General features: G+C 38.2%; 1 protein-coding gene and 1 long non-coding RNA gene across 13 annotated transcripts; one reads left to right on the top strand and one right to left on the bottom strand.

The window, feature by feature from the left end:
* Positions 1-368: 368 nt before the first annotated feature.
* LOC105468210 (NGFI-A binding protein 1) lies at positions 369-47,400 on the bottom strand. 12 transcript variants are annotated; one of them, XM_071073095.1, is made up of 12 exons: positions 47,270-47,400; positions 46,233-46,307; positions 45,928-46,062; positions 45,444-45,541; positions 31,670-32,507; positions 22,265-22,398; positions 19,575-19,626; positions 19,245-19,343; positions 8,898-8,987; positions 7,080-7,242; positions 5,384-5,500; positions 369-2,896 (listed from the first exon to the last, which is right to left on the bottom strand). In XM_071073095.1, the coding sequence occupies exons 5-12, from the start codon at positions 32,486-32,488 to the stop codon at positions 2,808-2,810; spliced, it is 1,563 nt and encodes a 520-aa protein (XP_070929196.1). In that variant the 5' UTR covers positions 32,489-32,507; positions 45,444-45,541; positions 45,928-46,062; positions 46,233-46,307; positions 47,270-47,400; the 3' UTR covers positions 369-2,807. The 12 variants fall into 12 exon arrangements, with proteins under 12 accessions (XP_070929196.1, XP_070929197.1, XP_070929193.1 ...); XM_071073096.1 differs by having other exon boundaries at positions 45,892-46,062; positions 46,233-46,361; positions 47,270-47,399; XM_071073092.1 differs by having other exon boundaries at positions 46,233-46,361; positions 47,270-47,399.
* On the top strand, positions 17,492-36,345 carry LOC139357173 (uncharacterized). Its single transcript, XR_011609929.1, has 3 exons — positions 17,492-17,799; positions 20,203-20,299; positions 36,181-36,345. It is a non-coding gene; the product is annotated as an uncharacterized lncRNA (long non-coding RNA).
* Positions 47,401-61,005: the final 13,605 nt, after the last annotated feature.

Below are 61,005 nucleotides of genomic sequence, written 5' to 3'. Positions count from 1 at the left end.
CCCATAATACTGAACCCAAATCACATTAATATTTTACAAATATGTATTATAGATGTTAAATCCTAATGTTCCTCCTTTTATTCATAGTTAGAAATGGCGGAGTTTTAAAAATGTCTTCATAAACTTCTCATAAATGAGAACAATATAAATTGACCTCTCTCTGCCAGACCAGAGTCTACTGAGAACCTGTTTACCAAATGACTTCTTAGAAATGACGGTAGCTGACAATACTTAGTTCCAACTTAAGACATAAGTTCTTGTCCCCTAATACTGAAACCCAGCTTAAATAAGCAGATAAGCGAGGCAGAGTGGGTTAATATTAGTCACTGGAAAACTGCTATGTAGAAAATGCTATAAACATAAATGTGTGAGGCACAGAAAATCTTTATTGCCACAGGAAGCAAGTGCACTCGTCCCACCTCACCAACAGCTTGAAGAGTCACAAAAACGTGGACATCGCACAATAAAGTGTAAGAGACTCAGGGAGAAATGGTCCCTTGGACTATATTGGCTGTAATACTGAGGTAACCAATTGACCTTGTTCAGTGAAAATACCTCTAACAAAATGAAAAAATCAACTAGTTATAACTTCCAATTCACATATACAATTCAAATAAAAATATATATTATTTGCTTTAATGTATAGCAAGTTTAATACATTAGTGTTTACAAAATAAAAACTGTATTCTACTGAAGTTTTTCTTGTGCTTCCACCTTATCACTAAGCTTAAAAGACCAGAAACATAAGATAGTTAAGGAAACTTATTATGAATTTAAAGATGCAATGTGTGGGTCCACAATGAATGGATAAATATTGGAGGTTGGAAGATTACTGCATCTTTTAAAATTGTGGCTTATGAAAATCTACAAACTTGACTGTAAGACACAATTTAAAAAAAACAAAAAGTTTCAAAATAGATTAGAATACAGGAAACGTTTCATGAAACTACTGAGATACTAACCAGTGCTATGGCTAATATTAAAAACTGAACAGTCTATTGAAATCGTACTCATACTATTTCTACACACAGTGAACAATACAACCACAATAATCAACCTCAAGCTAGCAACAAAGTTGCAAGGTCCATAAGAAGCTTCTTCAGTGAGCAAAACACTATGACACAATTAAAACATTTAGGAAGGGGAAAAAAGCCTTTTAACAGTATAAAAGTTGTTTACTGGTGTTTCCTACTGTAAAGTACTTCTACAAATTGAAATGAAGAAGCAATTTATATATGTGACAGTGATCTGAGACTACAGTGCAGACATTTCATCTAACATTTGGCTGACAAATTTTAGTGTAACAGATTATGACTTAATATTTTTTACAGTTATGATCTAGAGCAGAACTAAAAACAAAAAAACACATACTCTCTTACTCTCAGTCTTAGAGTCAATACACTCTTCTCAGCAATATCTGGGTTTAGATGCATCTGTAGGAAGTAGGTAAAGCTGTCAGTTATCTTCTCTTAAACCAACAGAAAAAACGTATATTGGCAGATGTATGTTTTTTTACCATTATGAATTCCAATGTGAAATTCTCGTAAGTATGCAAGTATATTATTAACATGTAAGCATACTCCCATATATATGCATATGGTCCATTAGTTAAATTGGGGGAACTAAAAACATACTGTCAAGTTAAAATACATTTTAAGAAAAAACTGCATTCATAAATCTCAAAGGTGTAGAAAAATGAAATTGTAAAATAAATAATGAATATAGCTGTCAACTAAACTTCCATGGAAATATGCCTACAGATGTGGATGCAGTGATTGTCCACACTTGTGATGGCTGGGTGGGAAGATATTCCCTAGTGAAAGCATCTAGTCTCTCTGACTTCTCTACATAGAGAAGACTTTCTGGATATAAAATAGTACTTAATCTGTTACAGCCTTTGTTAACAGTCGCCATCTTTCTAACATGTAGGGTTAACTTACTATATCTTAATCTATTTAACACATTCTGAAATATCAATGTTTAAGTCAAAGGTTTTATACATGGGTCCACTTATTTCAAGTTCTCTGTCCAAGTAATAGCTTCCTATCTTTGAAACATCTCAAGTAGTTATTAATACAATCTAGGCCAACTAGTTTAAAAGATATTTTCTACTCTATTGCTCATCTTTTTAACTTTCCTCCACTCAAGTATTTATTGTGTAAACGTGCATTGATAACCAGATGTTATATGAGTGAATGCTAAACATTTCCTGTTAAACAAAATCAGTTTTATCAAATACTAAATCCACAATATTTTCCTTGGCTTAAACTGAGTATTTGCTTTCTATTTTTCCATAATCATTGCAATCTTGCCAATAACTACATCACTTAAGCTTTCTTTTTCACAACTGCAGGCAAAGATTTTAAACTCTGACATATATTTACGTTGAACACACAAAGTAGACAACAAAATTTCAAGTAAAATAAACTGTATCCACATCTATTGGACCAAACAGGTCTCAACATCTAGATTTTACTTCTATAAATTACACAAATACATCGTACATTCTTAAATAATGAATGCTTACAATATTGATCTGTAAGCCTTTCCATATAAAATGACTTAACACAGGAATGTGAATGAATCAATATTACTATTATAGATTGCAACACTCTTTTGATTTTCTCTTTTGTGGCTGTTGTTTTATCTTCCCAGTTTCCACAGACTACCGTACCAGTCCTTTTGCTTTGGCTATGAAATCTGTTTGAGCTGAATGAGGCAACACTGGTTATTAAGGCTTATTTCTATGATGGAGTATTATCCTTAAATCTGATGCCATTTCCAGAAAACGGTGAGAGAAATCACAGCTATCTTGAATCTTCAGGCTCTGTTTTGATGACTTTCTTTTCTAAGGTAAAAGCTGAGTGAGGGTAGTCTTTTAAAATCCCAAGGCTCTCTACATAAAAATGGAAACAAAGTGAGTTGATATTTTAAATCAATGGACTACAAAAATCAAAGTTTTAAAACAAACCCCCAAACTCCACAGAGTATCAACTATTCATGATTCTGCAATTCCATATAAAATTTCTGTTCATAGAGCTATTAAGAGCTTGGATTCTGGATTTAAATTCAAACTCTGCCAATTACTAGGTGTATACATCTCTGGGCAAGTTATACACCTCTCTAAGCCTTACTGTCTTCATCTATAAAATAGGAATAGTATCTACATAAAGTGGCATGAAAGTTAAATAATGAAATGCACATAAAACATTTAGCATACAGAACACATTAATTTTTATCTAATGCTTGATCCAACATGATAAATATATAAAAGGAAGCTGATTATTCATATATAACTGTTACTGGTTAAATATTTACCATCAATGAAGGAATCAGACTGAAAAATATCTTCATAACCTTGGAACTATTTTTTAAAGTTCTTCTGACAATGACATATTAAGGTGGGAGAAATAGGGATAAAATAATGAACACTATTTTCATAAGAAATCATTCCATGGAGTTCTATGTGTATAGTTATTTCAACCACACACAAACACTACATAATAACAATCAAATGTAACCTTTATGTAAAGTACAAATACTGGGAGATATGTACACACACATATACATGCAAACATCCATATCACATACACTCACACCTTGGATTCTAGAAAGTAATCAATACTAACAGCTTATCTGAAATTAAATAGTTCAATTTATGAATCCTCTCTAAACAGAAGGGGATTTTAAATTCTGTGTAAGAGTAATAAAAAAAGTAGCTTCTATTTATTGAATTCCTGCTGGCTGGAATAGATAGTGTACGATGCAGGTACACTATATTGTTTAATCCTCGTAACTACCCAATGAGGTAGAAATTACTTCGCTTTTACAGATGAAGCAACTGAAGGACAGGGTATTTAAGTAACTCAGTCAAGGTCACTCAGTCAAGTATCGGTGCTAAGATCTGGACCCAGGCTTGCACTATATGAAACCTGTATTATTTCTATTCAGTTAAAAATAAAGAAAAAGGCTTTTTCAGGCATTTCTTCATTTGGTTCTACATAAAGACCTAGATCAATTCTATCTCTATGTAATGTATCTCCATGAAATATGTAAATATGCCCCATGACGAGACACATAATCAATGTAATTGGAGTATTCCTGTTATATATTCTAAGGAATATAAATTGGTAAAACGTGGTTTTTTGTTCATTTTTTAAAAACTTTAAAGAATACATCACTTTTTTTGTGCTGTGGAAAACATGAGACCAAGATGTCAGCTTTTTAGGATAATTTCAATTTCTCAACCTCCCTCTGACATTATTAAAGTGGCTACAATCAAGTATGCAATAGCATGCTATAAAGTCACAGCACCAGAACATTATTTAGAACTCGTCTTTTTAGCATCTGCTACCAAGAGTATGATCTAAAATTGAAAGACATAAATGCTCTTGATAACTTTTTTTCTAGTAAATACATAATTCATTCTATTTAGATAGAATTAATGTAAAGTCAGGTTTAATCCTAATGCTTATAAAACTACATTTCCCGCTGACTTACAACGCAAATTTGGAGCTATTTATTTGACTTTAGCTACCTCATCTATAAAATCAGTGACTGTGATTAAGTGACTCTTAAAGCGACTTTAAGACTTGGAATGATAACAGATTCTTTCAAATGGTGCTGGTCTCTAATGCTTTAACTAGGTCTAACTCACTTTACTTGGGTAAAAATAGGTAAATATCTAACTATGATAAGGAGCTGCTCATCCTTTTATGGAATTCAGTTTACTTCTGAAATATGAGTATCACCTCCAAAATGCATCTGCATGAAAAGTCTAGATTTTGATACGCAAGGTTTTCTCAGTGTCAAAGCAAACATGTAGTCCATCAATTTCATATTATGTTATTGCCAAAAAAGGTAGTAACACAACTCAAACCAGCTATTTATTATTAAACTTTCATATAAACATCACCATTCATGTAATGGTGAATCAAAGTAATCTCAACTTTTATGAGTTTTCCCTGTCATTGTTCGGAATATGAAGTTTGCAAAAAGACTAGCTAGAGCAGCCAGTGTTATGGCAATCTATCACTTCCAAGGGGAGAAAAACTGACAACTGAGCATCCCTTATCTAAAATGCCTGGGACCAGGAAGTGCTTTGGATTTCAAGTTTTTTCAGATTTTGGACTATTTGCATTATACTAAAGGTTCAGCATCCCAAATCTGGAATGTTCTAATGGGGGTTCCCTTTGAGTGTCATTCTGACACTCAAAAAGTTTTGGATCCTGGAGCATTTTGAATTTTCCAACTGGGGATATTCAACCTGTAGGAACACTGTCAGTGATGACATTTTTTTTTTGGTGGGGGAGGGAATAGGAGAACAGAATTTAAAGATCCTTTTATTCAAGTGTTACCCTCTCATCATATAGCACATTCTCACCTGATGAGTGGGACTTTGCCTCACTGGGGTAAAGTCTGCCCAGCTCCCCATCCACTACAAAATGATGGGGTTGTCTGTTCTGTAAATTAGGCATTCGGAGATTCAAAGGTCTTTCTCCTAATGAAAAAAGAAATATGCATAATATTAAAAACACACCATGGTTTTCCTGAAAAATAAATTTTCAAAAATTGCCTGAACACTCCTTAGGAAAAAAGTGAGGAAAGTCAACGAGCACTGAAGAATTTAAATAAGACTTGGAAAAAACATTTTAAATAATAATTTAAGAGGAAAATGGCAAGTCATTTCATGCTAGTCCCAAGGTTTACAATTCTGCCAGGATATTTTTAAGAGCTAAACAAAAGACTGAGAATTCCAGTGAGCATTCCAGTTTTGGCATATAATACATCTCCTCTATAAGACATTTTCTTACTAGTGCAACCATTTTACCAAGGCATGTCATTAATCATATAATAACAAATACTAGAAAGACAGAGAAGGCTTCAAGCCAATCACAGATTAAAAAAAAAAGAAAACAAAATGACAGCAAAATCCATGAAAAAACAGATTTAGCACAAATATGGGAAAAAATTATACACCCAATCATGTTGTCATGTACTGAAATCCACCATATTAGCAAACTGTCACCCCACACTGAATTATCCTGGTGTCACAAATTAGAGTCACCAAATCTTTAATAACCGCCTTTGCTTCTTAACATGTTAAGTACAACTGGAGAAGTTAAACAAGACCTCAACTCAAAGGTTCCTGTACTATTTTTAAAAGGAAGAACTTTCTTCTCTTTCAGTACTCTGATCTGTTGACACATGTAATATTTCACTCCATGGCTTGAGAATCCTTGGTAAGATGGTATTCTTACCTAGAAATCCTTTTTTTTTTTTTTTTTTACAATAATAACCATTCTCTAGAAAAGTATAACAATAACATATAAAAAGAGGGCACTATGAAATTATTTTTTTCTTCAAACAGTTATTACTATTTGAAACTAGGGGATACATGTATATATTTATAACCTGTACATCTCCCTCTAGGTAAGCTCCAGGTAAACAGGGATTTGTTCTCTGCTGCATCTTCAGTGCCTAGGAGAGTGCCTGGCACGTAGGAAATGCTAATAAAATGCCTGTTGAATGAGCGAATAACAATGGCTTGGGATTTTCTCTATGTGAGGATGTGAAAAGAATGAAGTACTTCGTAGAATGGTAAAAACACGAATCACATGACTTTCTAAACCTGAGCTGTACTCTGTCATAATACTTTAGAAGCAGTTACCATATTCTTTTAAGACGCAAATGTTGTAAATTTCACAAACTTGTTTTTGAAGTCTAAAAATATACGAAGTTTTGGTCATTTAAAAAGGATAAACATCTCTCCTGGAATCGTTTCTTTGGGGAAAATAATCTGTACTGCTGACATCTCACATTCCCACCAACTTCTTACAAAATAATACATGTCAATCTCAGGTGCCAACTGCTTAAAGATTAAAACATTTACAAATTAAAATCTGTAGGATAAATTATTTCCTTTTAAGAAAATGAAGAATTTAAAAACTAACTTTGATAAGAGAACCTGTAAAATAATCTCTACAAAATATCATAATTCAAAAATCAGCCACTGTCTTCTGTTTCTCTTTGAAGTGCACATAGTGGCCCTAAAGGCCTAGGATATTCTAAAGATGTACCTTGTCCATCTGAGTTATCGGAAGTCAAGCCGTTAGGACTGTGCTCTTCTGAGCCCTGCCTGTAAAGCCCTGCAGACAACCTCCTCTCAGCATGCTGAAGTCTCTCATAGCCAGCTTGGTTGCAAAGGAACTCCATCTGCTTTGCCATCACCTTTTCAGGCTGCTAGTAAGTAAAGCAAAAATCACATCAGTAACTGAAACATTGTAGATTTTTTAATGGTTTAAAGATGCCAATTTCAGACTCCAGCAAATATATTTAGTATTCATTAAAATTAGTTCATGCTTCATGTGGTATACAAATTCCATAAATATGCATAGATGTCTATATCATCATGTTAAAACATAAAAGGCTGGATATTGTACAAAAGATAAAAGCTTTCTTCTCAATTCTTTCAAGAGAATTCCATGTCAGTTCAAAAGCAACATAACCTTACCTTTGTTTTCCAAGGTACTAAGTCCTTTAAAGGATTTTTTAAAAAAGAAATCTAAAAGCAACAGCAACATCTGCTATAAACTACTTCTAACACTTGGGGCGAAATCTTGGCATTTTTATTTTAGGATCTGGCAGGACACAGACTCTAATATGATGACAATATGTTTGGGGGAGAAAAGGTGTAAAACGGCTGTCTAGAAGAACAAGACAAACACACCTCCCACTAAAATTAAACAATGTAAATTATGCAGAAAAACATCAGTGCCAATAAGCATTTTCACCTTCATCATGAAACTGCAGTACTTCCCAACCAATCATAAAAAGGCATATTTTAAATACACAATTAGTCAACTGACATATAAATTTATCTCTGCATGTGTTTTATAAGTTCCTTTTCAATGCTCTAAATTACTTATATGTGATATTCAGAGCAGTGTATTTGTTGTGGTATTTTGCCAAGGAGATAATAGTCAAAATGCACAGATATGAATCACTACCATGCTATATAAAAGTGTAGGACAAGAAAGCTTCTATATAAAATTGGTTACAAAAAGCCCTGATTCACAATGTAAAAATCATTAGGTAAAATATATTAATTTACAGAATAAACATGATAAACACTTATACTATTTTTCTGAATGCATATAAACCAAATCAAAAGTAACTACAGCTTCATTTCATTTGAAATTGTTACTAAATTGACAAAATTTAAATAAGCATATCTGAGGTTAAAAATGTATTTTTCATTCTAACATGAAAAAAACAAAACTTAGCAGTACTAAATTTGACCAAAAGCAAGTTATTACAAGAAAGCTGTTCAACAGGAATAAAAGCTTACAGTGCTTTCTAAAAGATGATGTTTGCAGAAAGCATTTTAAAATTTTAATTTCAGTATACAGACACAATTAAATAACTTAATGGCAAAAGCACCTGAAGCCACATATTCATTTAACAGTTTTTCAATAAATATGAATGCAAAAGATTTAACAATAATTACAATGTTCATATTAGTATTTTATTGATATTTTACTGAGAACTAGTATTATTTTATCTCAGAGTTGTATTACACACAGCCAGGGTCAACATGGCTGGTTTTCCTGATTATCAAACTGTTTAAGTTTTCTTGAGTACAGAATCCGTCTCACTTCCTACAAAACTACAAGAATAAATAAGTAGTATCATATCAGATTCCGTTCATAAACTGAATCAAACCAAGTTGTTATTGCTCTCATGTTGATACAGCTGTGGCTCAGATGACGTTTTAAAAAACAACCGGAAATAAAAAGTCAGTCCTCAAACACTTAAAACTGAAGCTAGCTGAAGTAGTCATTTATTTTTTAACCTTCAGATACTATTATGAAATAATAATTGGGAGTTTATGTTACCTGTGAACTAAGAGCTGCAAGTTCTTCACTCTTAGCTCTAGCCTGCTGGAAGAGCGTTTGCACAGAATCCTGGAAATCTGGAAACCCATCCTGTGGGTCAAATAAGAAGTCCTTTATGTTTAGAGTTTGTAAATAATAAAATATTATCAAAAACTTGGAAAAGAAAGCAAACTCTTAATCTCACTACCTGAATAATCATGATTAAGATTTTAATGGTTATAAACTCTTTCATTGGTTATAAAATATTTCATTTCAGCCTTTTATGAAACATACATTATTTTCTACAGCTGTAACCTTAGTAGAAACATAAATAAGATAAAAATGTCATCATACCCATTGTTTTACACTGGAAAGCAGGCTTTATGATCATTGATAATAATGGTTATATAACATTTCACCTAGGGTGGGTGCAGTGGCTCACGCCTGTAATCCCAGCACTTTGGGAGGCCAAGGTGGGCGGATCACCTGAGGTCAGGAGTTCGAGACCAGCCTAACATGGTAAAACCCCATCTCTACTAAAACAAACAAACAAACAAACAAACAAACAAAAATTAGCTGGGAATGGTAGCACATGCCAGAAATCCCAGCTACTAGGGAGGCTGGGCAGCTACTTGGGAGGCTGAGGCATGAGAATCACTTGAACCCAGGAGGCGGAGGTTGCAGTGAGCCGAGACTGCACCACCACTGCACTCCAGCCTGGGTGACAAAGTGAGATTCTGTCTCAAAAAAATAACATAACATAACATAATAAAAAATATTTAACCCAGTGGGGCGTTTAGCCACTATCCTCGCATTGGACATTTTTTATTCTTTTCCTAATTTTTGGTTTTATGAAAAACACTGCAAAAATATTTTCAAGGAGATAGCATTTTCGATAGCTTAGATTATCTACTACAAAAGATTCCCAGAAGCAGAATTACTGCAGAGATGATATTTTTGTGCTTATGTACTTTTGCTAAACCTATAGAGAGCCTTTACTAGTTTATCATACCACAAGCAATATATGACAATTTCCTTGTCAGCACTAAGTATTCTTGTTTTCTTAATTTATGCCAATTTATCTATACTTTTGATACTAAAAAATCATTTAATTTTTATATGCCTGTTTTATACGCTATAGTTGTACATACTTTTATTTTGTGATTTCAACTGCTGCTATAAAGTTTAGAGAAATTCTGCTTCAGGAAATTCTGCTTCAGAAATTTGGTAAGTACTCAAATCTACCCTCTAGTTTTTCTAAAACTTTGATTTGTTTTTAAAATTTAACCATCTAACCTATCTGAAATTAATTTTGTTACATGAAACGTGGCTAACGATCCAAACTAAATTTTCTTTAAAGTGCCAACCAATAATCCCAACCTGAATTGCTCAAGGATTCCTTCATGTTGGCTTGTGATTTCTCCTTTATCATATCCTATGACAGGAAATGGAGTTTTGGAATTCGAAAGGCCTGTATTTGTGTTCCAATTCCACCACTCACTAGCTATGTGACACCGGATGAGTGGCTTAACCTTTCTGAACTTCAGTTTCCTCGTAGGAAAATTGAGGACAGGAGAACCTATCTATTAGGATTGTTGTGAGGACCACATGAGATAAAGCAAGTGAGATAATGCCTTCAACATGAAATAACTACTAAACAGGTATATCAATACATACTAAATTTCTATAATAAACAGGGCCTATCTGGGGGGCAGTGGACAATACTTCAACTTAAATTACTTCCATTTTATACTTGGTAGTCCACCTACTACTTTTTTCAAAGTTTTCTTTTTCTGCTGTTTATTTTATAACTACAAAATATCATGACAGCATGGTTTTAGTAACTTTAGTGAAACCACCTAAAGGACTCCTCACAGAAATTAGCATTAACAATTAAACTCCAAAACATTATTTCTCCCCTTCTTTGATAAGCTATATATTTGCAGTAGAGGGCAAATCCTTAAAAACCAAAGTTCTTACAATACACAGCAGAAAAAGATGCAGTGATGTAATAATAACAAACTATTTTACCTTATTTGGGATATAAGATAGTGGTTCAAAAATTTTCCCCCATCAGGGTCTTTTCAATAAATTATTTCTCCACTGCAGATTTCACATTTTCAAATATTTTATCTATCAAAATACATTCCCCAAGTAATAACTAATTTGCTATTTTTAAAATTCAAAGACATGATATACAGCCAAGAGCTAATAAACTTAACGTCTTAAGATGGTCCTATATAGCTTTATCGTGGGCCAGTATGTAATTAGCACTTCTGAAGTGCTGAAAATAGCCACTCTGCTAGGTTTCCATGTTGGCTCACAGATGTATATGGAACATAATCACAAAACAAGCTAAAATGAACTTCATACAAGTGTACACAGTCCAAGCTAAATCCAAAGTTCACTTTTTCTTAGCCATTTCAGTTTTCTTATAAATAAGTTTTCTTATTTATTTAGACTGAAAAATCCAACTTTCTCTTTAGCATACCGCCACCCCACTGGAACTGCTTAAGTTCTCAAGTTCAGTGAGGTAAGCTAGAAGAAGAGTTAGAACAACTTCAATATGAGCGGTTATCACTTTCCAGGAATCTACAATGTACCAGTCCCTATGTTCTATATTTTATGTTCATTATTTCATTTAATCTTCATCACATTCAAGACTGGGTTTCCCTTTTTTTTTTTTTTTTTTTTTTTTTTTTTTTTTTTTTTACAGCTACAACACTAGCTTCAAAGCCTACACTCAGCCCATAAATTCAAACAGTTACAACCTTTATGAAACTCACAAGAATACAGGCATTTCTATAAACAGAAATTATAGCTCTGTTTTTCATAAGCGGAACAGGCTTTAACTGTATGACTTGCACTGAGTTCAAAACTCAACTCTACTACTTATTTGCTGTGATACTGGGTAGATTACTTCATCTCTCTGTATCTATTTTCTCATCTATAAACTGGGGATAACAATAGTACTTAACTTACAGAATCATTTTAAGGAAGTAGAAAATTCATGAAAAATACTTAACACAGTGCCTGGCACAAAGGAACTACTTGATAAATGTTTGTTACTGATATCTGTTAAGTTCATCCAAAAAGCTACCAGATTTAATCAGAGTAAAGCACGATACTGGGGAAAAAAGAAATTTTATGGACAATTACAAAGTATAGACATCTTAGAGAAGAACTCAAAATTTAATACTAAAATCAATCAGAGAATATTGAGCACATTGTTGGGGAACGTGAAAAGAACACTGGAAATCTAGAAACATGTGTTTATACATTCAACAAAAATGTCATGTCCACCCAGCTGATTCATACACTGCACTCAATATGGGAATACAATGGCAAACGAGATGGCCATGCCTCAGGCGCTCCTGACAACACAGTCCAGGGAGGGAAATGGACGGAGATCCAGAGCACAGCAGAGGGCGCTGTGGCAGAGCAGGTGTCCCAGAGGCCAGGGTGTCTAGGCTGAGAGTTCTAAAAGAAAGCAGCTGGTACAGACCCCTGGAGGCAAAAGGAACAGGGCACACTCTGGGAAGCCGGAAAATATTCAATATATACCGAAAAAGAGGGAGTGGCGAGGGATGGTGGAAACATAGGGCCAGATTCTGTAAGCCCTTGGAAGCTATGTTAAGAATTTTAGATTTTATCTTAAATACAAAGAGAAGCCATTGAAAGTCTCAGGAAAGAGACTGATCGGATTTGCATTTCAGAAAGCACATGTGAATGTGATGGGGAGAATGCACGTGGAGGAGGGGAGTTCAGGGTGGTGACAGGGACACCTATTAGAGGGCTGCTGGTGAAGGCCCAGACCTGGACAGTGGCAGGTGCTGCAGAAATAAGGCAACTGAGAGTTTGGTTATGACATTTACTAGAATAAAGAACTCACGATCACGAGGTCTGGGAGGGGCCCGAAAGCTAATAAATTCGGTTGAGCTCATTTGCTAGTGAGATCTCCGTGTGTAGATAAGCCAGGTAAGCAGGAGCAGTGAGTTTGGAGCTTGGGGTAAAATCAGGGCTGGAGACCCAGATTAGAGGGTTATCAGTTCATCAGTAGAATCTGAGTGGAGTGTGGAGTGCACCAGTCAGAATCCCCATGAGCCCCAACACCTCAATACTGTTTCTGGAAGAGCTTGCAGGAGAAAGGTATGATCTAGTCATTTTACATTAGGAACCAGCTGCGTGATCTCAGGCAAAAAAGTAAACCTCATTATTTCCAGTGATCCAAATTTTTAAATTAGGATTACACCACTGTGTATCTGCCCATTGGAAGTTTGTGGGGATTAAATAAAGTAATGCAAATAAGTGAACCTTGGAAGAGTACACATTGCCATATAAATATATGGTAGCACCAAAGTCAGGATTATTCAACCATGAGAATACTGAAAAAGCTGGATGGGGAACCTTAAACTCTACATGTGAAAGTTGTTGGAAAATGGACAGTATCCCATCATTAATAAATAAAAGCCTAAAATAAGTAATAAATAACAATATCCAAAGTAATCAGTGATCTCTCTGCAACTGAGTACGTTAGTCATTATTTACTCCCAGTCTTGATAGTTCATTGTGGATGGAAAAACTACGAAATCGAGTAGCTATCACTGCGTGTCACATAAAGTAGATTTAAGGTCCCCAAAATACATGACTTAGAAATAAAAGTGAGAACATTCCCAAGAAACCGGTCTTTTTCACATTATGTTTGGTGCACAACTTTTGTTATATGTCTCGTAAGCTTGTTTCCCAGGCACCAGCTAGCTGCACCATGCTATGAGCGATCTATCTCCATGTCATATTTTTGGCTGATGCCATTAATCACAGTCTTCCCTTGCTGACGAGACTCTGGGTCTGTCACTGAGAAAATAAAAGATATAGGACGGAGGCTGGTGCATGACCTAATTACTCTCTTCCCATTGGTCTCCATCCCCATTCCTCTTCAACCTTTCTGCCGAACACTAGCAAGCTGCTTTAAAGCCACTGCTTAGCTGTCTCTAGATGACTTGTTACAGCAGATGTTCTCAACCCCACACGTGCATTTTCCTTTTTTCTAATCACACTTTCTGTATGAATAGCACATTGTAATGCTTCTGTTTTTCTGATCCAGAGGGGAAGAGTCTACGTCAAATTAGACCAGCTTTCTTTTCAACAAGCTTAGTAGCAGCGTAGGTGGATATTCTGACCCTCTTTCCTCCCCCTTCCTCGCTCTCCCATCCCCACCTGCTGGAACTGTTAGCAGATGTTTCCTTTAGGTCTTTCTTCTTCAAGCCCCAATTCTCTGACTTCCTGGGCTCTATTAACAAACCTCATTTCTTTCATCCACTTATCTCTGAATGCTTTGCACCTCTGACACCCACAGGGTCAAGAATGCTGTCATTTCCCATCTCTGCCCAGTCTCCAGCAATTTCAGCGAATGAAGAAAACTCAAGTGAGATATAGCACTCAGTCCAGTTAGTCAGCTGCCATCACCAGCTCGGAGACTGTAGCTTTATATATCCTTCCTCTCTTCTAAGATGTTACTTATAACATTGGAGTTAATGACTAATTTATTCATGAACCTCAGTGTGTTATTAATGAAAAAGAAAGGTTACCAATTGAATTCACTTTTAACTAACATTTAAAAAAATTTAGGAGAAGACAAGAGAGCTAGGGACTTCGGCTCTTGATTTTTCATCTCCTTGAATGAGCTGTCAAGCCACCTTAAATATGTCCTTTCATAGGTAGGACATAAGGAAATCAAACTAATTTTTCTGATGTAAACAATTGGCATATCAAATTTCTTATATTTAAATATTTTGTAACTTACATTGCTAAATTTTCTACTCAAAACTTATAACTGTTTACTAGATAAAATTTCTTGCATTAGAAAATAACAACTGCCACTATCCACCCTTTCCAAAGACTACCAGTTCTGCACACATTTCGCCCTTCACACAGCACTAGGAGGAAAGGTATAATCCCAATAGTGTTTTTTTCACAGGTAAGATGCTTTGTGAATGATCATTAGCACCTAGGAAGGTGGTACTGCTTTGACATTCAGGAATCAGACATAGATAGGAAGCCCTGGCTCTGCTACTGGATAGCAATTTGGCAACACGGGCGAAGATACTGAGCCTGTCTGGGTCTCTCCTTGGCTGTAAAACGGAAATCATAAAGCCTCCACATAGGTTAGACAAGAATGTTTGTGATAATGAATTCCAAATGCCTAGTAGGGACTGACACAAAATGAAAGCAATACAAAGTAGTGATTTTTACAACTGCCCCAGAACGAGAAGATTTAATTAGAAGATCTAATTAAAAAGATAAGTAAGAATAAACAAAATATATTTTCATTTCACCTGAAAGTGGACTCACAGAGGGCTGTGTTCCAGCGGACATGTTATTCATCCAGGCTAAGCAGGATTCCCAGCCTCACTTACTAAGTAGCATAAAGGGCTGAAGACACATTTCCCTAGAGATTTCATTTCAAATGGTAGGTTCCCTAAGGCACACCTAAGCTAGCAGGTGATCTTTTTCTCCATGTCCATTTCATATATTCTAGGAATTAAAGTTCAAAGTCTGTTTTTTAATGTTCAACATATCCTGTAAGGAAGAACACTATTTAAGGACAACAGATTATCTTGAGTTCTTCTATGTAATGTGTATGCTGCTATGTTGCTTAAATCAAATAAGTAACTAACTATCCTTTAAGGGAGAACAACCTACTATATAAATAAGAGCTTTCCAGGTAGAAAAATCAGACAAGTGAATGAGTTAAAACTTCATTCCACCCAAGCCTTCAGGTATAGATCAGGAAAATACAGTATTGAGCAACGAAAGATCTTATTGGGCTTGAACAAAGCACTACTCGTATTAGTGTACCCTATTGCATTAATAATGACAAGCAAGAAAATGTTTCTCTTTCCTTTACAGGTCAAATTATTTTGATGTCAATTCATCTGCTCAACATTACATTTCTTTTTGTTCACTAAAAATTATCTTTTTAAGATGGAAAAAGCCAGCAATTCGGCACGTATGCTTATTGTTTGTTATAAAGGATTTCAGAATGCCTAAAGATTTAAAAAAAGAGAAAAACTTGTCTCATTAGTTTGGGTCCTGTAAGGAGAAATCTGTTACACTTTAAAATGGGCTAAGCTGAAATGGGCTAAGCTGAAGTTTATTTGTACATTACTTAAAACTTTTTTTCTTTGAGACAGGGGTGCTCTGTTGCCCGGGCTGGAGTGCAGTGGCGCAGTGATCCTCCCACCTCAGCCTCCTGAGAAGCTGGGACTACAGGTGCATGCCATCAAGCCTGGCTAATTTTTGTATGGATGGGGTTTTGCCACGTTGCCCAGGCTGCTCTCGAACTCCTGGACTCAAACAATCTACCTGCCTCAGCCTCCCAAAGTGCTGGGATTACAGGAGCCACTATGCCCAGCCTTGTATATTACTTTCTTTAAATAGAAAATAATAAGCTGAGAATCACAAGAGAAAGATTCAAATGAAATAAGAGAAAAAGTATGTTAAAAGTATTCTAAATTCTTTCTAGTTTTATTTATGAGGTTCTTTTTGTCAATCACATTCCCTAGACAAACTTAATGTTCTCTAAACATGCTTAGTATTTTCTTATCTCTGTCTTTGCCCATGCTAGTCTATCTTTATAATACCACCCCAATCCCCTCCCCACATCCCTACCTTTTGAAATTCTACCCTTCTTTAAAAAACTGAGCTCAAATTACACCTTCCCAATAGTCTCCCCTGATCTCTTCTCATACCAGAAATTCTCCCACTCCCCAGAAGTCATATAGAAGGTAGACATAAAGCACCAGTACTTGGTGAAAAGTTTTAAGGGAGTCGTAACTTTATACAGCCGGTACTATCTACCTCATAACAGCTTCCAGCAATAGTTCTGGTATTTCAAATTTGACTTATAGTACAGCACAGACAAGGATTCATACCAACATCTACATGTGTAGGTATACATACACACAAGACACACACATGTTCAAGAGATACTGATGACCTGCAATACACAAGTGCTTTTTAAGAAACCACAGAGAAACAAAACAAAATTAAAAACAAACCAACAACAAAAAAGTGAGCCACTGTCCTAAATTCAAAGGTATAGTTACTATTTATTTCTGGGAAACAAAATCAAGAGTCTAGTGTCTATAAAGGCATTTAAAGAAGCCTGAGGCCGATTGTCGCTTGTCATCTTTAGGAAGGGTTAGAAGAGCTATTCACAGGAAAAAGAAACACTGATTATCTTAATTTTGAATCCAGAGCTGTTCAAGTGGCTTTGTGATCTGCAGTAAACCAATAAACTAACCATATAGAACTATAATTCAAGTATCTCTAGTGGAGTATATTTAAAGGAACAGAAAGGCCACATCTAATGTCACAGCCCAATACTCTGGGCTTCTAATAAGAAACTGAAAGCACTGTAATGAAATACAAGGCCTCTGAGAGGGTCAGAAAGACTTACCAATAAAGCTCATCAAGAAACAACTGCAGCTCAAACAGTCCATGAGATTCATGATCACAAATTTCAATATTGAATAGTGACCTCTAAAGCTAGACAAGTGTGGCTTAAATGTGAGCAGCCTGAATCATGATCACACTTAGGGCCAATAGTGAAAAACAGATATAGACGTATTTCTAGCCTAGCAACTGACTAATTTTTTGGCCCCTGGGTAGTTTCTGTGCTTTCTTTCCTCTCAACCCTCCAATGGCACATGCCTTCTTAGCAGTTTCTATGTTCACCTGCCTTTCCCTTTAAGTAGCAGTGAGTCTCTAACAGCTAACTCCACAGGGACCCTCTGTAACCTGTTATCTGGGGGAGCAAGAGATAACACACCTCAGTATCATCTTTCAATGTAGCCTTTTAGATAATTTCAACATTTTCTGAGTTAACCATCTTAAACATTACTCCAGAGCTAACAGTGAGGTAGGTTACAAATATAAGTAGTTTATTTTTTATTTTTTTTCGGTAGAGACGGGGTCTCCCCATGTTGCCCAGGCTGGTCTCGACCTCCTGAGCTCAAGCAATCCTTCTGTCTTGGCCTCCTAAAGTGTTGGGATTATAGGTGTGAGCCACCATACCTAGCCCACATTTCTTTTTTTAATGTGGCTTTTTGTTTTTGACAAAATACTTTTCTTCCTTGAGAGCCACTGCTTTAGGATAAAGTGTTAAGTCAAAGATGCTTATCTGCAGCCATTCATTATTCATTCTATAGATTTTATTAAATGCCTATTAGGTGCAAGACAGTTATAAACTCTAAGTATACAGCAGCAGATTCACAGATAAGAGATCTATTCTCATCCAATGGGGCAGACTGATAATAAATTTAAAACAAGTATCTAATAGTTTCAAATACTGGCAAATGCTATGAAAACAAACCAGGAGAATAAGCCTGAGTGTGATTATGGGGAGAGGGTGCCCCTTTAGAAAGAGAGGCAGGGAAGTCAGGGGAAACACAGCTGTAACTTGAAGCCATCTAAAGAAATAGAAGTCTAGGTAGGGGGAAAATAGTGAGTGTTGAGGCATAAATGAGTTTGGCATGTTCAGGAACAGAAAGTCAGTCAGTGTGGCTGGAACACAGTAAGAATGCAGAGTGTGGCAGCAGACAAGGTAGGAGATGCAAGCTGCAGTCAGAGCATGTGGGGTCTTAGATCCTTTAAAAAAAAAAAGCTTAGATTTTATTCCAGGTACAGTAGAAAGCCACTGAAAAGATTTAAGAAAGGGATTTATGTTTTTATAAGATAACTCTGGCTTAGGTATGAATAAAGGATTACTGCCATACAAATAGATACTCTGTAGATATAACTGATTATAGAAATTTAGGGTGGTCAAATATAAGTCATTTGCTTTAACTTGAAATTAAATAACAGGATGGTTAAGAGAACACTGATCTCCATCTCCTGCCTAAAAGAAAAAGAAAGAAAGAAAGGAGCCGCCTGACCAGATTTCCACTCTGCTGCGACCTAGACTTTTTAAAAAGTATTTGTAAGAAATAATAGTTCTGAAACCATTCTATAGTTCTGAGAGTCCTAAGAAAAGTATGCTTTTCTTAACTCCCATCTTACCACTTGCAAATCTAAAATCAAATGAGCAGGCTCAACCGTGACCCTCTAAAAGAGGCTTCAGTTAAAGTCTCTGTAATTTATAGTTACTAAATTATCATTTCCCTTAGATAGTTAATATAAAGAAATGAAAAGTTAGCTCCTCTGTATTTGATGACTAATGATGTAAATAAGACTATAAAAGGAATGGTTTAACCAGTAAAGTTTTAAATCTGTAAGAAACACCAACTACAAATCAACCTTTGATAAACTGACTGAACTAGTCACCAAATTTAAGAATTTCCTTGGATTGGGCATGGTGGTTCACACCTGTAATCCCAGAACTTTTGGAGGCCAAGGAAGGAGGATCACTTGAACCCAGGAGTTCGAGTGCAGGACCAGCCTGGGCAACATAGCGAGACCACATCTCTACAAGAAAAAAAAAGTTTAAAAAAAATTTTCCTTGGTCTGCTAATTCACATTACTGTAAATATTGTATTTCAAAGTTACAAAATTCTATATTTTTTAAAGATTGAAAGCCATTTTTCACCAGTTTATGGGACTATCTTTTTTGTTTTGTCTGAGCTAGTTAAGATTTTGCTTGATCTTAAAACAAAAACAAACATTATTAGCATAAGAAAATGTAACATATGACCATACCTCCACTTTAATTCTCTTTGGGGATAATTCATCTCTTTCTCCACATTTTGACCTAAGGGAAAGGGGAGAGGAAAAAAACCAAAAACTTGAGAAAGTAACAGATTTTATTCCAAAGGCATCTCAGCCTATAATCTTCCACCAAAATATATACCCTGAAACTCCAACACCAGAAATGACATATTCATAATGAACATTAAAATAATGAAGAAAATATCTTTCATCATTTCCAAATTAACACTAGGGGAATGTACAGATACAATTATACATTTTAAAAGGCCACTACCTAAGAACTCCCCACCTCTGGCTTTGGTATGAAAGCCACTCAATAATTTTTTTTTTTTTTAAGACGGGGTCTCGCTGTGTTACCTAGACTAGCCACAAAGTCCTAGGCTCAAATGATCCTCCCACCTCAGCCTCCCAAATTGCTGGGATTACAGGCATGAGCCACTGTGCCCAACCTAGCACTTAATAAATATTTAATGATCATCACATAATGAAAAAAAAAAATCCAGGAGGATATCCCTTTATGGTTCAGTAGGAATAATTTAGGATAAAAATCACTAAAATGACCATTTAAGATGTATGTTTATGGCTACATGAGATTAAAATGCATTTTGTCTATCTACAGAAACTACAGATGTATTTACCCTGACCCAGCAATTTCTCTGCTTGGAAAACGTATCCCAGAGGTACCTACACATATATAAAATGATGTTCCATCAATGGTAAGACACATAATTATTTCATGTACCACTATGAAATTAATTAAACTACGACAAGCCATCAACTACATTATACTTCAATATAAAAGATGTTAAAATGTGAAAAAGTACACCTCAGAATCAACAAAACATACAATGTATGATGTTATTTATTGTATTATTTACAGTGAAAGACTAGACACCACCCCAGTAGCCATCAATAGGGTGTGGGGCTAAATGAATCACGGCACATCCACACAATTCAATACCATGCAGTCGTAAAAAATAATGAGGGCACCTTAGGAGTTCAAGGTGGCTTCTAAATTATGTAAAAATGTTAATATATTTTAAAGTACATTTAACTTTAAAAGGATAGATTAGGCCAGGCACGGTGGCTCATGCCTGTAATTCCAGCACTTTGGGAGGCTGAGGTGGGCGGATTACAAGGTCAAGAGATGGAGACCATCCTGGCCAACACGGTGAAACCCCGTCTCTACTAAAAATACAAAAATTAGCTGGGCATGGTGGCGCACAGCTGTAGTCCCAGCTACCTGGGAGGCTGAGACAAGAGAATCACTTGAACCCAGGAGGTGGAGGTTGTAGTGAGCTGAGATTGAGCTATTGCACTCCAGCCTGGCAACAGAGCAAGACTCCATCTCAAAAAAATAAAGAAAAAGAAAAAAAAAGAAAGGTGAAGGTAACTACTAGAAGAAACAGCTAAAAAATCACTGAAGGCAGTTGCCTCTGGAACGTGGAACTGAGAAGCAAGAAGGTAGAGCACAGGAATCGTCGAGTTTCACTGAAAGCCTTGCGTATTGTATGACTTCTTAAATTGTGGACATGTATCACTTTGATTAAAGAAAATTATTTAAATACTCAGAAAGAAAATGGTGTATAATACAATGAAGAAAATTAAAAATCAGTGAATCAGCTCTTGATTATCCAACTCCAAAAAAAAAAACCTCATAAATAATCCCATAGAATGTGCTGTATATTCCTACCCTGTTCATTTAGTCTACATGATTTCACTTGTCAGTTATAAATACGTAGGTACTGACGTAGGGCAGAAAATAAAACTGCTGTGAGTTAGGAAAAATAATGGTAATGATGGCAAATGCCTATAGTGCTGGTTTTCAAACTTAGGATGCACAAGAATGCTCTGGGATGCTTGTGAAAGTTCAGATTCCAGGGATCCATCCCCAAAGAATGTGATTTATTAGGGCTGGAGAGGGTGCTCAGAATGTGACTTTTCAACAAAAACTTAGAGTTACTCTAATGCAGTGGTCATCTGCATCCAGAGAGGCAGTGGCAGGCACAACACAATGTGGGCTGGAAATCGGGGTCTGTGTGGAATCAAGTGAACAAAATCAAATGGTCCTATCCTGTAGAAAATGCTTATGGCTCAAGTAAGGATAAGGTGAAGAAAAATATGCTGTGTTTACATTAAATTTTGAAACCACCATTGCTTTCTAACATCACGTTTTTTAAATTTCAAACTTGTGTTCCATAACCCATTTGCTAGTAATAGAAGTATCTTTCAATTTTCCCTTGATATTAGTCAATAGAGTAGTTTTACATGTTCAGCTAATCTCATCAGATTGCAAACACCTTGCAAAAAGGACCATTCTATTTCCTCAGAGTTCAATAAGTTCATGTAGTTAGCAGGCGTACAAATACATCTATAATGCTGACTAAATCCCCTCATCACGCTCAAAACCAAAGTGTGTGTGTGTGAGAGACGAATGTCTAAAACCACTACCAGAACAATGCTATAGTAACCCAGAGAATGATGCCTTTTAAAAGAGAAAGAGGAGGATTAAACAACAAAAATCACCTTAGCAATGTTTTCAAAAGTCACCGCATCGTTTAGTTTCCTAGAACAATAATCACACTTCTACTTTTTCAGAAATGCTTATTCTATCAACAAGTGTTTCAAACTCTACTTCTATCAAGCAACGGAAAAATATTGACAGTTAGTTAAATACTTACTTGGTGGTTCTGTAAGTATATTTATAGGTGACTTCTCGAGAAATCTGCCGAGCCAAGGCAAAAAGCTCATCTCTTCTTGTCAGCAGGGCATTATCCTTCACACAGAGTTGAGCAGCTGCTTCATTAACAGTGAGCTGGACATCCAAAACAGAGTTTCAAAATTAAGAACATTTTAATTTCATCAAAATGCAAAAGATTTCACTTAAAATATAAGAATGTCACACCATTATATAATGAAATCATAATTCATAAAAATCAGAATAGTATTTATTCCTAATTATTCCTAATGCCAAATTTCTGAAGAAAATCAACCAATCTGCCATCTCACAGAGCCCAAATTAATCATGATAGTCATCTTCATTTTATTTATTTATATGCTTTTTTTGGTTAGGTAGGAGAGTTTATAGACAACAAGGAAAATAAAAAGTGAAAAATATTCTGCATCTTGCTTATAAAAAAACCAAAATATCAGAATACAGGATTTGCTGACACCACTTCTCTAACCAAAAATCAATGTAGATAGTCTGACAGATTTTTTAAGAACTGACATGAAAATTCTTAAAAAGGAATCAAGACCATATGATTTTAAACATTTATCAAATCACTTAGTAAAAAAATAGAGTTATCACTTACTAGGGCTATATTGGAAAATCAAGGTCTTGGACTAATCTCTAAGATCCATCATAATTCTACCACGCTTTCATAATTCAATAATTATTAAATATTGCCAATATAGAGTTGCTAGTTGACCAAACACTTTGTACTAAAATTCTGTTATCATAAACACAAAATCTTAATTGTTTAACAAAGTAGAAAAATTTTCACATAATTTTGTCAGTATAAATAGATACAGGAAATTGTCAAGAGGTATATCAAATTTTTTTAATATGCAAAAGATGAACTTAACCAAGGCACGATGATTAGCAAAAAGAAAATGGGACGTGATGGCAGACAGACCTGAGAAGAGTCCTGCTCCATCATTTACCAGCTATGACTCTGGACATGCAAAACTTTTGAGAGGCTTGGTATTTGGTATTCTGAGAGGCAAAATGGGATAATATCACTATCCCAAAAGGCTCTAACAAGAATAGATGAGGAGACACACCTGGCACAAGGTTGTGGTTAGTGTTAGTTCTTGTTTCCGTTTCATAAGAAATCAGGTACAGCAGTACTCCCTTACCCACAGTTTTGCTGTCTGAGGTTTCAGTTACCTGTGGTCAACTGTGACCCAAAAATATTAAATGAAAAATTATACAAATAAACAATTCGTAAGTTTTAAACTGTGTGCCATCTCACTCGGTCTCGTCCGAGTGATGAATCATCCCTTTGTCTAGTACATCTACACTGTCTACACTCCTGGCCGTCAGTCACTTGGTGGCCATCTCAGTCATCAAATGGACTCTTTTGATATCTCAGTGCTCATGTTCCAGTTATCCTTATTTTACTCAACAGTGGCCCCAAAGTGCAAAAGCAGTAATGCTGGCATATTGTTCTAATTGTCCTACTTTATTATTATTAACAGTTATTGTTGTTAATCTCTTGCTGTGTCTAATTTATAAGTTAAATTTTATCATAGGTATGCATGTATAGGGACGAACAATGTATATAAGGTTTGGTACCATTTGCAGTTTCAGGCATCCAGCTGGGGGTCTTGGAATGTGTCCCTCACAGATAAGAGGGGACTACTGTAGTCACCCTTTCTCCCTACCCAGGCATCTCATCTTTATTTAGAATAATTTTTCTTACTTAAAATTTTTGAAAACAAAAATAAATAGCATGCAATCGTTCCATCCAGAATGACGATATTCTAATATACATTATTCCAATATTTCAGTGTACTTATAAACATTAAATATATATGTACATACAAATTTATAATCTACTTTTTTCAGTATATTTTTTATTTCTACCAATGTATTAAGGCAGAGACACGGCTTGTTTACATTAGCATCTGGCATGGGTTGGAAGTTCAATATAAATCTGTTGACTGATGAATGAATTGAAAAATCCTTTATAATATCACTTTTACTACCCACACATACAATATTCCATTGTGGAAAACAGCAATATATTATTTAAACTACCATCGCCCTGGACATCGAACTACCTCCAGTTTTCCATGTACTATTTTAAAAAAAGCTGCATAAGAGATTCTTAAATGTGCACCTTTGCACACATATCCAACTATTTCTTTGCAATACATTCCTACAAATAGACCTGTTAGGTCACAGGGTATACTAAATTTTAAGAAATTTATACATTCCACCAAACTACCCTCAGAGAAGTTGCTCTAAATCATAATGCTGTTACAATGATTATATGATGAGTACATTTCCTACAATCTTGACCAACACTAGTTATTATCTTTTTAAAACTTTACCAATTTTACATTTCTAAAACAGCATTTGGCTATAATTTGCATCTCTTTGACTATGAAACTAAAGTTTTTTCTTACATCTTTGACTCATTACAATGTTTTGTTCTCTTAGAACTTCAGGAATTCTTTATTAACAGCGTCAACTCTTCATCATATGTAATGGGATTTTTTTTTTTAAAGTTTGTCATCAGCCATACAGTTTCTATGCTGTGGGTGACAGGCACAGAAAAACTCTTTCTACTCTAATAATATATAAATGTTCCATAATTTAGTCTAATCATTTTACTTTTCCCACCTAAGTATTTAAACCATCTAGAATGTGTTATGGTATATGGTATGACGTAGACATCTAACATCCTCCTCCCCAAATTTATAACTGTAATTTATATTGTTCTGAAACAATTAATTTGGCCACTGACAGCAAGTTATAATAATAAACCCAAGTTTCCTATTTTAAACCCATAGCTGAATATGAAAGCATAATTGAAGGAAGAATTTATTTTCAGCCTTCTCCCCTCCTCCTAAAGAGTCATCAATAGATAAATTCCTCCCCTAAGTGCCTTTGAAAGGCACAATGTTATTGGAGTTAAAAGTGAAATGTATACTTTAAATAATGATTTTCAAAACAAATCAACTTCAGTTTCAGCATGGCAGTAGCTAAATGACCTTGAAGAGGATTCTCAAATACCTTTTTATGTAGCGATTTCTTTTTCATATTAATAAATCTACATTACTAAGGAAACGCTTGATTTTCAGTAAGGTGTTTTAACTGACAACGTTTCAGAGGTTCTAGCTTATGCACAACCACAGAAAGTAACTTTTCAACACAAATTGAAAACAATATTCTAGTATTCCTTCTATTACCTTTCCAGAAACCAAGAAAAATAAACACAATGCATTCATTGTCACTGAATTCAGGCTCCCACAAACCAAAAAAGTAGACTAAACTCCAGGCCCTCAGGGAACCTGGTAAAAAACTGAGGCTGGAGAAATAACTCTAGCTCACCCCCGAGTTGTAATAAAAAGCTGATTCATGAAGCCTCTCCCTTAAAAACATGTGTTCTGTCAGTGTTACCCAGATTTCATGCTCCCTAGTTGCTAATAATGAACAAATCAATAACTTTCCCTTAAAAACATGTGTTCTGTCAGTGTTACCTAGATTTCATGCTCCCTAGTTGCTAATAATGAAATCAATAACGATTATGATATAATTACAAAAGAAAAATGAAAATATTCCCAAACAACTCGTCACTTGCTGCAGCACTGTTAGCTTTTTCTGAATGCCAATAATCTAATTTTGTTTAAAGGATAAAGTAACAAGATATTCTCCCTTACTGGTTTACTTATTTCCTCCATTTCCTCTTTTTGTGGCCCAAAATACCAAAATTCCACTCATTTCTTTATGTGAAAGATTTCTCAAAGTTTGCTTCCTTTTTGTTTTTGAGATGGAGTCTCACTCTGTCACCCAGGCTGGAATGCAGTGGCGTGGACTCAGTCTCCCGGGTTCAAGCGATTCTCCTGTCTCAGCCTCCCAAATTGCTGGGACTACAGGCATGCACCACCATGCCCGGATAATTTTTTTGTACTTTTAGTACAGACGGGGTTACATCATGTTGGCCAGGCTGGTCTCGAACTCCTGACTCAAGCAATTCGCCCACCTTGGCTTCCCAAAGTGCCGGGATTACAGGTGTGACCCACCACGCACGGCCTCTTAAAGTTAGCTTTCTATCTTTTATAACTGGACTTAAAAAGTGGACTCACTACAGTTATCTTTATCCTTAAAAAGAGTGATTTACTGATTCCTAAAAAAACTTTCTTTACAGGTTGTTAAAATTATAATCTCCAACAATTAAATGATTGTGACTTTAAGTACTGTTGGCACAAAAACACTGTGAACAACTGTGTGTTAGGGAGGCTCAAAAGGCAATCACGACTTTCATTTCCAGCACTGGGAAGGCTAGGGTACCATTACTGGCCCCTCTCAGAAAAAAAACTAAAGTATATCAGGGCTAGAGGGGAGATACAAATAAAATAATGGGAAAAAATCCAAAATATTAGTCATATAATAAATGTAAATGGACCACACGTTCCAGTTAAAAAACAAAGAACGTCTTGACTGGGTTCTTTAAAATCCAACTGATATATATAAAACATGGATTAGAAAGGCTGAAAATAAAAGGATGACATAAAGATATAATAAGCAATAGGCCAGGTGTGGTGGCTCCCAACACTTTGGGAGGCTGAAGCAGATAGATCGCTTGAGCCCAGGAGTTCAAGAACAGCCTGGGCAACACGGAAACCCCATCCCTACAAAAAGAGAGACAAAGAAAGAGAGAATGAGAGAAGAGAGAAAGAGAGAAACAGAGAGAGAGAGAGAGAAGGGGAGAGAGAGAAAGAGAAACAGAGAGAGAGAGAGAAGGGGAGAGAGAGAGAGAGAGAAAGAGAGAGAAAGAAGGGGGGGGGAGAGAGAGAGAGAGAGGGAGGGAGGGAGGAATTAGCTAGGTGTGGTGGCACATGCCTGTGGTCCCAGCTACCCAGGAGGCTGAGTGGGAGAATCACCTAAGCCTGGGAAGTCGAGGATACAGTGAGCTGTGATCTCACCACTGCACTCCAGCTTGGGTGACAAAGTGAATCCTGTCTCCAAAAAAAAAAAAAAAAAAAAAAAAGATGTAAAGATGTAATAGGCAATAATAGGCAATGACTAACAAAAAGAGAACTCATGTATTTATATCAACATTAAAGAAAACAGCTTTTTAAAGCAAAATTCATTATTAAAGATAAGATTACTGCATGATACAAAGAGAAACAGACGCTACAATCACAGTAAAAGTTTAGCACACAACTCTTTTTTTACTGACAGAGCAAGCAGACAAAATAGTTAAGAACCTAAGATTTGAAGAACAGAGTTAGTAAGCTTGTTAGAACAGACACATACAGAACACTCTACTAACAACCGCTTAAGATATCATTTCCAAACGTAAAAAACACAGACCACAGAGTGAACCATAACTAAACTCTCAACAAATTTTAAACGGTTGGCATCACACAAACCATGTACTCTTGCCCTCAATGTAATTAAGTCAGAAATCATTAGGAAAAATAATTAAGGAAAAAAATTACTCATATTTGGAAATAAAGAAACACTTTTAAATAACTCATGGTCAGAAAATAAATCATAAAAGTAAAATAGAAAAATAATAACCTCATAACAAAACTTTGGGAATAACACTGAATCAATACATAGTGAAAATTTATACTTTAATTGCTCATATTAGAAAAAGAATGACTAAAAATTAATGAACTAAGCACCCAAATTAAGTTAGATAAGAACAATAAAATAACTAAGAGGAGACACATATATACATGCACACAGCACAAGCAAGAATAGCAACTAAGCCCACAGCGGCTTCTTCAAAAAGATCAGGGGTGGGCAAGTTTTTTCTGTAAAAGGCCAGAGAGTAAATATTTCAGGCTTTACGGGTCAAACAGCCTGTGTCACAACTACTTAACTCACCATTGTAGCTCAAAACCAGCCACAAACAGTACATAAATAAATAGGCCCAGCTGTGTGCCAATAAAAGTTTATTTATAAAAACAGGAGGTGAGTGAGACTGGGCACACAGACTCTAGTTTGCAGATCTCTGAAAAAGAATAAAATTGGCAAACCTTTGGCAAGGTTGTTTGGGGCAAAGGAGAGATAAGTGTACAACCAATATTAGGTCAATATTAGGTCTTAAAAAACTATAAATAATTTTATGCCACTAAGTTTGAAAACTTAGATGAAATGGACATTCTTAGAAAAATGTAACTTACCAAAACTGACTCAAGAAATACACTACCATAATTCGTTTTTAAAAATCACCAGAAGGAAAAGTCCAACATTTCAATTGTTAGATGCTGAAATCTATGAATTCTGAGATTGAGAGTTCAGGATAAAACAAGCTAACTTAATAATGTGTCCAAGTATATGCTGTTCTCAGATTCAGCATTCCTCCTCTCTCAAAGGTGAAATTGCTGGCCTCCTCTGACACACTCAGCCTTGACTTCTCAGCACTACAATGGAAACTGACCAAAGCTTGGCATCACTGTTTATTCTATAGGCCTGGGTCCTTATCTTGGTAACCTGCTTAGCACCCCAATGCCTGCAGAATTTCTTCTGCTCAGTCTACAGTTACCCGCTGACTACATTCTCCTCTTCTTCTTCCTATCTTTCTAGAGCTCTCTGACTAGAAGCTGCTATCTGCTGACAAATATTCTGTAATGCCAAATTATCTACCTGCTTACATTTCTGAGTATTACAAGTTACTACATTCTCTATTGCCTTGCTGTTCCCAAGTTTTAGTTGCTCTCTCCTCATCCATTCACCGATTTAAGATTGGGGGCACACTGCTTGCCTAGTTTACCACCTACTATCTGTTAACACCCTTTATGATAGATGCAACGCTGCCTGCTGGCTTTTTTCTGATATTGCTTCTGGGTTTGTCCCTTAGCACCTCCCGAACACCAGCAACGTGAGTGATTCTAAGCCTCAGAACTCACTCTCTTCACAATCTGACACCTATATAACAGACCGGACTTAGCCAGGTTGTAGGACTATCACTGATTCTTTAGCTTAAAAAAAAAGGGGGGGGGGGCTTAACAATAAGTCATTCTATAATTCTTTATGGTGTACATTTGGAAACAAGTTATATTATAAATATATAAACAAATATGTTTTTCTTATTACAAGAAAAATAATCTTATGTACTGAACAGTTGAAAAAAACTTACAGGTATAGATAGCTTCCTGAATTTCATCCACTAGTGACCTACATATAGCTCTATGTCTTGCAAGATTAAAAGAACAGTATCCACACAATTTATATGAAGAAAACCCTCAGAACAGTGAGATGAAGCCAACAATGAATTAAGAATAAGTCATATATTCCTTATGTGGAAATTGAGTACAAACTAGCAACATTCTTTAATCTCAGGAACTTAGAACTAAAAAAACTTCTGCTAATTGTAAATAATCAGGAGAAAAAAAGCAAAATTCTCATAATACCTAAAAGATATACCTAATAGTACCTTCTTTCAATTCCCTCAGGATTCTGTCATTTCTTCCAAGATCTTAGATATTTACTAGTTTTAAGAAAGCTTCCTGATTCACAAACATTTATTCTAAACTATATTACTGAACCAGATTCACATACTGGAGTTACAAGTAACAAGCAGGCCTAAGTTAAGTTTCAAAAACACAAGCCACAACTTCCAAAGCCCCCACCCCCACATTTCAGCCTACTGGCATTCATTTTGAGTATTTCCTTATTTTGGGAAACCCACGGTCTCATTACTTAAATACCATGTGTACCTACTTATCTAAAGAGGCAAAGAGCCCGTTAGCGAAAGCTAAGTGTAAAATAATTCTTTTTAGATTTTTTAAAAGTAGGGTGTGATTTTTTTAAACTCAGGTTAACTAGGTTTGTTAATCTTTTAGAAATACTTTTATTTTGATAAAAATACAGGTATTTTGACTCAACTTTGTTGAGTTTCATCTGCTATGTTTTAAAAATTATAAGAAAACTAGATTACAGCATGAAACTAAAATTGCCAACACATTTTGCCTTTTGTTTTTCTACTAATGACAGCCATATAGCCCTTTTAGTGGATTCCTCTACTGGTTCAAAGGATACTCCCAAAATAGATCAAGTCACAGACTGGCTATGACTTAAGTCATTCTGCTAACCAATTATCTGATCTCAAGCTCCAACATTCACGTCTAAAATCATTTATTTAAAAAGATCAGGCTAGGTACAGTGGCTCATACCTGTAATTCCAGCACTTTGGGAGGCCAAGGCAGTCATATCACTTGAGCCCAGGAGTCTGAGACCAGCCTGGGCAACATGGAGAGACTCCCATCTCTATAAAAAACTTAAAAAAAAAAATTAACTGGGTGTGGTGGCACACACCTGTTGTTGAAGCTACTCAAGAGGCTGAGCAGGGAGGACTGCTTGAGCCCTGGAGGTCGAGGCTGCACTCACTGCACTCCAGCCTGGGTGACGGAGCGAGATCTCCATCTCAAAAAAAAAAAAAAAAAAAAAAAAAATTAGCTATGAAATAGTCTTTTTAATTTTTGAAAACACATTTATTTTCCAAGCACTTATTGTGTAGACTCTGTGAATATAAAGATGAAGGAGACATTATCTCTGCCTTGAAGAAACCCAGAGTATACTGTGAAGCACAGACCAATACACAAATAAGTACAATAAGAAGTTGAAGTTATTGTGACAGAAGTATATGTAGGGATAAAAATGGAAAGGAAAGGTCATTCTATCTGAAGGAAAAGATAACAAAAAACACTTAAGCTTATTCTGGGCTGAGTTTTAAAGATGATGTGTCGACCAGATAGACGAGAAGAAAAGGAGTAAATGTTAAAGTTTATACACACACATAAAGTATGTATGTTATATGGAGAAAATGTTGTGTCTATACACACATATATACACACATGAACTTAAGCAGACTATGTCTACAGTACTTACTATAAAGATAAAAATGTTTAATGCCAAACATCAAACCAAAACGATGTTCAAAGCAAGAATTCTTCCAACATTCATCAAATTGTTTTCTATGCAAGCTGAGAATTGCTTTAAGTTCTCGCTATTTTTACAAAATTATTTTCTTTAAAAAAAGCCTACAAAAATGTTTTTTAAAAGTTATATTTAAAACCTAGTTTTCTTAATTAAAAAACAAACTGCCTTTCAATTGCAAAGACTTTATGCTTTCACTGCTTAAATTCTGACATTTTTCTAAAAGTCACCTCATACTGTAGTTCCAAAGCTGAAACATGTTCAAGTTCAATACAAATATACCCCTAACACAATAAACATGGTCTATTTTCACAAAAGAGCTACGTGTTGCTAACACCTCAGTGTTTTTAATACTGCTTTCAGGGAGTGTATCACATTTGCGGCAAACTATTACCAAATTTATCTCTAACGACTAGCAACATGCCACACACACAGAGAAAGAACAACGCGGGCTTTGTACCTCATGGAGCGTGAGATGTTTCCCATCCTTCCTCTTTGAGTCAAATCTGCCGTATATTGCACTGTATTTCCGAATTTCCTCCTCTTTGTGTGGATCATCATCGTTCATCTCAAAGATGTGACCTATCATTTTGGCCAACTTCTTGTTGGTTTTTAGCAGCTCTTTCACTTCATTCAAGTCACTTTTCGGCAGTGTGGGGGCCATCCGCTCCACACACTCGGCCACAGAGAGCGCAGCGGCAGCATCCAGCGCCTCGCTGCTCTCCTTTGGGGACGCGGGGGAGCCCAGGTCTGCCGGGGAGAGGCTGTGCTCGCTCTCGGTGGCATGGTGCCCTTGCCAGAGTCTGGACTCACCAACACTCTGCAGTGCTAGGCTCCCGACCACATCTGACTTCCCCTGTCCCAAGCTCTGCACACAGGTGGTAGCAGCACATTTGGGGATTTTTAAATGAGGTTCCCGGGCATTGCTACTCCTTTCATAACTACTGCAGGATATTCCCAGCCATGTCGGTGATCCCTCTGGTAATTTATAGATGGGTATGCTACTGACAGGAAGGGAAGTCAGCGGCTGATTGAAAAGCCCAGGGTTTGTGACCCAGTCTCTCAAAGCCTTCTGCAGCCTTCTAACATGAAGGGGCTTGCTAGCCATGCCCACGAGTGCCATGATTTCCAAAAACTCCTCTTCTCCTGCTTCACAGAGTTGCTGGACATCATCACCACCTTGTTGGATAAAGGCATCGAAATAAGAAAGTAGATTGGCTTTTTGTAATATTCTATACAGCTGCAACTCCCCCAGGGTCCTGGGTAAGGCCGCAGCCATTACTCTGGATGGGTTTAACCTGCCAAAAAAAAAAAAAAGTAAAAACTCATCATACTTGCTTCAAACTTCTTACACCAAATAGGTTAGACTACAGGTTTTAAGAACAAAAACAAGAAGCATCTGCATCGTGACTGCCTGTGAAGGCAGCATTCTCTCTACATACTTTATCTCGTTCTGCACTCCTAACAATCTTATAGGTCAGTAACTAAACTGACTTATTTTCCCAAAAGAGAATAACTGGTAAGCGGGAATCTGGAGGTTCAAACCAAGGCTCAAACCAAGGGTTCCATGTCCCGTATTTTTGGCTACATACTTTGCTACTGCCAAGGTATGGACGCAGGTAGAGTGAAAGACAATCAAATTTAGCAGGAGGTAAGAAGCAGAGGATGCTACCATTTGCTGAATACTTATTTTGCGCCAAGCAATACAATAAACACTTTACATTACACGTCTTAATTCTCACAAGGGCCCTGTGACACAGGTACAGTTATTCCCACTTTATTTTTTTATTTTTATTTTTATTTTTTTTTGAGATGGAGTCTGGCTCTGTCGCCCAGGCTGGAGTGCAGTGGCCGGATCTCAGCTCACTGCAAGCTCCGCCTCCCGGGTTTACACCATTCTCCTGCCTCAGCCTCCCGAGTAGCTGGGACTACAGGCGCCCGTCACCTCGCCCGGCTAGTTTTTTTGTATTTTTTAGTAGAGACGGGGTTTCACTGTGTTCGCCAGGATGGTCTCGATCTCCTGACCTCGTGATCTGCCCATCTCGGCCTCCCAAAGTGCTGGGATTACAGGCTTGAGCCACCGCGCCCGGCCAGTTATTCCCATTTTATAGAGAAAAAATGAGCAAGATGAGTCTGGCAGGCAGAGGAAGATAGCTTTCAGTATGAATTGGAGGTGAGAAATAGAAGGTGGTATATTTAGGAATCAAGAAAGAAGAGGTAGAGAAAAGTCAAACAAGTAAGTGACAAGACTTGGTGATCACTTAGATCTAAGTGAGGAAGGAAGTTTCCCTTTATTGACATTTATTGATGAAGAAAACAGTTACCGTTTATTTGCACTCTGTGGTTTAAGGAGAGTTACAGGTGACTATGAGATTACATCTGAGAGTTCAGAAATCTAACAGGCATTAGGGACACAGAAAAATAAGGATGATGGGATTCCCTTTCAAACACATGGCACTCCCACATGGCACAGGGTCGAATGCTTATGTAGAATGGCCCTGCATGCAAAATAATAGACTAGAATGTAACTATGTATTAGGGAGAGGGCTGTAGGATAAAATAAGGAGGGTAGGTGATCCCTTCGAAGCAGCAGCAGAAAGCCTAAGACAGAGCCAAAGACAAAACATACTTTTAGAGCTCAAGCAAGACAAAGAAGTCTGTTTTTAAAGAGACAGAATAAGACTCAGCAAAGTACTTCTTGACCTCTTAGCAGCCTTTAAAAGTTGTTCACAGTCGCCTGGAGACCTCCCACATACAAAGAGGAGTTGGCCAAGTACTTCCATTTAAGAGAAACAAATAAACTTGTAATCAAACGCACCCTTAGGATTAAAAGTACCCTGTAGCCCTCTATGGAGAAAATAACAGAAGGCTAAAAGAACATGTGCATCAGAGAAAAATGGAAGGCCCACTCTCAACTCTGACAGTATGCAGTAACAGTTAATGGGGACATCCCTGGAAGCCAAGAAGTCACCGAACTTGGGACTTTTGTTTTTTGCCACCAATCAGAATGCTACACAAAATTCTAGTCTCAGCCACTCCAAGCCAGGAGAATAGGTGTCCCTACCACTCTAAGCACTGACTACTGGAAGCCCTATCTCCTGGAACCTGTGTGTCATCCACAATCTGTTTTGACTTCCTCAAATTTTATGTCTCTTTCTTTGCAAGGGCGAGTATGGGCATAACCAGGTTACCTGATGACTTCCCAAAAGACAACAAAGGCTGAATTAGGGCCCAGTAGCTTCTACTAACATCCAGGAAATCACTTGGGGTGCTTTTGAAAAATACAGTTTCCCAGGTGCCTGAGATGCATCTCAGGAGACTCCCATGATTAGGCAAATCTGACAAACTGCACAAGATTCCTACTTAATAAATCCTCCAGGCACCACAAACTCCTACAGATCCTGTGATGATCCAGGTAATTCTTTAGGTCAACCTTCACATTCATGCCACCTCAGTACTCTTGATAAAAAAACGTTCTTGCATCTTCTAAATCACCTAAAGGAGGCTCTGCGTGTCCTTCCACTCCAGGGAGAGTCTGTCATCCACCTGGGCACTAACTCACAACAACAGAGCTTTCAGGAGTTACAGACCCAAGTTTAGGGCTATATTAAACTACACTATACCAAATAGAAGGCCTGCTATAAAGTGTTGGAAATGGAAGAAAGGAAACTTACTTTCCTATCATATACCTCATGCAATTCCTTCACAGGCTTTCGATGCAAGAATACAAAAAAAAAAAAAAAAAAAAAAAAAAAAAAGGACATGTATAATGTGAATATACATACACATGATCAAAATAGACTGTGTAAGACACAGAAGTTCCAAGACATGGGGCTTCCCAGTAGTACACACACAGTCTTTTTTTTTTTTTTTTTTTTTTAATAAGAGGACTGTAACTTTGCAAGGTTTACACGGTGATCAATTAACTCACCATATGTACTTCTCACATTATGGAATAGAGGAGAGATTACATGAGGAAATCTGGAAAAATACTTTTTAATCTTTTTATGAGCAATAAGAAAAAAATATCTATGTTAGACAAATACAAAAGAGAAACTTAAGAACGAAAACACCCAAGCTTATATTTTGTTCTTCTGAGATTAGGCAATGATTTTAGAAAACAATTTTCAAGTTTTATCCTTTTTCATCTTTACCGATTTAAAAAAAATGAAACCCCCTAGTTCTTAAGAGAAAGCCCTCTGTATGGGTAAGAAAGTAGTTATGAATATAATATCTCCATAAAGACTGATAGGACCAAGTGTACATTTCCAAAGCCAAGATAACAGATGCAAGATAACTAAGTAACCGATTCGGTCCTGGAGGCTTTCTAGAGGCCCACACTTACTACTGGGAAAGGAGTTTTCCTACTAAGCTTTTGCTTTAAGAGAATGTTTCAGTTTCCTTCCAAAGCCTGCTGTGGTAATTTAAACACCCACCCCTTCATACATTAACTTGATGTGATTTGAAAGAAAACTTTTAAGAGATTTTCTGTTTTCACAAAATCTGTAACCATTAATGCTTCAACATGAAGGTCAAATAAGTCAAAAGAAAGCTTCTACCTGTATCCCTCCAATCTGAAGTAAATATAAAATGGGTCCTTAACATGTTACATACAGGTAGCTTATAGTATTGTAAATCTACTCAGCTGAAAACTGTTACCTGACCTTTTCAAGATATCCTGGAACGACCACTCTGAGTCTGATTTTTCAACGAATTCCAGTTAAGAGAAACCAGTTAACTGCATTCAAAAGTTAACTCTGAGGCCTTGCTGCCAATGTACAGCAAACTTCTACTTCCACTAGCTTAAATGTTCCTCCCCCTGCTCAGTCCAATGAAAAGAATCCCAATGATGTCAGGGGAAGAGGAATTAAACAATGCATTAAGACCATTTGTTGTTGTTATTCACTGATCTTTTACACAGTAATCATTTGTTACAAAACTTTTCTAAAAACTCACTTTGGCTCCTTACAGGGTAGCATCAGTCACCTGCCAGATTCCAACTGTGCTAAGTGAAGGAAGGAGCTAGTCTGGCCCACAAAGTACTGGTCAACTGCTATTTTGCTATGGAAAACAAAATTTCCCTAACAGTCTCCAAGCTGGGATGTGAGGATTTTTTGATAGGACAGAGGCCTTTGTCACTAGGGAAAAGAAGAACCATTCCTTCGAACCTGACTCAGGCCAGCTTGTTTTCTGGGCTCACCATTCTATCCAAACTCTGGGCCTCTCTCTCATTAATCTCTCTGATACATGGTATCACTCCTTGAGATGCTCTTCGCCTTACTTTGGTAATGCTGCCTTATTTGTTTTTCCTTCTTTCTCTCATTATATTCTAAGAATTCTCCAAATTTTAATATTGCAGCTCTTTTCTATTGTGTGCCCATGATTTTCTTTTGATGATCTCACCCATTTCCAGGCTTTAATTATCCCTATAGGCAGATGACCTCCAAATCTGTATTTGTAGCTTGGACCAGGGCCATGGAGTGGCTCCAAGTGTTCCCAAATCCAAATGCACACAAAGCACTGACTGCCGAGTGAAAAAGATGCCTCTCACACACGTCTACTTTGCAAATGAAGGTAAACAGACACTTCTGTTATGTAGTAAAATAAAACCCACTTAAAAGTGTAACTGAAGTTTTGTTTTGTCTTTATATGTACTCTCAAAAAACAAATACTAAAAGTAGTCATGAATATTTGCTATTACTTATTTAAAAAGCTATCCTCACACCTGAAAAGTTCAGAACCATCAGCCCAAATTGTTCTTCTAAACCGTAATTTGGCGTTCCACCTGGGCACTGTCAACACCTCAAATCTGATGTGTCTGAAAGCAAGTACATTCTCTCATTTTCTTCCCCTCTTCCAGATTCCCAAGTCCACTTCTTTCCAACTCTCTTAGTTCTTTCAGTTGCCCCGCGAGTCTTTCAGTTTCCAGGATTTAAGTAAGTTTGGATTCCGTTTTTGCTTTTGGTTCTTTCTTCCTCAAATCTACATGTCCTTAGGCTACACCACTTCTTTCTCTGCCTCAAGAGCACCAGATTCAACTTTGAAAAAAGCTCCTTCAACTTCAATAGATCCCGCACTGCAATGCTAAGTTTACAAAGTTGCAAACTTCTCCACTAGTGCATAAAGAAATCCAAACTACTCATATAGGCATCCCAGACCCAAGCCTATCTCTTTCCAGCCTTTCTCTGTTCCTTAACACACCCATATACTTGTTCCAAGCAGATACATTAGGCGTTCCTCAAATATGCATTCCACTTCCCTGCTCCTGTGCCAGGTATCCTCTCTCCCTCCAACCTCCACAGCCTTTCCCAAAATGTCCTTCCCACTACCCCTGGCTGCCGCTGTCCTCGCCCTTCTCCCAACTCCACAACACTTTGTCTCTCTCTCTTATATTTTGAACTTATTCAAATACACCATGAACTAAGCCAGTTCCGGGGAACAGAGGAAAGACAGCTCTTCATGGAGAGTCAGTTAACAGCAAGGAGAAAGACAAGCAGCAGAGACTCACACGATGTGGTAAATGCTGTGCAGCTGTGAAGGAGTCATGGCCCAAGGAAGGCAACCTGCCTGGCTCTGCAGAACAAGTCACTGTTAGGTTATAAGCACCCCGAGGGCAGAATTAGGTTTCATTACTCTTTTGTCCCCCTTTATTCCTAGCAAAGTTTTTATGATAAATAACATCTCTGGAAAGATTGCTGTGCAATGAAACCCAATGTCTGAGTCAGAATCTGATCAGCAACCTTTCATATTCCAAAACGGAGGCCTTCTGTGTAAACCGGTATCTCAATGAATTGCCAATCCATTAACAGGGCATTCTGTTACTTTAGCTACAATCCTTTTCATTCTCTCATCCTTAATACTTGTTCTTTCTTAAAAAGCTATATGGTGCACTCCTATAACATGGCTATTCTCCCAAGAAAGCAAAAGATGCTCTCCCAATACAGGAACTACAAGTGGTTAGTGTTATACATCATGGATCGAGTCCGGCCCCAACACCTGCCTTTTAAGAATTCAAGTTCAGTCATGAGATCCTAGGTCTTTGCTTCTCTGTTCCTATAAACATGGTGTAAGTCATCATCAAATATCTCATTAATAATCCATATAGTCAAAGGGATTTATAATCACTGTTCTTGCATCTTCTCCCCGCCATGCTATGGGAATCATTATTATATACACATACACAAACATATATAGCAATACACATATGCACACGCCTCCAGGAGTGGGAAGAAACCAAGGGCAAAATCCTAGTAAGGCTTGACTTATTTATGCAGAAGACTAGAAATTCCTTCCCCCAACGCAGCCTGCAATTTTTACTTTAAAATTATCTGAGTCAATAGCAACCTCTTAAAGACTTACAAAAAATGTGAAAAACCTTGGAAAGAGTTAAGAGCTCATGAGTCATTTACAGATTAAGGTAAATTAGTTCCACCAGATTGTTTTCCTCTTAACATCTAGACAAGATCTGATGCACGTTAATGAAATATTGAGATGGGAAATAGGGACAATGAAAATAGGAAATCTGAGGACAGAAAGACTACACTTAGAGCCTCTGAAGTAGTCCAAGTTTAGGAGAGTATAGCTTGAAGGTACAGGGGCCTGGGAGAAGGAGAAGGGTGAAATGGGTACACCAGAGGCTGAAACTGAAAAGGTTTATAAAAAGCAAGAATCTGACTCAGGGAAGGATGAGCCTCTATGTCAGGGGTGTCCAATCTTTTGGCTTCCCTGAGCCACATTGGAAGAAGAATTGTCTTGGGCCACACAAAAAATACACTAATGATAGCTGATGAGCTTTTAAAAAAAAAAATGGCAAAAAAGCCTCATAATGTTTTAAGAAAGTTTACACATTTGCATTGGGCCGCATTCAAAGCCCTCCTGGGCTGCGTGCAACCACAGGCCTCAGGTTGGACAAGCTTGCTCTATGCAATTAATTATTTTTGCTTTTATTCTCATCCTAGAACCCAGAACTCAAGCTAAAATGATTAAATGGAGTTCAGCTACACTTTATGGGTTACTTAAGATTGCAAGGTTGGCCTAAGTACTAACTCCCATGTGTGTTTCAAGTTCCAAATGATTTACCTAGGCACATATTAGTAAGCGGTGTACCATATAAATCAAGACACTTTTGGACCTTAGCTATGAATTAAATATATACCTTCTAGTGAATTGAGGGTAATTTGGGAAACTTAAAATGTCATCTCTTACTGATTTGTTTCTAAACTCCGAATGAAGTTGGAAAAAAATTTTAGAGCCGGGCGCAGTGGCTCAAGCCTGTAATCCCAGCACTTTGGGAGGCCGAGACGGGCGGATCACGAGGTCAGGAGATTGAGACCATCCTGGCTAACACCGTGAAACCCCGTCTCTACTAAAAAATACAAAAAACTAGCCGGGCGTGGTGGCGGGCGCCTGTAGTCCCAGCTACTCGGGAGGCTGACGCAGGAGAATGGCGTGAATCTAGGGGGCGGAGCTTGCAGCGAGCCGAGATCGCGCCACTGCACTCCAGCCTGGGGCGACAGAGCGAGACTCCGTCTCAAAAAAAAAAAAAAAAAAAATTTAGAGACACCTTAAAATTTTAATAAAAATTTTCAGTGTGAGATTAAATTTACTTGCCAAAATTAGAAAAAACTAAACCAGATTTATTTTGCTAAATAACTATGTATTCATTTAACTATAATAACAATAAGCAAATACTAGCATTTCATATAATGGTTGGAAATCCTCAACCAACCTACCATCAAGTCATTTAACGAACATTAATTACCCACTGAGTACAGAGTATGCAGGCAATATTTGTAAGTTTTTTCACCTTTTCAGAAGTTTCTCTGTAAAAATCATTAAATTAATATACTATGCAAATTAATGGGTCACCCCCTAAATACAATGTAGTGAGAAATGACAAACTCTTTGAAAGCTTAATGGTATGTTTTAGCTTTGCGAAGTCTCACAAGACGAGGATCACTATTTTTTCCAAGCATCAACTTCTCAAATTTCCCACTTGTTCCATTATTAAGTTTAAGGAGTATATTCTGTTGTATGACTTATTGAACATGTCAGATCAGAAAGGGAATTTGCATTTAATATAGTAACTGTACCATTCTATTGTTGAAAAGGATAAAACAAGCAGGTAAGATAAAAATAAATTCGAAGCAAAGGGGCTAGTAACCTTCTATTATGCTCAAGTGGGTATTATTTATGCTATAATATGTTTAGCAAATTCCACAATGAAATATGCATAGATGGGTTGATTACACATTAGCATGATCTTAAACTGTTCAAAACATATTATAAAATGGTCACTTCCATCCAAAACACAGCTTTGCATTTAAAGGTAAATTTTACAAAGATTTCATTTCCAAAAATGCACATAAATAGCACTCACAAAAAACAGCTCCAGGCTTGTTATAATGGAAGAAATGAGTCCTAAGTCTTAGGCCAATGAAACCTGACGTAACTTCGGAGGCTAAGGTGGGCTAATCCCTTGGCCCAGGAGTTTGAGGCCAACCTGGGCAACATAGCGAAACCCCGTGTCTATATTTTCTTTAGAAACTGACATACTTCTGTTTTCATCCAACCTGAACTTTAAATATTTTAAGTTCATTAACAAATTCGTCAAAGATGTCCCCCACTTTATAATTTTTTTCTTTCAAAGAAGCATCCACGGTGCAAACCCCCCCAAATATTTAATAAACCAATAGGCTCTTAGCTATAGCGTGATGAAAATACCTAATGCTTTCACTGTTTCTCTAAGGAGAATAAACATCTATTAACTTTCTCATACGACAGTGGATGTTATTTGCCACTTACAAAAAAGAGATTGCTCAATTGAATTAATAATTTTGAAATGAGATAAAGTATTTATTAGATAGACCAAGTTATTTACTAGACATATAAGCTTACTAAACGTCCTTGTGACAGCCATAGTAATCCTAAGAATTTGTCATTTGAATTACATTCATAATTAGCAGGCAGAATAAAATAAAAATCTACAGTGCCTCAATGTTTTCATTATTACTATTATTACTGATACCTTCACAAGTAACAAGAGACCATCAGAGCCAAGAAAAAAAAATTTTAATAGAGAAATGGCATATTAACTTTAGTGCAAAATGGCAAAAATAATAAAATTGAAACAAGAACGCTTCTTCCAGAAGTTCCTTGAAATTTTCTTTCAAGACCTAATGTTCCAATATCTAATACCAAATCAGGGATAAAAAAGGCTGACCTAGCCAGCCATCTACAGTCTCATGAAAATTCTTATTTGTATGTTAATACCGATGACAAAATATATTTTTAAAAATGAAAGGATAGTATTAAATGTCTTAAAGGACACAAATATGGAGGAGAAAAAGATAGCCTTTCATCTAAGAGCCACTTTTACTGGCACTCAGATTAGATCAGAAGCAGCTCTTTCAGGTCTTCAGGAAAAGCTCAACCTCCACCCAAAACAGAAAAAGCAAATCCTATGCATCTTCTCTTTCTCATACTTCTCATGATACACACACAGATTATGAAATATCATAATTGAGTATGTTGTTCAGGGAAAAATTTTCAAAAAAGTGAAAACCTAGGAAGGTAAGTCATTGCGTGAATACTTTAACAACAGCTAAGCATTTCCTACGTGACTAATCTATTTTAAATTCGGTTCCTCTGTTCCTATGCAATCTCATATTATCTATTAAAACTGCCAAAATATTTTTAAACAAGATCTGAGAATTCCTCTTTCAGCTTCTGATCTTTGCACTCCTTGAGTTGGCAGACACGTCACTGGCAAACCAACTGGTAGTGACAAGTTACTCCAAATCGACTCTTTCAGATGAAATTTTAAATTAACAGCCATCCCAAAATTTTCGGTGCCTCCCGAATCTCAGGAAGCGAGGGGTAAGTACATGCAACTCTACGATTCCTCCCGATCACTCGCTGCAAAACTTGGTCTGCAGCATCTACAAATGCATATTCCATCTCAACTATCCCTTTCCCCAATATCCTTCAACATTCAGGCTCATCAGAAGTGTCGTTTCCTAACTCAAGCTTTGGAAACTCTGAGCTTGCAGACCACAAAGATTGGACAGTATTTTCAGGGTTTCTCCATGATAAGGTCACACACACACCTCTGCATCCAAGGCTTGTACGTCCCACATGTTTGCAAATTCCTCATTGGCCTTAGAGGCACAAAGAGTTTCTCGCTTCCCTGCACCTCAGTGCCAAGTTTCTGTAAGCCTCTTCCATGCAAAACTCTCCTTCCGCTTTTAAAAAGAAAACTACATTCGGAAGGGGAGGATACCCAAGAAGAAAATCGAGACGGTAAGTGCAGCACTTTTATAAAGTAAACAAACAAAAAGACCGCCCTGACAAAGGCGACTGCAAAACTCTGGGGCTGGCGCTCACAACCCACATCGCACACCCCCACAGCGCCCCACGGTTCCTCCGAGCGCCGCGAGACGCCCCCAGCCCCCTTAGCAGAACGGACTCGGCACCCCAAGCTTTCTCGGAGGGAAAATGCACGAGTCAGGGCCGCGCTCCCCGCGGCCCTGGCACACCGAATGTCTCCGGGAATCGCCCACACGAGCCCGGGGCCGCCCTCTCCTTCCGGCGGCGGCCGCGCGGAGCCCACACCCCGGACACCGCCCCCAAAGTGCCCGCGCGGCCCCGCGACTCCGCCGCCCCAAGTTCGCCCGCGACCGCTCTGCCGCGAAAGCGGCCGGTACTTGGCGGACCGGGAGTGGCGACCGTCCGCTTCGGTACGTACTCAGCCAGCGGCTGCAGCGGTCTTGGCGCGCTCTCCCCGAGGACTGCTCAGCCCCAACTCCGAAGCGACGGCCCCCGGCTGTCCCTCCTCTGGCGGCTGCAGGAGCCGGGACGCCCCCGCTCCCATCGAGGGGGGAAGGGAAGGTGGTGGGCGCGCTCTCTCTGCTCCCCCCGCTAGCTCGGGCCCGCCGCTTCTTCCCGCCCACCCGCCCCGACGGCGCTCGCTTGGCCGCGGCGGCGGCTCCTCCGGGCTGCGGCGCGCGGGCGGCGGCGGCGGCAGCGCCTCCCCCGCCGCGCCCTGCCCTCCCCTCCCCTGCTTTCCCCTACCCTGCCTTCCCCGCGCGGGCTGCACCCTCCTCCCCCTCCCCCGCCCGCCTCCGCCTCCTCCACTCCCCCACCCCGCGCTGTCACATTGGGAGATTCCGCTCTTGCTACATTCGCCGCTCCGGCTCCCGCCCACGCGCGGCCGAGTGACGCAGATCCCGGCGTGGGCCGCCGCCGGGCGGGGGCGGGGGCGGCCGCTGGGCCCGGGGCTCGGCCCCTTCCCGCCGCCCCCTCCGCGGAATCCGGAGGGCGGCCCATTCACACGGCAGCTGGGAGGAACCAAGTGGGCGCCGGGAGTGGGCGGCTCCCGCGAGTCCCACTCCGGGCGCGGGGAGGGGACGACCAGGAGGGAGACGGGTGGGGGACGCCGCCTCGGGCCTGCTCTCCAGCTGCGGAGTGAACTGGGAAGATTTGCAATTAAAAAAAAAATTATGTGTGAGGTTCCCGATATAGTATTTCAAAGAGCACACCCGCCAAATCCAACATCCCCTAGGAGGCTGACTTTAAAAAAAAAAAAAAAAAAAAAAAAAAAAACCGCGCCGGGCTCCCCTCGCCCCCGCAAGCTCGGGGCGGAGGCGGGGAGGCAGGTGGTCCAGGTGCGCTCCTGCCCCGGGGGCGAGGCATCCGGCGGGAGGGTGGCAGCGACCGCACAGAGGAAGGGGCGGCAGGTGCGCGGCGCTGGAAGAACAGGCGGCTGGGAGAGCATCTCTGCCTCGCCCATCATGCCCCCTCCTCACCTCCGCCCTGGCATTGGGACCGGAGGAGGAGGGAGGAATAGAGCCAGGGAGTCCGAAGTACACCTTTGACAACTGTCGAGCTAGCCGGGTAACTTAATTCCAACCTTTTTAACCTCCTGAAAATCTGCCTTTTATTTTATTGTTTAATGTTTTCTGTGTCCACGGTGTAGAAAAACTACGGCGCTAGTATAGTGCTAGTGTGTGTTAAATTAGAGTTCCCAAGGCACAATATAGAATTTTTTTGTTTGCATAAACTTTGCTAACTGGAGTATTAAAGCACCTTCAAAAATGTACTTAAGCTGGCCAGGGCTCACGCCTGTAATCCCAGCACTTTGGGAGACCGAGGCGGGCGGATCACCTGAGGTCAGGAGTTCCACACCAGCCTGGCCAACGTGGTGAAATCCCTTCTCTACAAAAAATACAAAACTAGCCGGGCGTGGTGGCGCATGCCTGAAATCCCAGCTACTCGGGAGGCTGAGGCAGGAGAATCGCTTGAACCCGGGAGGCAGAGGTTGCAGTGAGCCGAGATTGTGCCATTGCACTCCAGCTTGGGCAACAAGAGCGAAACTCCGTCTCAAAAAAAAAAAAAAAAAAAAAAAAAGTACTTAAGCTATTGCCAAAAAAATTTTGGAAGTCTATTTTTTAAATCGATATTTCCATTCTTTGCAAAAAATGGAAAAATTAAAGAATTTTAGCATTGTGTTCTTGAAGATTAGAGAGCATTTGTTAATATAAAACTACTGCAAACACAGGTAGAATCCCATTTTAACATACACATAAAAATTCAGTTTTATAGGAGGCCATTCCCACATCCTGGCTGGCCTCCCAGAGTGTGCCTACTTCGCTGATGGGGATACAAGGCATTCTTTGAGATGGGAAATTCTTCAAACCACATCTTTATGTTGCAGCAATGGATAGGATGATGATGATATTGAAAGAAAAAGACTTTAATAAAGTACAGAACCTCTTTTTTTTTTTTTTGCGAAATCATGTTATAGAAATGAGTAATGCCACAATGGAATATATATAATTAAAGTTAAATCTTTTCAATATTAGTGACAGGTTTTGTCTGGAGTAGTTGAGTTGATATTTCAAAAGAGGAACTCTGCTTAATTCCTGAAATTCTTCAACTGCAGAAATCACTGCTGGAAGTTTCTCTTAGTCTCCCTAATTGTCACGGTTTTTGCAGCTGTGGATCCTGTTCTACTAAAGAGAAAGGTGGTTATGTTAAAGAAGATTGAGCCAATTTCTTGGCTGGTGGGGAAGGTAATGTTCAGGCAACGAAATCTGCAAAATTCTCTTCTAATTCCTCTCTGGAATCTTGATGTTTTGCAAACATTGTTGGTTCTGAACAGCTAGAGAAAAAGAACTTTTTTCCATAAAGATGTATAATCACTGATTCATGAGTTACAAAATTAGTAGTCTTACCTGAACTATTGAGCCTTCAAGTGGAATTGTTTCCAGAGTTGGAAGAAACAACATTAAATCCTCTTCCCAAGCTTGTCTGTGTCTGGCTGAACATGATGCTGAAAAGGAAATGTGTCAGGGCAGATAACTTTTTCTTCTGACTTGTAACTGATTTCTACAGTTAAACAGTGGAATCTATCCTTGTTTGTTTTCTGGGCACATTTAGATAGTGTATTCTTCCCACATTAAGAATGGCATTTTTGGCCCACTTTACTTTGCCTTAAACGCCCTATGGTGCTGGGGGAAGTGGTGGGAGGAAGGAAAATGAAGGAAAGATAAAATTTTAAGCTTTTAAGCATCCAATTCCATATATTTATATGACAACACTGTAGTCAATATGGTAGCTCAAAAAGAACTGAAGCATCGCCTGTATGTGAGACAAGTCAGACGATGGATTCTTTTTTTCTACCTTGCCAGTTTTTGTCACTCATGCCATCCCTAATACCTCCTCTGGACTCCAGCACACACACAGTCTTCTCCCACTCCCAGGCTCTGAGGATTTGTTAGAGGAAAGCAAAGAGATGCACATTCCATCCTGGAAGGTAACAATTATGGTGTCTGATTATCCTCTGAAGGCCCTCTGGAAGAGATCAAACAGTTTCAAGGCTTTAGTGTGTTCTTGGAGGCATCCCAGACAGGTGTAAGAATGTGGTAACACAAATAGTTCCCATTCAGACCACTTTGGATATCTTTTGTTAAACGTCCATGCAATAGTTTTGGTTTCTCCTGGTGTGATTTTATTATAAATACCTGTACATTGAAGTTACTCATTTATTCAGTACAGCTTGTTGAGCATCAAGAATGTGCCAGGTTTAGGGCTGGATGCTTGGAACACAAAGACAAGTAAGTCATGGATGGTTCCCTGCCCCCAGGGCTTTGCTATAAAACAGTGAAAATAAGGAGAACAAAAGGAAGTCTAAAAGACAAAGGAAAATGTTTTGTCTCTGTTTATAGTTTTTATTATCTTTTCATGCACTCTAAAAGATGAATATAAAAACTAATTACTGAGGAATGAGACTACATTATTTTTGTAATACTCCTAATGCAAATCACAGTAAAATAAAAATAATTTTCTTATAAATGGAAAATCACGTTTCATGTTACATTTCAATAAGAGCCTAAAGGACATGGATGTAATTTCCAAGAAGGCAGAATTTTTTATTAGCTATGGCATTTTATTAACTGCTGTATCTTCAGTGGCTAGAACACTGGCTGACGCATACTAGTCACTTAATAAATATTTGTTGAATAAATGAAATGGAAAACATGAATAACAGTTTTTGTATTTTGTAGATGTTATTAGCATGAATTGTATTTCCTAATAGAAGTGTCTAAAATATGTGATACCTACTTCTGATTAAATATATAACATTTTCAATAAAATATTAAGAGTTAGAATATGTTTTGAAGCAGTGTATAAATTGTGAAGTAATTTTAGAATGTTGTAAAGTAATTCATATTAGATTTTCAGGTACAGAATTTCTTTTTAAATAAATGACAAAGTGTTAATAAATACACCAGATTCTGAATTTTTAACACCATTTGGAAAGTGGCCTGAGAAATATATCAAATTCTGTTTTTTATCTATTATTCATGTGTTTATTCTTAGCTCTCTCTCTTGCAAATATCATCCCAGGCTTATTCCTTATCTATAAAAGTAAGGGCAAGACAGAGCTACTTCTGATGGCTTAAATAAATATCACTTGTACAGTTTTAAATTTTGAAAACACTTTTTTAAAAATTTGAAAGCCTTCTTTCAGGTCGTTGACTTGGTTTTTGTTTTTTACCTGTTAGGAGTAGATTTGGGAGAAGCTTATTTTACAGGCCTGTTCATAATTTTAATCCGTACTGTGGAGTGTGTCACAGGACACAGCCAGATCACCAGATGTATTTCCCTTCTCAGAAAACCAGATTTCCCCTCTCAAGTTGTTGTTGTTGTTTAACTTTTATTTTAGGTTGAGGGGCACATGTGGTTTGTTACATAGGTAAACGCGTCACTGGGGTTCATTGTACTGATTATTTCATCACCCCGGTATTAAGCCCACTACCCAATAGTTGTCTTTTCTCCCCCTCTCCCTCCTCCCACTCCTCACACTCAAGTAGACCCCGGTGTCTGTTGTTTCCTTCTTCATGTCCATGAGTTCTTATCATTTAGCTCCCACTTGTAAGTGAGAGCCTGAGGTATTTGATTTTCTGTTCCTGGGTTAGTTTGCTAAGGGTAACAGCCTCCAGCTCCATCCATGTTCCCACAAAAGACATGAACTCGTTCTTTTTTTATGGCTGCTCTCAAGTTTAAAAATTAAAGAAAAGGAATAATTTCTTTCTGCTTCTGAATGGAAGTTGAAATTCATGGAAAATAGAATATAACGTATGCCACTGAAAATATACAGTCAGTATATATGACACACCTTTGAACACAAGACCAGTCAATGGTAAATGAACACTGCTCCTTCACTTTGTCCTCTGATGACTCTGTCAAAGCACAGAAGCATGCTGAGATGATTCGATATGGAAGATGAACGTTGACATTAAATAGCAGTAAACCACATACTGAAACAAGCTATTCCCTTTTCAATTCTTTCAGTCCTTTGAAGGAAGAAATTTAAATTGGTGCCAGTATGTCTGTAATCCCTCTAATACTTGGTGAATTCTGTTTTTTTGTTTTTTTTTTTTTTTTTTTTTTTTTTTTTTTTTACAACGAGGAAACAGGCTTCAGCTCAGAGCCTTTGGCAGGCCTCAGTATATAGCTAGAATTTAATAGCACTGTTTTCCTTGTATTTGTTTTTATGGTTTTCTTCTATTGAGGCAAATTAGATTCATTATGCATTTAGAACAATGATCTCAAAATACCTTTTAAATAGATTTCCTTGAGCAAAAACCCTTAATTTTAAAATGAGAACTATTAAGTAAACTCTTTGTTTGTTTTTGTTTTTGAGACAGGGTCTCACTCTGTCACCCAGGCTAGAGTATAGTGGCACAATCACGGCTTTCACTGCAGCCTCAACCTCCCAGGCTCCAGTGATCTTCCCACCTCAGTCTACTAAATAGCTGAGACTATAGGCGCACCACCATGCCCGGCTAATTTTTGTGTTTTTTATAGAAACGGAATTTCACCATGTTGGCCAGACTGGTCTTGAACTCCTGGGTTCAAGCTCACCTCCCAAGGGTAAATGCTATTTTAGTGGTGCAAGAAAATAATAACTAACATGTATTGAGTGCCTAATAAGTGCTGTAGCACTTTATCGGTACTAATTCATCTCATCCTCGTAACAGCGCTATAAAGTATGCAGTATTATTCACTTCATTCTCTGGTAGAACTGAGGAAACTGAAATGTGGGGTACTAAAATAACCTGTTTAGGTAACATGGGAGAGCCAGGCTTTGAGGCCAAGCGTTCTGTCCCACAGCCTATGTCTGGACCATTACACAAATAGCTCTAAGCAGCCAAGTCAGTGCTGGAGGTTTCAGAAACACTGACACAAGTGTTTCTCCCATCTTTAAAGGTGCAGTTTAACTTCCTTGAAGATCACTGTGAGCTCCACCTTCCTCTGTAGCTTCTGCTTTCCCTAACTCCCATTCCACTTCTCTTTTGTACCACATGGAAGGCTCATAGTTATTTATGCATTTTTACTTAATTTATATTTATCCTAAGTATACAGTAAGGCCCCCTTGGAAAGAGCAACTATGCCTTATACTTCTATTGAATTCAGTAAATATATGTTTAAAAGGGGTTTTAAGAAATTGTTATGAAAACTGCTTCAATGATTAGTGCATTATTTTAGCATTTGCAAAAATAGGGGATTCTTTTGACAAATTAAAAAAAAAAAACATTTCCACTTTGTGAAACTAAAAAAAAGTTTTCAGCGAAAAAAAAATGTAGGAAGTTGGTAGTGATTTTGACTTTTGAATGAAAATCTCACTGAAAGAGCATTAATTTATTACTTTTGGAAAGATTTCTTGCTTTAAAATGCTTCAGTAATTCCAAACAAAAGAATAGATTTAAAATGTTCTTAGAGGAGAGGAAGAATAACATTATGGCTTATGACCTACAAGATCTAAGATACAATATAATTCTTGCCTATTATTGCCTCAGAACAATTCTATACTTAACAAATTTTCCACTCTGTGTGGTGGTAGCCCTACAATTAACTGAGTCATGTACAATATTCATATTACCAGAATATAATTAAAATTTCCCTTATTTTGCAATATGAAATTCAAAGCTTTGGAAGTGTATTGTAGACTAAATAAACTTGTAAATGCATGGACATTTGAATATTTTAAAATATATACAGGTTATAAATAAGTTTCTTAAAGACAAGTTAATAGGAATATATAATAACTCATAATTTCAAGAGCCACAACTTTAAAAATATCTGCTTTTCTGAAAAATAAGCAAACCTTCATCCATTGTATTTTATTACAAGATACTATAGAATTTTAAGGTATAAAGGATTATAAAATTTACCTAGTTCATCTTCTTTTGTGTATTCAAAATATATTCAAATACCTTGCAGAAATTCAACATGCAACTAGTTTAGTTTCCAGTTGTTTATTTCTTTATAAGTTGGTTATTTTGAACTTATAATACAATCTCTGTTGTAAGAAAAAACAAACAACAACAACAAAAAACCCAAGATGGTTAGATTCCCAGGATGGGCTACCAGTGCTTATAAAATACAAGTGAAAATACCATATTATAAACTTTGGGGGATTAGGTGGGATCCTAGAAATTATCTAATCCAATTGATTTCTACAGATAAGGAAATTTATACTACACATTGCTTATAGAAAGAGTAGAAAAATATATTAGGCAGTAAGTACAACCAAGCATTTAATTGACTGAATAGTAATTATAGTTAAAATTTGTGTTTAAGACAGAAGAAATGTAAACGGAAACTTTTGAAAAGACTTTCTTAAGAGAAATTTGGGAAATTTTTTAAGGATTAGAGCCTTGTTTTTCTTTCTCTTCTATCCCCTATCTTTGGCAACAGTGGTTAAAACTCTGCAACTCTATCTTTTCTTCCCACTCCTTCCCTTTTCTCCCAGCATCCACTGTGCAGGACTTGTATAGTTAACTAATCTGTAACACCGTTTTAGGCCTCAGCCACACTGGCTACTGTCCGCTCATTCCTGGCCATTAATAATTGTCTGTTAACAACACAAGCCAGGGTGGAGAGTAGGTTAAAGTGCTCTGCTCCCGATCTCTGGAATGTATTCAAACCGTCTTCCACTGCACACTGCATTCTTGGCCACCTTGTTCCTCACAGTCCCAGCTTTGGCTTTGCCTTTCTCCACCCAGTTTGCTGAGATCAATGGCAAGTCTGTGCCCACTCTCCCAGCTCAGTCTCTGGGCTTCTCTCTTCTTCTAGGTCAAAGGACTGCAGCCAAAGGACTCAGCAGCTGGAGTACCCCTGTGAAGCACTCCACATGAGGGTGGATGGAGGATTTTGTTTGTTTCCTTGACAAAGGTGTGTGACTTGTCAGCCAAGATGTTGGCTTTTTCATGAAAGGAGCAAGGAAATAGGAAGAGGGCATGTTAAGGAAGGGAGCCCTTCTTAAAGCAAATGGGCAAGAATTGGAAGGAAGTGGGGAAAGAGAATGGAGATTACAGAAGATGTGTCTGTACTTATGAAAAGTGACTAAAGTAGACATAACTATTTTGGGAGAAGTGAAAAGCCAAAGAAAAAGTACCAAGTGCAGGGCTCCCCTGAAAAAGAAATGGAAAGAAAAGGCAGAGGGGGCAAAGAAGAGATTGTCCTCACATAAACTCCTCTACACCAGCCTCTTGACGTGGGACAGATGGGAGTGTTGGGATGGAGTAGTTGGGACAGATCTGCAGGGAGAAGGGACAGAGAAACAGCAGCCAGTCTTCTCTCTTCGCTTGGATTGCAAGAGGTAAGTGTCAGGAAAAGGAAAGAAAAGGAGAATGGGTTCAAAAACTACGCCAGCACATCAAATACTTTACCATGCTGATTCAGATATCATCCTGAGTTGCCATATCACCCATCTAGCTACCAAAAAAAAAAAAAAAAAAAAAATTGAATGTGTTAATATTGATGAGTTGGCGAACTGTCACAACAAATTACTCAACACTGCCTTCTAGGAGCGGATACTTTGAAAGGACAATGCATGTATCCTACAATGAGAGACTTTTAAACTACTGAAATACAGATAAATCAAACGTAGTTCTGTTTGCATATAATTGCAAAGTTACATCTTTACAGTTTGAATTATATTGTTGTGTACCTGGACGTATACATCATGACTCAGCTTACCCAGGACTGGCAATAATACGTGGTAGTCAAGAACTTTAAAGTTTTCTATCTATTGTATTTTTTCATTCCTTACTATAATAATTTCTCATAGTGGCAGAGTAAGGGTTTTTTCCAACTATAAATTATATTCCTTAAATAAACTGTTCCAAATAATCACAGTGTTGCAGAGGTTAGGGGCTCATCATTGCTGGTAAAAAAAATAAACAACCTTTAGAACAGCAGTTTGGCAAGTCGAACCAAGAGTTTCAACATGTCTATATGATTTCAGCCAACAAATTCACTTCTAAGATATTATGCTAAGTTTGTACACATTTAAGTTTATACATTTTTATTACAACATTATTTGTGAAATGGAAAAAATAAAAAATAATGTATTGGTTAAATAAGTTGTATTACATCTATATGATGGAATATATTCAATTAATATTTAATAATATTGGGAAATGCTCATAATGTTATGGGTAAAAATAGAACAGAGCAAAACAACCTGTAATCTCTATACCTAAATAAACATGGAAGGAAATTTACTAAATGTTAGCAGTAATTATCTCTGGGTGATGGTATTATAGATAATTTTTATTTTCTTCTTTATGCTTTTTTCAATTTTTAAACATTTCGGCCAGGCGCGGTGGCTCACGCCTGTAATCCTAGGACTTTGGGAGGCCGAGGTAGGTGGATCACGAGGTCAGGAGATGGAGACCATCCTGGCTAACACAGTGAAGCCCCATCTCTACTAAAAATACAAAAACTTAGCCAGGCATGGTGGCATGTTTAGTCCTGGCTGCTTGGGAGGCTGAGGCAGGAGAATCACTTGAACCCAGGAGGCGGAGGTTGCAGTGAGTCGAGATCATGCCATTGCACTCCAGCCTGGGTGACAGAGTGAGACTCTGTCTTAAAAAAAACAACAAAAACAAAAACACAACATTAAACATGCATTACTTTGAAAATCAGGAAGAAAATAAATGTTTTTTAACAAAGGTTCTGCTTCAAAAGCAGTTTACAAATAAAAATGAAAACAAAATTGTATGTATTTATCCACTTGTTTGCAGAGGGCAACAAAAACCAGGAGGTCAACAAAAACTGGGAGCTAAAAAGTATGTGTCAAGCACTTAGTATGTCATCTGTCCTATATAACTACATGTCTTGAGGGTATACCATCTGACACATGGTGGACCCTCAAGACATAGATACCCCACCACACCAAATACTTTCACCATGCTGATTCAGATACAATCCTGAGTTGCCTTATCACCCAACTAGCTACAAAAAAATTGAATGTGTTAATATTGATTTTATATATATTTATAGATATAGAGTTGGCTTGAACGGCTTTAAATCTGATGTCGCAAATAGTCTTTTTTTCCTGATTAATCGTTCAAGCATGTATCTCTTTATATCTTCTTGAGGATCCTCCTGTTCCGGGGACCTATGCAGTCCCAGAGCTTTTGCAGTTCAAAATGTGACGTTCACTGGGCTTTCACACCCAATGACAGAACTGGCATCTGGGCCACCTCTGATGCCCTGTTTGTTTGTTCCAGTCCCTGTTTAGCTGCAGAAAACTGGCCCACCATGTGCCAAACTGGTCCAGTGCTGCTTGAGACCCATCTGCTGCTATGGTTCCTTAGGGGAGGATAGCAGAGCCCCCTTTCTTTGAGACTGCAGTTCTTTCTTCATTTTGCAGATGCAAGCATCTCCCAAGTGTGGGCTCCAGACCTGCCTTGATCATCTCCACTCAAAGCTGCCTTCACCCTTTCCCCAGGTATCAAACCACCAGTGATGGCTCTCTTTCAGACCCATACAGTAGAAGGGGCCTAAATTTATTAACTACTTTTTGGTTTTAAATTTTGCTTTACAGTATCTTTTCCAGCATCAGTAGATTTCAAGTGATGCTCATTCCTGTCCTTCCACCCTCTCAGTTTGCCCAATAGTCAAGGTTCGTTTTCGTCGGGACTATTGACATTGCTGTGAAGTTTCCTGTGGCAGGCTGCCCAGATGCTTCTGTCCAGATCCTCTGAGCACCAAGCAGTTACACAAGGCCCCTCTGTGTGGCTGGCTCATTGTCTCCTTCCACTCCCACTCACTATGGATGGATAGGAGTTTTGATGCTAAGGTCAAAAATAGGCAGGTTACTTACTTAAAAGGTGGCATTTTGCAAGCAGAATGGATACTCAGAGAAGAAGATGGACAATGTGAGGACAATCAGAGGCAGGAAAAGATGTAAGGAATTTGGAACAGTCCACGCTCCCCATGCAGCAAAGTGGTCTGACAACTGGGAGCCCTCTCAGAGAAAGAAGGGAAGGCTCATTGCTGCCGGGAGCACTCTGATTGTCCCTTGCTCTGTAGGCTCTGGCAGCCCTTCAGACAACATCACTAGCTCCCCCGCTCCTGCTCCTGCAGTGTTTCATCCCACTTTCTTCACTTGCTTTCACCTTCCTCTCCGGCACCCAGTGTGTTACTGATGTCTGCATTTGTTTCCTGACAAGGAGGAACGTGATCTGATCCAAATATACCCAGAGTTATTAAGGTTGCAGTGTGCTACTTTTCCAAAGATGTTTATACCTGGAGACTATTTGCTTGTTCAACAAATAAGCACTGACTGAGGGATACACACTAAGCCTATATGCACAAGAAAATTAAAAAATATCTGCCCTAATTCCTGGTCTAGAAAGGGGAATACACATTAAACAAGCACTTGCACACATTATAAGATGTTCTTAGTCACACAAAGAAAGAGTGATTGTTCTGGTTTGGGTAGGGCAGAGGGGTGGAAGTCAGTAGGCCTTGTAAGCAGCAACAATTGGACAGGTCTGGAAGGATGAAATTAAGACTCAGGAAGTGCAGGCACTCCCCAACAAGTACAGAAGCACAGAGGCAGTGAGGCAGCATGAGCAGTAACTTACGGAAATCATTGTAAAATGAAGCATAACTGATTCCAAATACTTGAGAATTACATATGAAGAGGGCAGAGGCAGAAGATGAAATTGTAGAGACCAAATCGTGCAGGAGCCGCCTCTGACATGCTAAGCAGTCTGGACTTTATCTTGTAGCTGTAGTTCTCACTACCAGTGAGTGCAAGAATCAAGCTGTGAGTGTCAGACATGAGAATAATAGATATGACTAAGGGAAGAGAGAAATCATTGAAAGGGGAACAAGGGGGCTTCTGAAGTGCTGGCAAGCAAGGCTCTCTCTCTTGTTCTGGACCATGGTTATGTGGATGTTCACTTTGTAATCACTGAACTGCACATTTATGCTTTCTGTACACTGTACTTCTCAATTGTGAAAAACTCTTTAAGAAAATCAAACTGGGTTATTTATTGAAAACAGATTCCAGGATCTCCCTGTCAGACATACTGATTGAGTAGGCCTGGGCTGGCACTTGGGAAATCTGTACTTTTTAAATGATTACCTTAGTGAAGGACCTGAAGCCAGAAGGGACCCCTAGACCACACTTGGAGAATACAGGTAGCCCTTTTGGGGAGCCATCCAAAATATTTAAGCAAGATGCTAAGAACAGAGATTTGTCTGTCTGAATGTTGTGGATAAAGGGAGGGGAAGAAGTTGAGGGTGGCCTCCACCTTATGCCCTATTAGCACTTGCAGGTTCTGTGGCCCATTCCTTTTGTGTTTTTAAGAGATGTGACAAATAAGGTGCTAATGACTTATAAAAATTTTTTTTGAGATGTGTTTTCTTTTGGAGTTTTCTTAAATATGAAAATTTTGGACTTCAGTACTTTAGTAGCTGAATTTGAGGCATGGAACAAGCCCCTGGGGTAGATATTCTGGGGGTAGGGAGCAACTTTGTAGAATTTCTTAAATGAGGGCATTCTCAGCCTGTGAGTCATAGTTGTTCCACTACTGACCTAACGTCATTACGACATACGCTTAGTGATGATTGATTTGCATGGATGCAGTTAAATTCATTTTCTTATGCCCCTGTATAATCAGAGGGATATTTTTGAGACTTAAAGCCTCCAATATGGTATTCTTCCAAACTTTAATCTTTCTGAAAAAATATAACAAGTTTTGTTGCAAAGTTTTTCCTTTGGTGCTGACAGTGATGGAAATAGAAAGAGGAAACCTTACTTGGCCTTAAGCAGAGAATGAGAAAATCCAAAAATCTGACACAAAATTTGCACAGATTTTTTTTCCTCATAATTAAAGTACTGAGGAAATGCCATAAGATGATTCTTTGTGAGCAGAGCTCATCCATTCATCAGATCAGTAAAAATTTTAAAGTCTGACAGCACAAAGTGTTGGCTAGGATTAAGAACATAGGAACTGCCTTTAATTCCAGTATTTGGGGAGGCCAAGGCAGAAGGATCACCTGAGTCCAGGAGTTCGCAACTAGCCTGAGCAATATAGTGAGATCCCGTCTCTACAAAAAATAAAAACTTAACCAGGCATGATGGCAGACGCCTGTGGTTTCACCTACTAGGGAGGCTGAAGTGGGAGGATTGCTTAAGTCGGCAGTCCAAGGCTGCCATGAGCTATAATGCCTTTGCACTCCAGCCTGGGCAACAGAGTGAGAGCCTGTCTCAAAAAACAAACAACATAGGAACTTACTTCTGGTAAGAGTATAAATTAGCACAAACACTTTGGAGAGCAATTTGGCAGTATTTAGTCAAGTTAAAGCTGTGCATACTCTGTGAGCCAGAAATTGCGCTCCTAGGTATATTCTCTGAGAAGCTCTCTTACCTGTGCCCAAGGAGATACATACAAGAATATTCACAGCAGCATAGAAAAAAATTGGAAATGATGTACATTAGATCAACAGAAGAATTTATGGGTAAATTGTGAAATATTCAATGAATATAGCTATGAAAATGAATGAAATAGATATGCATATCTCCCATGGAAGAATCTCACAAACAAGATGTTGATCAAGTTGACCAAAAATCAAGTTGCAAGACCAGACCCAGTGGCTCATGCCTGTAAATTGGGAGCACTTTGGGAGGCCAAGGCAGGAAGACTTCTTGAGGCCAAGAGTTTGAGACCAGCCTGGGCAACATAGCAAGGCCCTGCTCTACAAAAAATAAAATTAGCCAGGCTTGGTGGCACATGCCCATGGTCCTAGCTACTCAGGAGGCTGAGGTGGGAGGATTCCTTGAGCCCAAGAGTTGTAGGCTGCAGTGAGCTATGAGTGCAGTGAGCTATGAGTGCATTCTGGGTGACAGAGCAAGACCCTGTCTCTTAAAAAAAAATTTCTGTTGAATGTGTAGAATATATTTCTATCCAGATTAAAAACTTGCAAATGCTATTGTGTGGGAAACAACAACCATTGTTGCTGCAATGGTAGCCTATAAGTACACTAACAGGCAAGCTATTCAAGGGATCGTAGAACAAGAAAGGCTCATGAACCAAAACAAAATCCTCGAATCACTTGGCTTATTAAATCAATTTAAAACACACCATAAGAAGCTAGGTGAAAGACATGGAGTGGGTTAACACATTTAAGATGTGTCACAGGAAGCAGGGTGGAAAGATGACAACACCTGAATCCTCAGTCCTGTCTCTCCTTGCCACATCAGCCTTCCTAACCAAGGGTTTGCTTGCAAAGATCAGAGTTGAGATTTAACCAAAGCAGCCCCACAGACAGGGGTGTTTGGGGTCAAAACACACACTTGCTCTAAAGTCTTGGGAGCAAAGTAGGTCTGGTTGACGGCGGTAGCTTGTCAGTATGAATCAGCAGCTATGAATTTTATTTATATTTCTTTTGCAGAGGATGTGAGGAGCCAATGGTTGGCCAAATTAAAACCTTTTGAATAGAGAATGCCTGATATGCCTTAAGTATCTTCAGTACGTCATGAAAATTGGATGATTCAGGGCCTCATGTATCATGACTATTATGTGTTTCTTGCTCTTTCCATCTCTTTCTAATTATGTTCATTACACAAATGCGCTACTACATTTTGTAGGAATTTTGCCTGTTTCATAAGCTACTTGCTTCAATTCTTAGTTTCATTTTTTTCTCCCTATGTGTTTGTCTTATTTTGTATAGCAGAATTGAATATTCTTAAATAATCCAACAAACACACATTATAAATACATGTGTAGTATGGTTAAAATAAAAATAAATGCTTAGAAAGATTAATCCCCAAGTTCAGGATTTGCCTAACTATGGTAGAGGCATAAAGGGGTGTAGAAGGATGGAATTTACAGGACTTCAGTTATATTGGTAATGTTTTGTTTCTTAATATGGATGCTGGGTATGTGGGTGTTTATTATATTATTATTTGTAATTTTGTACATCTGAACTTTAAAAAAATAAATTTAAGAAAAGTTTGAAACAGTAAATACCTGGAGTCTTCCATATAACAGACATTTGATACTTTTCTTTTTTTTAAGACACAGAATCTTGCTTTGTCGCCCAGGCTGGAGTGAAGTGGCACAATCATAGCTCAATGTAACCTCAAACTTCTGGGCTCAAGCGATCTTCCTGCCTCAGCCTCCCAAACAGCTACAACTATAGGCATGTGACCACTATGCCTGGCTAATTTTTTAATTTGTTGTGGAGACAGGGTCTTGCTTTGTTATTTAGGCTGGTCTTGAATTCCTGGCCTCAGGTGATCTTCCTGTATCAGTCTCCTGAGTCACTGAGATTGCAGGTGTGAGCCACAGTACCTGGCCCTATCATTTTTTATTTTAATAAAGTTAAATAATTTGACTAGGCCAACTTAATTGATATGTTATCTCTCTATTGCTAGGTACACACATGTATTTTTTAACAAACATTTGCTGAGTACATAACTATTTGCACTGTACCAGTTGACATGGGAGATGAAAAGTTGAATACAGATTGGGTGCGGTGGCTCATGCCTATAATCCCAGCACTTTGGGTGGCCGAGGCAGGTGGATCACCAGAGGTCAGGAGTTCGAGACCAGCCTGGCCAACGTGAAACCCCATCTCCACTGGGCATGGTGGTGGGCACCTGTAATCCCAGCTACTCAGGAGGCTGAGGCGAGAGAATCACTTGAACCTGAAATGAGGAGGCTGCAGTGAGCCAAGATCGCGCCATTGCACTCCAGCCTGGGCAACAAGAGTGAAACCCTGTCTCAAAAAAAAAAAAAAAAAAAAAAAAAAAGGAAAAGTTGAGTGCAACAAAATTCTTACTCTCAAGTAGGAATTACTCTCAAACTTTCACTTTACTCATGGAGTTGACACTATTGCAAAAATTAGTATAATTCAAAGGCATGATATATGTGTCTCAAGTAAAGTACAAATTGTGGGTGGTCCGAGTAGGTGGAGCTTCATTCAGAGGGTGTGAGCAGAATGCATTTAAGAGGAAGGTGACATTCAATCTGGACGTTAAAAGAAGTAGATTTCAACAGGCAAAAATAGAAAGGAAGGCATTGCAGGACAAGGAAGTACAATGCACAAAGAAGTAAAGAATGGAGTGTTCAGAGCAGCAACTTGTCTGAATTGTTGGATGGGTATGGGAGAGTACTGCAAGGGTGGGTGGGAAGGCAAGTTAGGACAAGAGTCCTCTACAGCATTAACGGGTTATCTGTGGATGGATTATGAGGGATTTTTATTTTCTTCTTTGTAATATTCTGTACATTCTATATATTCTGCAGTGACCACATATTACTGCTTTGTCATGGATTTTTTTAAATTGGCATAAGAGGATTTCATTTGTAGCCTTCCAAGTCATTCCAGTTGCCCCCTTAGCTATGGAAATGTTGGGAGTAGAGTTTACCCATCCTTCTGGTATTATGCTATTCTCTGAAACTCAGGGTAAACAAAATTGGTCCCCGATGAAGTGGTTGGATAATATGAGGATGGAGCCTTGACCATCTGGAAAGGCAAGGACATATTTTCTACCCTGCTCTTTCAAGGTTGATCAGGGTAACCAGGCCAAGGCCCATTCTCAGAGAACAGTAATGAGGACCTGAAATAAAATTATCATTAGGAATTAGCAAACCTAAGTTGACATCCTGGGATAAATTTAAGGGCCTAGGCATTCTTGGAGGAAGCACAGCATGTGGCTAAGTTAGAAGCTTCTTGGGACCCAGCTACTCTCGTTCTATGCTGAGAATATGGGAAATGGTGACTATCATTGACTGACAGGGACTCCAAGAGAGCTATAATTGCAGGACCCCAGGTTGGAGCCCCACCATGGCTAGGCAGGTTCAGATGCAGCAAGGGCATTTGCCACAGCATGGACCATGCAGGACCATACTTAGAGCCTGTGAGGCTGCAAGGAAGGAGAGCAGTAGTGAAATGGTCAAGCTTCCCACTTCCCTCTAGACCTAGCAATGGAAACACAACTCACCCTTGTCACTCTTTGGACCCAGTAAGACTATAGTGTCTTTTTCTTTTCTTTTCTTTTCTTTTTTTTTTTTTGAGACAGGGTCTTACTCCAGTTGCCCAGGAGAGAGTGCAGTGGTTTTAGCTCACTGCAGCCTCTACCTCCTGAGCTCAGGTGATTCTCCCACCTCAGCCTCCCAAGTAGCTGGAACTATAGATGTGTGCCACCATGCCCAGCTAATTTTTGTATTTTTAGTAGAGATGGGGTTTTGCCATGTTGCCCAGGCTGGTCTCGAACTCCTGGACTCAAGCAAGCTGCCTGCCTTGGCTTCCCAAAGTGCTGGGATTACAGGCGTGAGCGACCACACCCAGCCCATAGTGTCTTTGGACAATTTGGGGAGAGTCTATATTAGACTTTCTCCTGATAGGGTAAGTGAGGATTTGAGAAATTAATTACAAAAATAAAAGTCATGACTATAACAATAAAGTGGTTTTGTGGATTAGGTCATACAGTATTGATCTATATTATCCAAATATTCTGCAATCAACGTGTTAATATATAATCTGATAAAAGTTGCTTTTATAAGTCTTATTCTAAATTACCAAATTAGCTTTAAAATATAATGTATGCTCTTTGGTACATATTCAAAATAAAAGTAGTAAAATATTAATATAAAGATTTTTTTACATTAATCTTATAAAACCACTTGATCTTGTAACTGGTCTCTGACAGTGTCTAAAGTTTGTTTCCTTGACCAAAAGGGCTTTGCTGTACTGTCAACACTGAGAGCCTAGTTAGAAATGCAACACGATCGTAGCAAAGTCGATGGTGTCCCGTAAGGCCCATTCCACACAACCAGCAAAGTGAAGCTATGTTGTGTGATTATCCTGCTGTTTCCTAATCTACTTCATTCGGCTGGATATGTAAGCATCTTGGAAACAGTTTCTTCCCCATCTAGAACTCTGCAAGTCTCATACAACATCTTCAAATAATTTAAG

Source organism: Macaca nemestrina, chromosome 11 (genome assembly GCF_043159975.1).
Source record: "Macaca nemestrina isolate mMacNem1 chromosome 11, mMacNem.hap1, whole genome shotgun sequence".
Taxonomy (NCBI): Eukaryota; Metazoa; Chordata; class Mammalia; order Primates; family Cercopithecidae; genus Macaca; species Macaca nemestrina.
The sequence above is the reverse complement of the archived record's forward strand: the minus strand, read 5'-3'. Positions and strand labels throughout refer to the sequence as shown.

What these genes read in the sequence shown, in the direction of transcription:
- LOC105468210 (XM_071073090.1), bottom strand. Translation starts at nt 42,364, where the DNA reads ATGAGGAATTTGCAAACATGTGGGACGTACAAGCCTTGGATGCAGAG. An exon ending in TATACTTACAGAACCACCAA is followed by an intron (nt 19,627 to 22,264) that starts GTAAGTATTTAA and finishes CCTTTCCCTTAG; the next exon opens with GTCAAAATGTGGAGAAAGAG. An exon ending in CAAAAGTTCTGGGATTACAG is followed by an intron (nt 8,988 to 19,244) that starts GTGTGAACCACC and finishes TTTGACCCACAG; the next exon opens with GATGGGTTTCCAGATTTCCA.